Source organism: Dendrobates tinctorius, unplaced genomic scaffold (assembly GCF_039654945.1).
Source record: "Dendrobates tinctorius isolate UK_male_01 unplaced genomic scaffold, ASM3965494v1 ptg000098l, whole genome shotgun sequence".
NCBI classification, from domain to species: Eukaryota; Metazoa; Chordata; class Amphibia; order Anura; family Dendrobatidae; genus Dendrobates; species Dendrobates tinctorius.
The window spans coordinates 16,772,918-16,845,006 of NW_027361766.1; the positions used below are offsets into that span (position 1 = coordinate 16,772,918).

A 72,089-nucleotide genomic window follows, 5' to 3' on the forward strand; every position below is an offset into this window, starting at 1 on the left:
AACTACCTCTATACATTTACATGTATGTACTATATATGTGGCAGATATTAAAAGTGCTACTTTTGTACAAGAAATCAAACTAATTAGGCTAAGTTCACACGTAGCGGAACTCTTGCGGAAATTACCGCGAGAGTTCCGGAATTCCATTGCGCGGGAAAATCGCATTTAAAATTCCCGCGATTTTCCCGCGGAAAAACTAGCATTTTGCAAGCGTAATTAGCTTGCAAAATGCTATCGTTTTCCAAGCGATCTGTAGCATCGCTTGGAGAACTGATTGACAGGTTGGTCACACTCGTCAAACATAGTGTTTGACAAGTGTGACCAACTTTTTACTACTGAGGCTGCCTATGCAGCCTCAGTAGTAAAAGATAAAATGTAAAAAAATAAAAAATGGTGTTATTCTTACCTTCCGACGTCCCGCGCAGCCTTCCCGCCTCTCTCCACGCTGCCGTTCCCAGTAATCCTTTGCGAAAATGCCCGTGATGACGTACGTTTACGCGGGATCGCGATGTCTCGCGGTCATTCGCGATGACATCGTGCGAATGACCGCGAGAATTCGCGATCCCGTGAGAGCGGACGTCATCGCGGGCATTTTCGCAAAGGCTTACTGGGAACGGGAGCGTGGAGAGAGGCGGGAAGGCTGCGCGGGACGTCGGAAGGTGAGAATAACAATATTTTTTATTTTAAATTCTATTTTTTACAGGGATATGGTACCCAAAGCCCGGAGAACAGTCTCCTCTCCTCCGGACCGTGGGTACCATCCGCAATTGTTCTGCTTACTTTTCGCATGGTGTGCACAGCCACATGCGGGAAGTAAGTGGAACAATGCATTCCTATGGGTGCGGGATCGCCGCGATTCTGCAAAATTAATGAGCATGCTGCGTTTTTTACCGCAGCATTAGCACAGCATTTTCGGAATCCCATAGGAATGCATGGGATGCTTATTTTTCACGTTTTCGTGGCAAAATCGCGCGGTTAAAACCGCCGCGGAAACGCGAAAAAACCGCCACGTGTGAACTCAGCCTTATAAGACCGATTATTTAATAGTGATAATGGATTTGGAGACCATGTATCTGTTCCTGAATTATACAAAACATATTTAGAAAAAGTGGCAAGAATTGCACAAATAAAATACCTTGTGGCAATATATATTCATTGCTTGACTTGCATATGTTAAAACTTGTAAAGTGGGAACAACTGAACTAATATTTCCCGAGGGAAGTTCTGCATGTAAAAAAAATCTAAAAAATGTAATTTTAGAGAAATTATGGTAAGGAAAGCTTCCAATAATAAAATGTTTTATTTTACAAATATCTTCCTCTCTGGACTGCAGTTTATATTGTTACTGTTCTCATTTTACATATCAAACAAAAAGGATTTTGAATAATCTGCAAAACAATAGATCTGTGGTTCACATGCCCCAGTAGCCACCTTGTCCATCCCTTTACATATGTAAAGAGGCCTTGTTGGGCTCCAGGCTACTTTGGGACAAAGGCTGATTGCACCTCTTGGAGACTATACATTTGTATATTGGTCATCTCTAAAAAGGAAGACCGAACACTTAATCAGAATAACCACACAGGCAGGAGTTCCCCCTAAAATCCTGTTAAATTGTGTAAACCGCATGCAGGATAGAAATTAGGACTGCAGAAATCCATGGGTGTGTTCCCGTAAATTTGTGCGCGCAATGTTAGGATGTGACATGAGAGGCGGAGGCGAACTATCAATTATGCCAGGCATTCTGGGGAGATGCCAAGAGCCCGGGCACTAGCAAGTGAATCAGTAGTGTCTCATAAGAGGAGTGTATTATTTTGGCCTACAGAGAACAATAACCTTGTGAGCCGCCTACAGATCGGCCTTCCAAGTACAACCTCTGCTTTCAAGCATGAAGCACCAAACAGTGCTACTGTGTGCGGCAGATGGAGTCCGCTGACGGCTTACATTCCTCTCCTGTATAATACAAGTCCAGACAAAGGCCGCATTCACAATGTATGCCGGGCAAACAAAAGATTTAACTCTCTAATAGATCACAAAAGTTAATTACTTTCTAATAATAAGACAACATGGAAAACTGTAGTACTAATAAGATCCACTTATACTGCGTGATGCACAGTGTTAAACACCCGCCGATGGGCAACATGCTTGCCAGTTATTTAACAACCTGTTTACACAAGCAGACCCCTCTTCTGATGCACACAGAACGATCAATTAAAAAAAATTTGTTCATTACGCTAATAGACTGCTATTGATCTCGCCAGCACATGTCCTGTTTACACAGGACAATGTGCTGCTGAGAACAATGATCTTTTGTGCAAACCAAAATGAACAAGCATTTTGCCCCATGCTCCAGTATGCTGGACTTGATAAAGGGGAAATGCTCCTGATTTATTAAAGGGAATCAGTCACCCCTTTTTGAGAGATCATATAATGATATCATTCAATTGTGTGTCACATAAGGATTCTCTTTGTACTTTTGCTTCCCCCTGACCCCGCACCTTTCATGCATAAATACCTTTTCTATATCGGTTCAGATGTATGTAAACTGCCACGGTCCGGTCCGCTGGGCGGGGCTTATTCACCTGCTCCTTCCCTCCCTGTCTTAAGGGCATGTCACACTGAGAGATATCGCTAGCAATATCGCTATAACTTGTGACGTTATAGCGATATTGCTAGCGATATCGCTGTGTGTGATACTCCCCCCCTCCCTGTCTTGCTCTACACAAGAAGAAATGCGTAGAGTAAAGGTGCTGTCAAACTTAGCGATGTACCAGCTATCCTGACCAGTGATATGACGCGGTCAGGATCGCTGGTACATCGCTAAGTGGTCGCTAGTGAGCTGCCACACAGGCAGATCTCACCAGCGACATAGCAGGGGTCGCTACTTACCTGTCACACCAGGCGATCCTGCGTCCTCCCGCCCGGCTCCACGCGTCGTTCGTCGTCACAGCAGGAAGCTGACGACGAGAAACAGTCCAGGACGTTCTCACGCGATCAGCGATAACCAGCGGGGGAGCCGGTTGTAGGTATGTATCACACACAGCGATATCGCTAGCAATATCGCTATAACGTCACAAGTTATAGCGATATTGCTAGCGATATCTCTCAGTGTGACATGCCCTTAAGACAGGGAGGGAAGGAGCAGGTGAATAAGCCCCGCCCAGCGGACCGGACCGTGGCAGTTTACATACATCTGAACCGATATAAAAAAGGTATTTATGCATGAAAGGTGCGGGGTTAGGGGGAAGCAAAAGTACTAATAGAATCCTTATGTGACACACAATTGAATGATCTCATTATATGATATCTCAAAAAAGGGGTGACAGATTCCCTTTAAGAGGCACCTGCTGAAATGTAACCGGCGTAAGATTTGTGGCGTATGGAATGTTATGGATTTGCGCCACCCACTGTTTCAGAGCTGGGCAAAAATTATGCGAGTCTGCAAAAAGTGGCACCATTTTAGCACAGACTTGCACCAAATGTTTCAATTTTTAATATCTTTTACACTAGAATTCTGACATAAAAGCTTTGATGCATCAGAACCCTTGTGCTTCCTTTTTATACTAAACCACCTAAACCCAATATTGGAATTTTCCCTGGTTGGTTCCACCATAATTTCCAAACAGCACGCCCGCTGTCTTGGGGTTATGTTTGACCCAGATCTTTCCTTGGATCCCTTATTTCCAATCGCTGACTCGCGCACAAAGACAACTCCAGAATCCAACCTTTTCTGATTTCAAAACTGAAGTCTGAACTGAGAAAATAAATTAATGTGTATGCACAATGTAAGTGCATATTAACACATGACCATTAACCAGAGAAAGCAAAAAACACAAATAAAAAGTAAAAAATAAACTGCAAATAATGCATAAAGGTAATAATAATAATAAGGGTATTTAGTAAACATAATTTTGATCAAAATAATGTACAAGCCATCCCGCCACATCACGGCAACCCTTGTGGGACAGTCCTACTCTAGTATTTAAAACCTTTTCACTTGCCAAGTGACGTGAATGTGAACAAGGATCGAGGGACTGACCCATTAGTAAAAGCATAGGCCAGACAGGATGGATTTCCCAGCTCAGAAAGAGGGCGGTCACACCCATATATGCACTGAATGCACAATGAAATGGATAAAAAAAAACTGAAGTCTGAACTGAGAAAATAAATTAATGTGTATGCACAATGTAAGTAGGTCCAGTCGGAGCTTGCGTCCAACCCCCCCAAAACGGGATTTGGATATATGTGCCAACAGGGCCATAGACTATAATGGTGTCGGCAGAGCGAACATGCGCTATAGTGTGCATCATTTTCGGGCGTATACGCCTACTTGAGGCGGGTACTCAGACATAGTAGACTGTGTGTCCGCCTCCATTTGATAGCAATGGATCAGTTTAAATTTGATGAAACGCTAAAGTAAAAAAGACGTCTTCCATTTATCAGTTTTCAATTGCTTCCCTAAACTTTAGTGTCCAAGTCTGATCCGCAAAACGGACTGGAATAGAATTTACGAGTCTTGCGGATTTGATACATGAATCCGGATCAGTGTTTGGATCAATGAAACTCTATGGTCCATGTGCTCATTGTATAAAAAACTGACAGCACATGGACGCGTACTACGAATATATGAACATAGCCTAATTCTGCTGTACTTTATGAACAGGAATAGTTTGATACACACCTCCCATAGAGGATGACGGGCAAGCGTTGGAATCAATAAGATAACCAGTGAATATGCCAATCAGCTAGTAATGGGACCTGCATACAGTGGATTTTCTGAAGTAAAACCCGCAGTAAAATCTGAATGGGTCACAATTGGTCAAAGATTTTGTAGTGAATTTTACCCTTTACATTGAAAAGGTCAATTTACATGAGGACAATCTCATATACTTAGCTGGTAGTGTGGAATGCTAACAATTTACACTGGGTGCAGAATTATTAGGCAAATGAGTATTTTGATCACATCATCTTTTTCATATATGTTGTCCTACTCCAAGCTGTATAGGCTTGAAAGCCAACTGCCAATTATGTAAATCAGGGGATTTGCATCTCTGTAATGAGGAGGGGTATGGTCTAATGACATCAAATGCCCTATATAAGGTGTGCTTAATTATTAGGCAACTTCCTTTCCGTTGGCAAAATGCGTCAGAAGAGAGATTTGACGGACTCTGAAAAGTCAAAAATTGTGAGATGTCTTGCAGAGAGATGCAGCAGTCTTGAAATTGCCAAACTTTTGAAGCGTGATCACCGAACAATCAAGCGTTTCAAGGCAAATATTCAACAGGGTCGCAAAAAGCGTGTTGATAAAAAAAGGCGCAAAATAATCGCCCATGAATTGAGGAAAATCAAGCGTCAAGCTGCCAAGATGCCATTTGCCACCAGTTTTGCCATATTTCAAAGCTGCAACGTTACTGGAGTATCAAAAAGCTCAAGGTGTGCCATACTCAGGGACATGGCTAAGCTAAGGAAGGCTGAAAAACGACCACCTTTCAACAAGAAACATAAGATAAACGTCAAGACTGGGCCAAGAAATATCTTAAGACTGATTTTTCTAAGGTTTTATGGACTGATGAAATGAGAGCAACTCTTGATTGGCCAGATGGATGGGCCCAAGGCTGGATCAGTAAAGGGCAGAGAGCTCCACTCCGACTCAGACGCCAGCAAGGTGGAGGTGGAGTACTGGTATGGGCTGGTATCATCAAAGATGAACTTGTGGGACCTTTTCAGGTTGAGGGTGGAATGGAGCTCAACTCGCAGACCTACTGCCAGTTTCTGGAAGACACCTTCTTCAAGCAGTGATACAGGAAGAAGTCGGTATCGTTCAAGAAAAACATGATTTTCATGCAGGACAATGCTCCATCACATGCATCCAAATACTCCCCAGCATGGCTGGCCAGTAAAGGTCTAAAAGAAGAAAAAATAATGACATGGCCCCCTTGTTCACCTGATCTGAACCCCATAGAGAACCTGTGGTCCCTCATAAATTGTGAGATCTACAGGGAGTGAAAACAGTACACCTCTCCGAACATTGTCTGGGAGGCTGTGGTGGCTGCGGCACGCAATGTTGATCATAAACAGGTCAAGCAACTGACAGAATCTATGGATGGAAGGCTTTTGAGTGTCATCGTAAAGAAAGGTGGCTATATTGGTCACTGAGTTTTTTTGTTTTGTTTTTGAATGTCAGAAATGTTTATTTCTAAATTTTGTGTTGCTCTATTGGTTTACCTGGTGAAAATAAACAAGTGAGATGGGTATATATTTGGTTTTTATTAAGTTGCCTAATAATTCTTCACTGTAATAGTTACCTGCACAAACAGATATCCTCCTAAGATAGCCAAATCTAAAAAAAAACACTCCAACTTCCAAAAATATTAAGCTTTGATATTTATGAGTCTTTTGGGTTGATTGAGAACATAGTTGTTATTCAATAATAAAAAGAATCCTCTCAAATACAACTTGCCTAATAATTCTGCACACAGTGTATTTAAATGCAAATCTGAGTGGAAAATCTGTAGAAAAATGTGCAATGTGTGGATTTAGGTCTTAAGTTCGCCCATATACATTAAAATAATTTTGACAGCACTCGCCGATATCAACAAGGTCAGCCGAAAAGTTAAGCCCCCGTCACACACAGCGAGATCGCTGCTGAGTCACAAGTTTTGTGACACAACAGCGATCTCACCAGCGATCTCGCTGTGTGTAACATGTATCAGCGACCGGCCCTCCCGCCAGGTATCGCTGATCGTGCTCTAATGCCCTTGACATTTTTTTGATTGTTGGTCTCCCGCTGCCCAGCACGCATAGCTGCGTGTGGCAGGTGGGAGACTATCCGATCAGCGAGCTGGTATCCAAGGTAAACCGCGGGTAACTAAGCGTGTGCGTCACTTGGTTACCCGCTGTGTACCTTGGATACCAGCGTGCTCGCTCTTGGGGGTGGTATACAAGGTACACAGCGGGTAACTAAGCGACGCGCGTGCTTGTTACCCACGTCGTTGCTGGTCCTTATCGCTGGTGAGTCTGCCTGTTTGGCAGCTCACCACTCGTCATGTAGTGACACACCAGCAATCCTGACCAGGTCAAATCGTTGTCGGGATCGCTGGTGTGTCGCTATGTGTGACGGGGGCTTTAATGTGTATGGAGACATCAGCTAACTGACTATCGGGGAAGAAGTCAATTAGGCGTGTCCGATTTCAGAATGCTGATCGCTTTGTTCTCCCAGAGATAAGCCGCCGTCAAAGATGTCTGTAGGCATGCCTATAATACATAGGTCTATTCTCTTTTTTTTTTTTTCAACAGTTAAGCATAGCCAACATCATATACCATCAATACTAGGTGTGTTGGTCGCATTCTCTAAACATTTATACTCCTAAGTACAGGTTTAGTACACAGACATAGTGAATATTTAGGATAATTATTTCACAATATACAATTTACACTAATCAAGGAATACAGAAAAATAATTACAGGCAATTATATACAAGTAGTGTAACCTTTATCATGAATGACACAGATAAGCGAGCTATGCAAAATGAATTATTCACTTATCATATAAACATTAACTTAAAATGGTTATCGAAGATTTAATGTGGTAAAATAAAAAAAGCTACTTACGCTGCATTTCCAGTGAAAGATAGTAATGAACGTTTGTTTTATATTTACCTTGCGGTGTAAATGGTTGCCGATCACTCAAACCAGCAAAATGCTCGTTTATTCAGTGAAATTAACTTTTGTGCAGAGCAAATTAATATTCTCTGCAGCACAATGTCCTGTGCAAAGAGGATTCATGCTGCCGAGAACCATGGCAGTCTACACGCACTGAGCGATCTATTATGAATTGTGCATGGCTTACTTATTCTGCCTGTGTAGACAGGGCTGCTGATCAGTAATCTACGGTGCTGTTCATGTGTCCGTGTGTTTTTGTCGACCATGTGACGGATTAAAAAAAACAATACAAGTCTATGGGTCCATGAAAATCACCCACAACACATGAATGGCATCAATGTTCACTCTGTTTTCTGTCCTGGATTAACCACTTCCTACAAAGGGATGTTATTTTCATGTCCTCAGATGAGGGGGCTCTGGAGCTGAGCTTCCTCTACACTTGACAGACACCGGCTATGTTAATATTGTATATCAATCTCTGACAGCTGCATTTAAATTAAATAAGTTCCGGAGCAAGCGTGCATCGGCTCCTATCGGCCCTCCGCGGTCAGATCATGGGGGACCAATGGGTTACTGTGACAGTCAGGGGTCTAGTCAAGACCCCCATCACTGCCATCGCAGTCCTCTTGCAATGTTCAAGTTCATTAGGAGGCCAAGATTTTCACTATATTCAGTAGTGCTGTGGTATTGCAGTACATCATATAAGAAATCAATTGATTGCAGGTTAAAGTCCCCTAAGAGAACTAAAAAATAATGTAAGAAATAAAGAAAAACATTTTAAAAATATCTGGAAGTTCAAATCACCCTCTTTTCTCTCTCTTGAAAGTAAAGGGAAACAAAATTAACATATTGTGGCATTCATAAAAGTTCAATCTATTAAAATATGGAGTTAATTACTCAATCTGTAAACGCCGTAAAGAGAATAAAATCAAAACTCCATAAATGCATTTTTTTTGGTCACTTCCCAACGTTAATGAATTTTAATAAGAAATCAATGCATCATATGTACACAAAATGGATATCAATAAAAACATCAGCCCCCTAAGCAAAAAAAACAAGCCCTCAATCAGATCCATCAACAACCAAAAATAATGTGGGTTGCAGAAAATGACGACACAAAGCAAAAAATGTATTGTAAAAAATATTCAAACATTTTTTCATAATTTAAAAAATAAAAATTGAGGCATGTTTGGTATCAGCGTAATCGGAATGACGTGGACAATCATGTTTCCAGGTTACTCTAACTGCACATTGAATGCCGCAAAAACAAAACCCCAAAAAACAATGACAGAATTGCATTTTTTTCACCATTTCATCAAACTAGGATTTTTTTTTGCCCATGTATCAGTATGATATGTGGTATAATGAATGGTATCATTCCAAACTAAAACTGAACCAGCGAAAAAACGAGCCCTCATACGTCTATTAGGCCGGGGTCATACTGGCGAGGAATACGGACGAGTGAGAGGCGTTAAAAGCACGCATTACACACAGACAAATTATTCTCTATGGGGCAGCTCCCAACAGCCGTATATTTCTGGGGCGTATTCTACGGTCCGTGCCAATCACAGCATGCTGCGATTGTCAGCGTACTACGCCCATAATACGCCAATGCAAGTCTATGGGTGCGCAAAAAATACAGATTACACACAGACCAGACGTGTGACTTGCGAGAAATATGCAGGTCTTTTGGCTGGTGACAGGAAATGGTCCAATCCATCATCAGGAAGCCTAGACATGCAAATGACCTCAAATAGCGCTCCAGACATACAGGAAGTCAGCCTCCACGGAGTACAGCAGCGTCATGGCGCCATATTTCCTAAATGTGGAGATGCTCATTGTACTGGTACAGGAGCGGCCAGAACTCTGGGACCAACGGGATGCCAATTATGCAAACCGGGCAAGAAAGGAGGCGTCATGGAGGCACATATGTCGCCAGATGTTCCATGACTTTGGTGATCGGCCACGTGAGGAGCAGCAGAAACTGAGTAAGTACAAGGCCCAAAAATGATTAAAATTACCTCACAACCAAAAATGCATATAGATTCTGCCCCCCTTCCTGTGCTTCTACTTTTTTCCTCATGAGGCGGGTAGATTTTGATGTGACAAATAGTTTCACACTGCCATAATTTTGCCCAGGCCACAAGCTCCTCATCCTCTTAGCCAACCAATTTATTAAGAGTAGTTACTTGATACATGAACTATTCAGACCCTGTGTATCTGGCCTGGATGGGCCAATTAGATATGCCACCCTGGCTAGAAAGCACACCCCAGAAGGCCACATGCCTAGACTACTGGTAGCAAATGTGACCGATCAAATATGTGAAATTGATAATATTTCCTGTCACATTGCAGTGGAAGATGTTATGAAACGCTGGCGCAGCATCCGGGATCTGTACCGGCGGGAACGTCAGCAGCGGTCCAGGAGTGGGGATGCGGGCTACGTAAAAAGAAAATACGTATATTATGACCGCCTCTCCTTCCTCGCCCCAATTCTGGATCTGAGACCGTAAGTAGATACCTCACACCACATTGCACCCATACTTTACAGGGCCAAAAATATTGATGTATTTTTGGCTCTGTTCTATTTCATAACAGAACTCAATCCAACCTTACGGATCGAGGAACGGGATTAGAGACAGAGGCCATAATTGATCCTGTAGGGGATGAGGTGGCTGGCCCATCTTCTCCCCAACATGAAGCATGGGTGAAGAGTCATCACACGAGAACCCATTGCCTGCCCAACAAACCACCACCAGGACCGTCTGCTGCTGGCCCATAACCCAAACTGGAGGAGCAGGGCAACATGAGCAGCAGCCCAACTGCCCAGATCCGGGGCTCCCCACAGGCTGCTGTAACATCCTGGCGAGGACGAAGAAGGCGGCAGATGGCTGTTCAAGATACCAGGACCAATGTGGACACTGGGGTCCTAAATTACCTATCTAGAGTCAATGCAGATGATGGGGAGTAGGCCTACTCACGTAGCCTTGCCTTTTATCTCTGTGCCCTTTCCCGTGAGGTGAGGCTCCGTATTCGAGGATGTTTTCAGATCCTGCTTGATGCAAGCACACCCTCCAATACCCCATATGAGCTTTTTGAATATCTGGAAAGGTGGCAGCTTTCCCCCAGAAATCTTATGCGCATGAGACCACCCACACAGATGCTTGCTCAAGCAGGGTCTGAACATCCTCAAATACGTGGCCCTACACCTCACCCCCTTCCTCCCCCTACCCAACCTTCCCTACAGCAGCAACATATGTCTGCCTCTAGCCAACCCCACCAATATGGCCACTATTTCCCACCCAGTGTTGGAGGCTGGTCCCAACCTGGTTGGGGACGACATGGCTATATTGGTGGGTATGAGACACGGGCCTACCCGCCCCAACAAGAAGCCCCCCAGCAGTATTGCTCTGGCCACTACCCCCAACAATCACAGGAGGAAGGTCAGTACCAACATCATGGGCAACAGTATGCCCCCACACAGGGCGATGTTGCTCAAAATAGTCAGCAGCAACCACAGGCTGCTCTTCCGCCTTCTCCTTCCCCAACATTCCACAATTTATAAGTGGCTACAAACATGCAAATTGTTGATGCATACTGTACATCAGTGTCCATAAGCGGACTGATGGCAGGAGATGTCCAGTGTGTTACAACTGGTGCTAAAAATCACAATCCTAAGTAAAAAAGAGGTGCTCTACATCATCAAAATGATGTAAAAACTATAAAATGAACATTTATTATGTAGGTTTTCAAAGCATATTAATAAACCACCATGACAGGCAAGGCTACCTTATGCGCTTCTGAGACATATTACATGTCTGTAAGAAATACAATATTTCACCGCGCTATACTGGTAAAGTCAAAGGATCAAAATAGACTACAAACTTGATAATACATAGAAAAGGCGTGCTGTCCATATTTAAATTCGTAAATTTGTGGGCAGCTAACTTTCTTTCCAAATCAAGGCAAACAGCCTCAGGAACACCACGCTCTCTCTATGTATTATCAAGTGAGTATTGTAATGTGATCCTTTGAGTTTCCCTGTATAGTGCGCTGAAATATTGTCTTTTTTGCAGACATGTAATATGTCTCAGAAACGCGTAAGGTAGCCTTGACTGTCATGGTGGCTTATTAATATGATTTGAAAACATTCATAATAAAATGTTTGTATTATATTTTTTATATCATTTTGATGTTAGAGACCTCCTCTTTTTGACATTGGAATTCAATTGTTTAATGTTGCAATGTTGTTATTGCATTATATCTTTTGTTGGATATGTTTGTAAAATTTATTTTGCAACAATGTTCAAATCTGCAAAATGGCCAATTTGGTCCATTGCCCAAGTTTTACATAGGGCAAGAATATGTTTGCCTTTAAGAAAAAAAAACCCTTAAAAAAAAGGCAAAAGTAAAAATTTGTCTACTACACTTTACGTCTCTGTCTCAATTCTCAAAAACCGTATCAACATACGCTTACCAATGCAAGTAAACAGTCATAGATTCAGAAGGGGTAGAAATATATAATTTTGGACACACATCAAACCAAAATTTACAACATAGAGACAGCATGCTCTTGCCAAGAAGTTTCCCCCTCAGGTGCCAGAAAGTAATTAGTGAAAATATCACGCACTTTGAGGCCAGAGAGCGGTCTACGTTGAGGGTTGATAGGTGGTCTCACCCTGCGCACATTGTCCGGCCTACGCACAACACCAGCAGAGGAGGAACAATCATGTATCCTGGTGAAGTTATGAAGAACCACACAGGCTTTCACTACTTCATTAACATTTTGTTCACTCAGCTGAATGGCAGACTGAAGTACACGCCATTTGGCACAAAGAATGCCAAAGGAACACTCCACCGGTCGCCGAGCACGTGATAGGCACAAGTTAAAAATTCTGCGCCTGTGGTCAAGGTTGCGCCGGGGATATGGCCTCATGACATTGCGTGTTAACTGAAACGCCTCATCTGCCACAAGGACACAAGGGACAGATTCTTGAGTGGAGCCTGGTAGCTGTCGTGGTGGTGGTAGATCCAACTGGTTGGTGCGTAGGCGCCGAGCCATAATGGAAGTATTGAAGACTCTAGAGTCTCCCGTCCTTCCATAGGCCCCAATGTCAACAATTATAAACTTGTATTGACAACAGAAAAGTATTGTTTATAATTGAGGAATTGGGAGCCAGAGTTCGGTGGCTTACGCACCCGTATATGTTTGCCATCAAGGGCCCCAATACAATTTGGAAACTGGCATTCCTCCTCAAAGTCCCTTGATATCCTGAACCAGTCTTCCATCCTGGGCTCGGGTATGACGACTTGATGTAGTCTTGTCCAGATTTCACTACATGTTGACCTGACTATGCCAGAAATGGTAGATCTTCCAATCAGAAACTCATGGTGTAGGGCAGCATAAGACAGGCCAGTGGCCAGGAAGCTGAAGAACAACAGAAAAGGAATATTTTAGAATGCACACATTTACAAAACAAACAGGTCCATACATAACAAACTTGGTAGGATTTCAGAGCAAATAACACACACAACTTTGTTTGCACAATGAGTTAGTGATATTCAGTACATATTACACATAACATTCTGGTCTGTAAGTTGACTCATATGTGGACTAAGATGAGGGCATAAAAGTTACTCCAAGAAGCAAAAAATACATACTTTGGCCAACACATCATGAACATAGAGAATATGGTTGTGTAGTACATACCGTAATGTGAGTAGAAGTCGCTCCTCTGCAGATATAGCTTTGCGCATCCTTGTGTCCTGAAAGGTTATCCCAGGGCGCACTGTCTCCAAGAGTCGATCAAATGTTGCAAGGCTTATGCGACAGTATTGGCAGAATTTAGCTGGATGCTCCCGCAGAGAAGAATAGAGGCGGTGAAAATGACCTCTTGTGAGTCGTTGCCTCAAAAGTGGATGCACCCACATGCGTCTCCTCCTCCGCGGATCTACTATCACTTGGTATGGTTGGCCAAAGCGGCGTGACAAAAGCCAGTTGAAGAGAACTTGCTCAGTTGTGTTGAAAGTCAGACTATTTGCCATGTTGCACATACAACCCCAACACGCCTAGTGAAGGGAAGGTCACAAATGGACAGAATGGAGGCAGCCACATGTTCCTGAGCCAATAAATAGGGTGCAGGCTAATGATTTAAATAGTTGGCAGGCCTCAAAACCGTTAAATGTCCATTTTGCAAGGCTGCGAGAAAATCTCGCCATACGGAGTCCATACGGATTACATACGGATGCCGACATGCGCAAAATACGCAACCACACCTTGCTTACGGATGACATACGGAGCACTATTTAGGGGTCATACAGCCGTATTACGCCAGTAAACTACGGACCATATTTTGCGTTGGTTAGTGTGACCCCAGCCTTACGATGAAAAAATGTAAAAGTTATGGCTCTTAAAAGCAAGGAAAAATGAAAGGGCGGAAACAAAAAATGATCTGCTCCTTACAGGGTTAACGTTGTAATGGACAGGAGAAGCTTTGTAATTTTGTTTATTTTTCCAAGTGAAAATCACCGATGGAAAAACTAATGTTAAAAAACGATTCAAAGAGAAAACACTGATGAAACTCAGATCCAAAACATTGAGAATACATGGACCATTTTTTTTGTGCATGTCAAATAAACACAGATGTCTGAATAAAACTTTAGGCCTGAGGCAAGTCATCTGTGGATCTCGGACCGCAATGTACGGACTGTCCATGGCTCTCCTGACCAGAGCGTAACGGCCTCATAGAAATATATAAGGCTATCATGTTCAGGTTTGGAGTCCTGTCGCCAGTCCGTGCAATGTAGTCCAAGATTGGACAAAAACCCACGGACATCCGTATGAGCTCTTAAACTGTCAACCAATTCTAAGTGTTCGGGCAGTGTTAGCCCAATATGTATGGGTGCCTTTAGAATCGTGACCGTCAATTTGGTTGGATAAAACAATCACTTTGACTGCATTATGTCTAACTCAATAAAATCATGTCACACTTTCTATAACAAATGTTATAAAAGTCCTTAAGAAACCCTTTTCTTAGACATTTTTATACTATATCCCTATTTGTTAACAAGATATTATTTGGGGACACCAAAAGACAACATTGTTTAGGTAGAGCAGGGCACATTACAATGAGGAAGCCTTGCTTCCAGTTACTGGAGGACATTAGAATGCGCATACAGTTTAAGGCCAGTGGAGAAGTCAAAGCGTCATTTCCCATCCCATTAAACCTTTATTACAGGAAAACATCATGGCAAGGTATTCTGACAGTAAATAGATGAGAATGGCAATGCCATGTTAGATCCCAATCTGAGTCAGCGTTCTCTCCAAGTGACTCTCCGTTGTGGCTCATAGGGCCCCGTCACACATAGCGACTCACCAGCGATCCCGACAACGATATGAACTTGTCAGGATTGCTAGTGTGTCGCTACATGATCGCTGGTGAGCTGTCAAACAGGCAGCTTCACCAGCGATCAGGACAGCAACACGCGGGTAACAAGCGACGCACGTCATTTAGTTACCCACTGTGTACCTTAATTACCAGCGCGCTGATGCAGGGAGCTGATAACCAAGGTACACATCGGGTTTCGAAGTGGCGCGCAGCACTTAGAAACCCGATGTGTACCTTGGTTACCAGCTCCCTGCACCAGCGCGCTGGTAACTAAAGTACACATTGGGTTTCTAAGCGCTGTGCGGCACTTAGAAACCCGATGTTTACCTTGGTTACCAGCTCCACGTCGCTGGTCTCCCGCCTGCCACACGCAGTGATGCGTGCTGGCCAGCGGGAGACCAGCGATCAAAAAAATGTCCTGGCCATTCCAGGACGATCAGCGATAACCGGCAGGGGGCCGGTCGCTGGTAAGTGTCACACACAGCGATCTCGCTGGTGAGATCGCGGTTGCGTCACAAAACTTGTGACTCAGCAGCGATCTCGCTAGCGAGATCGCTGTGTGTGATGGGGGCTTTAGAGGAAATCCCTTTTATAGGTACAGCCTGGAAGAACAGATTAAAATATCTTCTCCCGTGCTGCTCCTATCCTCTGGAATGCTCTACCCCAAGAAATTAGGACTAACCACAGTTTGCATAGTTTTAGGAGCTCTCTCAAAACACATTTGTTCAGAGTGGCTTATCACGTTCACTAATCAAAGTCATTCTATGTGTAAGTGTGCGTGTATAGCCCATTCACCTTCTCCATCCATCCTTCACTCCCTCAAGATGGCTGGACCATCATTGTAAATATACAATTGTAAATACACCCCTGTACTCTGTATCTCCCTCCCCTCATTGTAGATTGTAAGCTCTCACGAGCAGGGTCATCTTATTTCGTCTTATTTTGCTTTAATTATTGTATTGTTAACGTTGTTATTTATGGCTTGTGTTTTGAAACTGTTAAACTGTAAAGCGCTGCGGAATATGTTGGCGCTATATAAAGATTATTATTATCTTCCTCGCTCTACAGAAAACACGCCTAAATAATGTTCATGCTGACATCATCTCAGACACTTACTCATAATACATCATCAAGTTCGGATGTTTGATTTGATTAATGCAAAACACCTAAGATGCTAAGAAAGCCATGGCCGTCAAGTCATAGTATATGTAAAGCATTGAAGCCTCATAAATAATTTTTATGTATGGCCTGAAGGACAATGAGCGTTATATACTTATGCTTTCTATATTATATTCTGAGTAAGCAAAAATCTCTTTTACACCAGAACAAGGTGGTGCATGTTTCAATATTTTCCGTATAAGAACAAGAAAATAAGAGAAATTTTGCAATTCATTTCTCGTCATCACACACCTCATAAAGTCTATATACATGGAGGAGTCACGTCTAGTATGACAGTATCTTTCACTTGCATAATCTAATCCTAACCGATGTACTGCTTAACATTGGACAATCACTGATCTGCGGGATTATTCAGATTCCTATTGACACATAGAAGAAAACGTGGGACATCCTCTAAGCTTACGCTGTACAGGTGAATTCAAGCAGCTCCAAATGAGAGGAGTACAGGAAGTGCCAGAAATGGGATTGGCAATTCAGACAAACGTTTCGCAAGCAAAATCTTTGGGAAGGGTTTCCTGATTTTGTCCAGAGAGGCTCTGGTCCCCTATTTTAGTACCCAGCACAGATCTCCTCTCTAGACGGTGTCCTCCAAGCACATCCCACATGTGGCATATACAGTCATGGCAGAAAGTGTTGGCATCCTTGATTGGTCCATATAATGAAGTATTTCTCCCAGAAAATGATTGCAATTACACATGTTATATTACATATGTTTATTTCCGTTGTGTATATGGGAAAAAGAAAAAAAAAGGCAATTTGGACAAAATTTCCCACAAACCCCAAAAATTGGATGGACAAACTTGTTGGCACCCTCAACTTAATATTTGGTTGCATATCCTTTGGAATAAATAACTACAATCACTTGCTTCCTATAGCCATGAACAAGCTTCTTACATCTCTGAACCTGAATTTTGGACCACTCTTGCGTTGCAACCTTTCATCAATATTTCTCTGTCATCCACGTCCAGGGAGATTATCTACAGTGCCATGGGTTGAAAACTTCTTATGTTGCGCACCATGTACAAAAGTACTTCAACATCTCTGGAGATGGACTTGTAACCTTGAGACTGTTAATAATTTTTAACAATTTTGGTTGTCAACTCCTCAGACAGTTATCTTCCCCTCTTTCTGTTCCCCATGCTTAGTGTGGCACACACAGACACACAATGCAAAGATTGAATCAACTTCTCCCCTTTTTATCTGGTTTAAGGCGTGATTTTCATTTTGCCCATACCTGTTACTGGCCACGGGTGCGTTTGAACAAGTGTCACATTGTTTACGCAGAGTTTTGTCAGACCCATTTTGGGGGTTGTGTGTGAAATTATGTCCAATTTGCCTTTTTTTCACCCTCTTTTTTGTGTTGTTTCAATACACACAAAGGAGATAAACATGTGTAGAACAAATTTTCTGGAACAATTTCAAGGGTGCCAACACTTTCCACCATGACTGGCATAAACAGATTTGAAAAGTTGCAAACTTTTTGAACAACACAGAGTTATGCAAAAATGTTGCATCTTTTGGTGTTTTCACACTTGTTTCTTTTGGTGCAGCTGGGGTAAAATGAGGCACAGTGGCAAGTGACACCACAACTTGTTTAATTCATGAGTATCTCCAGCATTACTGTTACTTATGCCAGAAATGAATGTTACTTATGCCCATCAATGATTCATGAGTGTCTGACTCCTACATGTTCCCTTATCAAGATAAGCGAAAAAAATCTTGATGAATCCACAAGAGAGCAAAAAGAGTTCTGTAGGCCTTTGTCAGGGAGAAGGCATCACTATACTTTAACTGTATAGGAAAACAAAGCAGACTGAGCTTTCCTATACAGAGAGCAAAAAAGAAAATTAGCATGCAGTATACTGCTTATCTTACAATGGGTCCCTAAGGGCAACATATGGCTTTCTCTGCCATTATAGTAACATAATGTACGTTGAAGCTTTCCTTCAGAGACATACAAAATTTTTCCAGCCTATACAACCTCTGAAAGGTCAAGACACACCTGCACTGAGCCTACATTGGCCATGTATGATTGTATGAGAATTTCCACATTAAAATAAACATAAGCGACCACTGCAAAGAATATGCATTGTAGTAATGAGTAAAGGCCCCGTCACACATAGCGATCTCGCTAGCGAGATTGCTGCTGAGTCACAATTTTTGTGACACAACAGCGATCTCACCAGCGAGATCGCTGTGTGTGACAGCGATCAGCGACCGGCCCCCCTGCCGGTATCGCTGATCGCTGCAGGAAAGGCCAGGACTTTTTTTTGGTCGCTGGTCTCCCGCTGGCCACCACGCATCGCTGCGTGTGACAGGCGGGAGACCAGCGATCAGCTGGTAACTAATGTACACATCGGGTATCCAAGGGACGTGCGGGTATCCCTTAGATACCCAATGTGTATGTTAGTTACCAGCGCGCTGATGCAGGGAGCTGGTAACTAACGTACACATCGGGTATCTAGGGACGCACGTCCCATGGATACCCGATGTGTACGTTAGTTACCAGCTTCCTGCATCAGCACGCTGGTTACTAATGTGGCGCCCCTGAGGCTTCAGTCGCCACAGAGGTACTGCACCTTCTCCTAAGGTGTGGTACCCCACCGTCCAGGTAGGGTGGGAACTCCCTTTCGCATTCCAACACCTGCACCCCACACACAGGATAGTTCAGCAGGGACCCATCCATGCTTTATGCTGGAAAGGTCATAGGGTGCCTTTTGTGGTCCCTGGCTTCGTAACACGAGAGGTGCTGGGGAGGCGGGTGGAGTTAGCTATAAAAGATAGGGAAGGTGTAGGATTTCAAGTCAGTCAGTAGGTCAGTCTGACAGGAGGTCAGTCTGGGGTGAGTCCCAGAGAAGGAAGTCACTTAGACAGGAGTGAGGATCCCTGGAAGAGGGATGGAGGGAGTGCTGCAGCTGCCTCAGTGACCTGAGCCAGCTGGCACGGGAAAGGAACAGAAGGAAAGAGACGTAGACTGGAGACTACAGATTCCATAAGAGAGATAGAACAGATCGGAACAAAGGAGAATAGAAGGACGGTGGGAAGCAGTTGAAGAAATATAGAGAACCCTTCCAGTCCAGAGAGCGCAAAGGCCGGGGCCCGGTCCCGGAGGTTGATTGGATCTTTATGTCCGGCAACAGACATCGGAGGAGTAGTGAGCCACTAACGCCTTACTCCCATCATAGACTTGGGACACAACAGCAACTGAATAGAGAGCCGGGACGCAGAGAGGAGTCCCAGAAGCAGGCTACAGCTGTCTGTCATACAAGTAAAGACTAGGTACACTTATAGAGAGGCATTCCAGGGTAACTAAGTACTGTAGTGCTTCGCACCTAAATGCGCATTGGAGGAGTCGTTCAGTAAGGTACATATTGGCGGACTGTGGAGGGGAGAATCCTATCCTGCCTGGAGGTTGGCTGGGGCCCTGACCTGAAGAACACGGTGCGGAGGCAGGCAGTTGTGTGAACTGCAAACAGTGAGTAAAGCTTTGGAACCGCATACTCTGGTGTCCTCCAGTTATTCCAGCACCGCTACATCTGGGTAACAACATCTATACCATTCTGCGCCTCTCCTCGTCCATTGCACCTACACTGCCCTGGGACTACAGCTCCACCTGTGGGGAGCTACACCATCTTTGCTGCACCACACCATCAGTCCCAGTGGATCTGCACGCAGCGTTGGCTCAACATCTTACTTGCCAAACACCACGGGTGGCGTCACGAACTATCCAAATAAACTATTACACCATTAACATCACCGCCATTGATATTGGGCGACCAGGGACACGGACCGGGTCACCGCTGCTGTGACACACATTCCCCCTGACACCGGCCTGGTACCGAGTACCCCACTGCCCTGGGTGTGAGGGGCGACCCACTAATGTGCACAGCGACGCCGGGCGTCACTGTGATGATCGCTGGTGAAGCTGTCTGTTTGACAGCTCACCAGCGATCACATAGAGATTCACCAGCGATCCTGACATATTGATATCGTTGTCAGGATCGCTGGTGAGTCGCTATGTGTGACTCCAGCCTAAAAGCAGCTCAAGAACCTGAACAATTATCTGGCAGGTCTGGTGGCCTTTAGACGTGGCTGCTGTGGTCCAGTGTATAACAAGTCAACATTGTTAGGCCGGGTTTTCATCACGTCTATATCAAAGTTCATGATTTAGTCAGGAGCTTGTCTGAGTCCCCAAAATAGCTGGATTCCGACATGCCCCTGGTAAAGCCACTGAATCCAGTTAGGCAAAATGAGCCTAAAATATGAAACGATGAATTTCATTTTATCTTTATCTGGCGGTGTCCATCTTTTAGCCAGATGTTACTGTGCCCAATTGAAAAGACGTCACCAGGAAGACAGTCAAACATTGCCTACTGCACTACTGTATATGGCTAAAAAGATGGGCACTGCCAGACAGAGGGTCAAACATAGTTTACTGCATTAGTCTGGCAAAAAAGACAGTGATCTCGGACCCAAAGTGGTCGCAAATGGCTGCACATCCAGTTGGAAGAATGTCCCAAGTGGCGTACCACAGGGCTCTGTCCTGGGCCCTGTGCTGTTCAACATCTTTATCAATTATTTAGGCCACATGTATACATTCAGTATTTGGTGAGTTTTTTACCTCAGTATTTGTAAGACAAAACCAGGAGTGGGTGAAAAATGCAGAAGTGGTGACGCATTTCTATTATGCTTTTCCTCTATCCGTTTCACTCCTGGTTTTGGCTTACAAATACCGGGGTAAAAAAACTCACCAAATACTCAATGTGTGCACATGGCCTTAGATGAAGGAATTGAGGGTACACCAATTCAATTTGCTGATGATACAAAGCTAGGAGGGATAGCTAATACTAGAGAAGAGAGGATTCAAAAAGATATAAATAAACTGGAGCTGTGGTCAGCAACTAACAGAATGGTTTTTAACAGGGAAAAATGCAAAGTAACATCTGGGCAATAAAAATGAAAAAAGCATATACAGAATGGGAGGAATAGGGCTAAACAACAGCACATGTAAAAAAGACTTGAGTATACTAATAAATCATAAACTAAACATGAGTCAACAGTGTGATGCCGCCGAAAAAAAAGCAAATGCAATTCTAGGATGTATTAATAGAGTCTAGATCACGTGAAGTCATTTTTCCCCCTCTATTTCTCCTTGGTCAGACCTCATCTGGAATATTGTGTCCAGTTTTGGGCGCCACATTTTAAAAAAGACATCAACAAACTGGAGCAAGTTCAGAAAAGAGCGACCAGAATGGTGACCGGTCTGCAAACCCTGTCTTATGAGGAAAGGTTGCAGGATTTGGGAATGTTTAGTTTGCAAAAAAGAAGACTGAGAGGAGACTTAATAGCTGTCTACAAATATCTCAAGGGCTGTCACATTGTAGAAGGATCAACTTTATTCTCATTTGCACAAGGAAAGACTAGAAGCAATGGGCTGAAACTGAATGGGAGGAGATACAGATTAGGGTAGTTTCACACTAGCGTTTCCTGGAGCTGCGGAGGGATGCGCCCGGCCGGAGTGAAGCTCCGCCCACAGCCACACCTCCTCCGGTCAGCTCCGCATATTGGCGCATGACGCTGCATGCGACCTGCATACCCTACCTTTAGCATTGGATACGCAGGCCGTGCGTAGGTATGCGTTTGCCGGCGCATGCGTCCTTTTGAGGGTGTGCCGACCTGCGCCAAACGCACCGTGTTGCATTTTGGTGCGATCGGCGCACCGTCAAAAAGGACGCATGCGCCGGCAAACGCATACCTGCGCACGGCTTGCGTACCCAATGCTAAAGATAGGGTACGCAGGTCGCATGCAGTGCATTATGCCCATAGGAGGAGCTGACCGGAGGAGGTGCGGCCATGTGCATCCCTCTGCAGCTCCAGGAAACGCTAGTGTGAAACTAGCCTTAGATATTAGAAAAAACTTTTTGACAGTAAGGCTGAGTTCACACGTGGCGTTTTTTTCGCGTTTCCGCGGCGGTTTTAACCGCGCGATTTTGCCGCGAAAACGCGAAAAATAAGCATCCCATGCATTCCTATTGGATTCCACAATGCTGTGCTAATGCTGCGGTTTTTACCGCGGCGGAATCGCTTCGCGGTAAAAACTGCAGCATGCTCATTAATTTTGCGGAATCGCGGCGATCCCGCACCCATAGGAATGCATTGTTCCGCTTACTTCCTGCATGTGGCTGTGCACACCATGCGGAAAGTAAGCAGAACATTTGCGGATGGTACCCACGGTCTGGAGGAGAGGAGACTGTCCTCCGGGCTCTGGGTACCATATCCCTGTAAAAAATAGAATTTAAAATAAAAAATATTGTTATTCTCACCTTCCGACATCCTGCGCAGCCTTCCCGCTTCTCTCCACGCTCTCGTTCCCAGTAATCCTTTGCTAAAATGCCCGTGATGGCGTCCGTTCTCGCGGGATCGCGAAGTCTTGCGGTCATTTGCGAGACGTCATCGCGGGCATTTTCGCAAAGGATTACTGGGAACGGCTGCGCGGGACGTCGGAGGTTAAGAATAACATCATTTTTTATTATTTTTTACATCCTATCTTTTACTACTGATGCCGCGTAGGCGGCCTCAGTAGTAAAAAGTTGGTCACACTCGTCAAACACTATGTTTGACGAGTGTGACCAACCTGTCAATCAGTTCTCCAAGCGATGCTACAGATCGCTTGGAAAACGATAGCATTTTGCAAGCTAAATACGCTTGCAAAATGCTGGTTTTTCCACGGGAAAATCGCGGGAATTTAAAATGCGATTTTCCCGCTTAATGGAATTCCGGAATTCTCGCGGTAATTTCCGCGAGAGTTCCGGTACGTGTGAACTTAGCCTAAGAGTGATCAATGAGTGGAACAGGCTGCCACGTGAGGTCGGAAATTCTTCAATGGAAGTCTTCAAACTGAGGCTGGACATACATCTCTCTGGGATGATTTAGTGAATCCTGCTTTGAGCAGGGGGTTGCACCAGATGGCCCAGGAGGTCCCTTCCAACTCTACCATTCTATGACAGACACCGCTAGAGGGTCGTATACTGGCACTACACTACTGAGTCCGGCTACAAAGATGGGCATCACCGGATAGAGACACACACAGCCCTCCACACTATTATATCTCACTAAAAAGATGGGCACCACAACGAAGATCAAACATGCTCTGCTTGCATAACTGAAGTGGATGGCTCCGTCAGCGGCACAGCGGAATATTGGCCTCACATTAATGCCATAGGGTTTCTCCCACTGATTATATGGATTTCTTCCCAAACATACTGACTGGTCTGGGTGGTGACGTCAAGTAAGAAAATGACACTGCTTCCATATCAGTAATGATCTGTGGACAGCACTTTGGACTATGCTGGCGCCATATAACCATTGGGAATTTAGTTGGCAGAGGTTCACAGAGAAGGGAGAAATGGATGGGCAGGAAGTCCACATCACACCAGCAGAGTTTGCAGCTGATCAGTGGTGGAAACATGCGCTTCCTAGAGAAGCCAGTGTCCAGCAATGTCCTGGGAGATGCCCTCAGCTCCACCAGTCTGTAATCACACCCTGACAGCAGTGTATGGAGGCGATCAGTCGCCATCACCTGCAGGCTCGTTTCCACACAGTGGAGGGGCGCTGTGCCGCCTGCTGAGCGCCGTGCCCTGACTCATGCTGTGAGGAACAAGCGGCTGGCAGCACAGGCCGCCTCACTGCTAGGTGTGTCCTGTAGCCCTGAGCCAAGTGACGTCAGACATACCTGAGCCAGGCGGCCGGCAGGAAGGGGAGCGCACTCATTAGCACAGGAACAGCAGGGAGGAGGCAGGCGGGGGTCGGATCCGGGGGGCTCCTCACTGCTTCCCCAGTGCCAGCACATCGCTCACAGCCGGAGCTCTGCGCTGTGGAGGAGGCAGGTGGAGGTAAGACGCTGCATTTCCTGCTCGTGCTCTGCTGGGATCGCGCCCTGTTACCGATCAGCTGCCATATTGTGGTTTCGGTGCAACTTCTGCTGATCGTTACATTGTTTACTGCTCGGACGCTCTATTGATTACGGACAGGTGTGCCCCGATCACGTGCTGGACGGTTTCCCAGCAGCGGATCTGCCTGCGCAGCACTTGTTTATTATGTCTACCCATATAGTATAATATCCGTATAGTGTTGTGCTCTTAGTATACTATCCATGTAGTGCTGTGCTCTTAGTATACTATCCATGCAGTGTTGTGCTCTTAGTATACTATCCATGTAGTGTTGTGCTCTTAGAATACTATCCATGTAGTGCTGTGCTCATAGTATAATATCCATGTAGTGCTGTGCTCATAGTATAATATCCGTGTAGTGCTGTGCTCATAGTATACTATCCATGCAGTGTTGTGCTCTTAGTATACTATCCGTGTAGTGTTGTGCTCTTAGTATACTATCCGTGTAGTGCTGTGCTCTTAGTATACTATCCGTGTAGTGCTGTGCTCATAGTATACTATCCGTGTAGTGCTGTGCTCATAGTATACTATCCGTGTAGTGCTGTGCTCATAGTATACTATCCGTGTAGTGCTGTGCTCATAGTATACTATCCGTGTAGTGCTGTGCTCATAGTATACTATCCGTGTAGTGCTGTGCTCATAGTATAATATCCGCGTAGTGCTGTGCTCATAGTATAATATCCGCGTAGTGCTGTGCTCATAGTATAATATCCGCGTAGTGCTGTGCTCATAGTATAATATCCGCGTAGTGCTGTGCTCATAGTATAATATCCGCGTAGTGCTGTGCTCATAGCATAATATCCGCGTAGTGCTGTGCTCATAGCATAATATCCGCGTAGTGCTGTGCTCATAGCATAATATCCGCGTAGTGCTGTGCTCATAGCATAATATCCGCGTAGTGCTGTGCTCATAGCATAATATCCGCGTAGTGCTGTGCTCATAGCATAATATCCGCGTAGTGCTGTGCTCATAGCATAATATCCGCGTAGTGTTGTGCTCATAGCATAATATCCGCGTAGTGTTGTGCTCATAGCATAATATCCGCGTAGTGTTGTGCTCATAGCATAATATCCGCGTAGTGTTGTGCTCATAGCATAATATCCGCGTAGTGTTGTGCTCATAGCATAATATCCGCGTAGTGTTGTGCTCATAGCATAATATCCACGTAGTGTTGTGCTTATAGTATAATATCCATAAAGAGGGGAGGAATAAATCCAGAAAAAACAACCAATGGTCTATAGCGTAAAATTGCTTTATTAGTGGAGAGGCAAGGGACAGTAAAACATGTAGGACGCCAGTAACCCACCAAAAAATACAGGGGTGTCCCCTGACGAATGAGTTCCGAAACGCACATTGGGGCGGGCACAGGGACCCTCTGTGTGCCTGCACTTGCCGTTACCAGGTGATATGCTTGTGCCTGTATCATGCATTATGCGTCTTGAATTTTGTCTGACGTGTTATCTACTGTGAATCTGTGGCTACATACCCCTGTTGGTCTCAATTGTTTTTGTAATGGGCTGTTTACCATCTACATTTACCTATGTTATATATAACTAAGCCATACATATTATTAGGCATTCATAGTCCACTGTGCCCCTGTATTTTTTGGTGGGTTACTGGCGTCCTACTTGTTTTACTGTCCCTTGCTTCTCCAGTAATAAAGCAATTTTACGCTATAGACCATTGGTTGTTTTTTCTGGATTTATTCCTCCTCTTTACTTATTGTTTTGACAACCGGTCTTCGTACAGTCCTCCGTATTTATTTTTATGGGATGTTGGTTACCCTGTGATATAGCTTGGTATATATTTCTCCATCCCATATGATGTATATACCTCTGTTCACCACTATTCTCTCTTGTTATTATACTATCCATGTAGTGGTGTCCTTATAGTATACTGTCCACGTAGTGTTGTGCTCATGGTATAATACCCATGGTATGTTCTGCAGTTTAGGACTTTCTATTTCTCTTTGGATTGGGTTTACTTCCAGTAAGGCAGTGAGGCCGCGTTCACACGTTCCGTATTTGGTGAGTTTTTTACCTCAGTATGTGTAAGCCAAAACCCAGTCAAATGAGTTCATTGAATATGAACACCGCTCAACTTTACCACGTCACTGTGAGACGCTGAGCTAGCATGCGCAGCTCAGTGTCTCTGCTGGATGACAGGCTGTATGGTCACATCATGCCACAATGCAGCCTGTCAGATAGATGTAGTAGACGTTTCATAGGCCTACTGGAATATTATCTTGGCGGACAGGTGAGGAATATGGTTGTTTATTATTTTAAAGGTAAGTTCAATATACGTGTTTTTTCAGCATTTTTTTCTGCAGCAGAACCTGATCTCATGGCAGGAAAGAAGCTGCAAAAAAAGTAGGTTTTTCTTGCATTTTTGTTCATTTTTGCTGTGGTTTTGGCATGCTAGATTTGTCTTTGTGCATGCTGATAAAGTTTAGTGCAAAAAAAAAGTCCTATTCTACAGAATCAGGTTTTGGCACCTAAAATGCAGCAAAACCTGATACATGCATTTTTGCTGGTGATTTTCAGCGTTTTTTTCACCACCCATTCATCTCAATGGGTGAAAAAAACATGAAAAAGTAACATGCTCTATTGTACAGAAAATACTGATGACAAAAAAACCAAGGTGTGTGCACGAGATTTCTGAAAGACGCAGCAGGGGGGCATTGGCTTCAGTGGATTGAGCATAAAGCGAGTGCTTTTGATTAATTTGGAGCCCATAAAGGAGTGTGTGTCATTTATAGACTCCTCTCTATTACTAACCTCAGGGATTGATGTCACCTGAAAATATAAAAGTGACATCAACCCCCCCCCCCTGACTATTACCCCATTTGCCACCACACCAGGACAATTGTGAAGAGTGAAGCTAAGTGTCAGATTTGGTGCATCTTATGGATGCACCATTTCTGTGATGCCTGAGAGCTGATGTTTTTAGTCTGGGAGGGGGCCAATATGCATGGTCCCTTCCTAGGCTATTAATATCTGCCTGCAGCTGTCTGCCTAGTATATGCTGTTTATTAATTATAGGGGGACCCTATGTCATTTTTTGGAGGGTCTCCTGGTTTACTAACCAGTATATTAATAGCCTGGGAAGCTCGGTGGGTATTACCCCCTTCCCAGGGTATAAACACCACCTGTCCACTCGGCCTCGTTTTTTTGGAAAATAATTTATTTAGTAATTAAATACATGTACAGTAATCTAAACAAGCACTAATTATGTGTCACTGACATCTATATACTAGTATCTATTCTGTGTGTGTGTATGAATACACACACACATTTGGCCATTTATATGGATACACTTAAATAGAATGGGAATGGTTGGTGATATCAACTTCCTGCTTGTGACACATTAGTATATGGAAGGAGAAAACTTTTCAAGATGGGTGGTGACCATGGCAGCCATTTTGAAGTTGATCATTTTGGATCCAACTTTATTTTTTCCATTTTTTCCAATGGGAAGTGGGGCATGTGACACATCAGACTTTTTGAGAATTTCAAAAGAAAAACAATGGTGTGCCTGGTTTTAATGTAACTTTATTCTTTCATGAGTCAAAGTTTATGACCACTTATAAAATGTGTTCAAAGTGCTGCCCATTGTGTTGGATTGTCAATACAACCCTCTTCTCCCACTCTTGACACACTGATAGCAACACCGCAGAAGAAATGCTAGCACAGGCTTCCAGTATCAGCTGTTTCAGATGCTGCACATCTTGTATCTTCACAGCATAGATAATTGCCTTCAGATGACCCCAAAGATAAAAGTCTAAGGGGGTCAGATCGGGAGACCTTGGTGGCCATTCAACAATCCACTTTCCAAGAAACTGTTCATGTAGGAATGCTCGGACCTGACACCCATAATTGATGGTATGGTGTGGAATATGGGGTACAAATATAATGAGGCCATTCTTATCAATGGAATAAATAGCCCACCCTGTATATGTATATATTATGTATTCTATTTTGTCTGGTCACGCTGTGATTTTACTGCATGCGGCAGATGAAATATCGGGTTTTCAAGGACATGGGTGCTGTACTTTTTTTTTTTTTTTTTTGTTTTGTTTTTTTTTTTTGTTTTTCTCCGCCCGATTTGAGTGGAAAAAAATAGCAGACTCATGGATTAAATATGGTCAGTGTGCAATCCAATTTTTCACTCTTCCGTTTTTCTTGCAAATGATCACGATCCCTTAAACAAACATTCTGCTGGTGTGGATTATTGGGAAATTAGTTATAACTAGATGGATATAGTGTGTTTACATAAACAGACAAGTCCATGCCGAATATTGGACATATATTAATCCTCTAAAATAAGTTCAACCCCTCATATAACACACATTGAACAAATAGAGAGCAAAAAGAGTACTGGGATCCAAATATATTAAATGAAAAAGTATTTATTAATAAATATTACACATAATTGTATATGTACGTAGGTAACCACATAAATAGACAACAAATACCAATCAACAGACAGCAGAAGCAGCAAAAAGATCTAATTACCCCACTTCTTTAGGCGTACATAATTCAAAATATATGAATGGTCACAAGTTAGGTCAATGGCTGACAGACACGGACAGTTATATGTCAATAATGAATGAATACACAGTAAAATAGTAATGACACTCTCTTTAGCCAAAGAAAAACCCCATATTAACCTATGGATAAATGGTAGCTCTAACACACTCCTACTATATTCTAACTAGTAGAGAATTAGCCATAATTATGATGGTATATTACCAGTCAGTGTATGCAGAGATGGGGGTTAAAATGCCCTCGACGCACGTTTCACGGCCTACAAATGCGGCTTCATCAGGACCTCCTGACTCTTTTTGGTCTCTATTGGTTCTAAGTCCATACAGAAGCCTGTAAGGTCATACTTTATGCACAGAACTGGATCTATGTATGTGTATGCAGCGTGCAAAAACACAGTCCCTACACAAAGGACCAGGTAGCAAATAGACTACAGAGGCTTAAAATGTCCCAACTTTTTCAGTGACCTATGCTGGGTGATAGTCTAAAAATGCACCAAATTTATCATCTTATCTTACTTTTGGGGTGTGTTCACACTGAATCTTTTTTTTTTTTTTCAAAAGGTTTTGGAGCAGAATCTCTCCAATCAAAATGTGGGTTTTTAGAGAGTTTCTGCTCCAAAATCTGAGTCTGAACACACTCTTAGATCCAAAGCGCTGCAAATTCCGGATCAGTGTATGTTCGCTGCGTCCAAAGTGCTGCTGTCTATTGAACGTAGGTGAATCCACATGTGATCACTGAACCATGCGGATTTACCGCGTCCAATACATTTCTATTGATGTAATTTCTGTTGCGGATACGCGCGTCTCTGCACGAGAAATTGCCACGCTGCATGTCCGTCTCTGAGGGTGATCCGCAGGCGCACATGCACGCATAGTGGACATGGGATTTCTAGGAATTCCATCCACTATGCTGTCACATTTGGCCGCAGCGGGTTTGATGTGGCATAAATATTCAGCGTCAAACCCGCAGCATTTCCTGATCGTGGGCACACACCCTTAGGTTATGTGCAAACGGAGGCTTTTCGTTACATTTTTGTAGCAGAAACGCAATTTCTTATTTGAGCGTTGAGATTTGGAAAGTTTGTGCTCAAAAAATATATCGAAAAACACCCTGTGCGCATAGCCTTAGCTCCATCTTTTATTCCCAAATAACTGTGCCAAGTTTATAGTAAATGTCAAGTATTTTGCTAACTTGCGTAGTCTGGATTTACATATCAAACGCTGAAGTATGGCCTGCAATGTCCAGAACCAAACTCCACAACCTTTAGGGCAGGTGTGACGAGCTTCTGTTCAGTCCGAAAGCGATCCAACAAAGGGCGCAGTCAGATGGCTGTGTAACTCGCGCATCACATTGCATCCCTGGACTGGCCGTCTGCTCTGCTGACCGGAAGCATGACAGCATTTATTTCTATGGAACTGTCACGCTCAGGAGAGGAGACTGCCAGTCTGAGGAATGTGATGTAATCCTCGTGCGAGTAATACAGCATTCTGTCTGCGGCTTTAGGCTGGGTTCATATTGCGTTAAGGGGGTGCGTTCAGCGCATCCATTACATAGCGGCATTAACGCTACTGTAACAGATGTGTTAACGCACCCATAGACTGCAAAAGACGAGCGCATGTCATAATCGGCATGCGTTAGCGATATGCCGTCATTCTTTGAAGGACCCCCGGACGCGGTCTGCAGCGTCCGAGGGTCCGTCACTGCTAGCGCAGATGAAGCATCTGCGCTAGTGGGATCGCATAACACGATACTAAAAAGACAGTTGCGATAGCGCAGTCTGCTTAACGCATACGTTGAACGGACTGCACTAACGCAATATTAACCTGACCTTAGACAGTGTATCTGGGGGGAAAAAAAATTGCTGCTTGTCCAAGTTTGATCCGAATATCAGATCGTACAAGTAAATGATTGTGTTGGAAACATTGGATTGCCCTCGGATGACATCTAAGTGCAGCCCAATTTCCAAGGACCTACAGAATGGAAAAGATAGAGATTTTTTTTTCGCCATCTTCTCAGCCCAAAAAAATCAGATCACACTGTGATCAAAGTCTGATCAGCATATGATTTGCCTAATTGGCTCGATTCTCTTGGATAAGAGAATCTATGGTCCTCTGTGCCTGCCCTCATAAGCTTGTATAAAGGTGTTGATTTCAGGTCAGGAGACTTGACTTGACATCAGTCCTTACTCAGACCATGAGTCTGGCTTTAGCCTACCAAAAAAGTGTCTAAAAATCCTAATGTAGCACATGGCTTGTATGTCAGAATTCTCATGTTTTTTAGTTAAACCCCCCTCCATCCACCCAGGTTTATGTAGAGTTTACTTTACTCACCATTAATTCCACAGCGCTGTACAGACATCATAATCACTGTCCCCAATGAAGTTCACAACCTAAAGTCCCTATCAGTATGTCTTTGGAGTGTGGGAGGAAACTGGAGAACCTGGAGGAAACCTATACAAACTCGTTGTAGATGTTGTGATTGGTGGGATTTGGACCCAGGACCCCAGCGCTGCAAGGCTGCAGTGCTAATCACTCTTTGCACATATGAGCAATGCATTGTTTTAAATAAAGGGTCGATTCATCAAACCATTTGCGTCAGAACTCCTACAATGTTCTAACTTAAGGCCCTTCTTCAGCAAAGTGTTTACACTCAAAATTTTGCAACTTTTGGAGTTTTCACCAACATAGGCAGAGCTGGGGACGAGATTGGATGTGACTATTTCCACCTATCAAATTAATCAAAAGTGGTAGCATTTCTTACGCCAGAGATGTTGCTCTGCTGGCGTAACATTTCTGACGAGGCGCAAGGTGGCGATCACTACTGTAAGCTAGCGCTATCATTCAAGGTTGGGGAAACTTGCTTGGCAGCCAAATCAGATCCAGCACGGGTTTTCCATAAAACAATAACAGTCCATGCGGTTTATTCAGGCATCATAAACCCACAGCAGCAACATAAAGTTCATATCCATAGCATTGCGTTCATTACAGAGCTTCCCTCTGTTATCCCTGTGGTCACACCGGTTACGCAATGTCCAGTACTCAGGCTCTTCAGCCTCCCAGTTATCTCACCCCGTCAGGGTTACCTCATGGTTGCTTCAGACTCCAGACGTTCATTCCCTCCCCTGGGAACTCTCAGACACTAGCAGCCATTACACACAGCCACTTCATGTGCTGTCAGGCAGGAAGCCCCATCTTCCAGCGGGACCTTCCACAACGGACCAACCGGGTCTAAGCATTCACTCATGTGACCTACCCTGGCTACCTTATATGGTCCGTAGTCACGCCCACTGGGTCACATGGCTATGACCTCATCACAGGTCCTTCACACTCACATAGTCTTTTACTACCAGCGTTTTCAGACACACCCCTGGGTGGATTTGTAGGTAGCTGGTCCCACCAGTCTCTCCAGCTACCTGAAAACTTCCCTAAGACATTGACATGGAACCTCAGCAGTATCACTGCTGATCAACACATACACAAGTCTTCATCTCAAGGCCACCCACCTTGAGATACATTACGATCATTCAGCATCCTACTCCTATCAGGACACTGGAAATGCTTTTACGCCTGTCCTGGACCACTCACACAGCGCCCCCCTAGCGGACACAGTGGTCACTACACCACACTACTGAGATGTAATGAATTCAGCGTATCTTACTCCTGAATACACCTCATTGTATGATGTATGAAAAGTCAGGCTTGATAATTGGGCTCTTAGTATTTTATGCTGCAGAACTTGGGTGAATTGGGACATGGCTGGACGCAGCCAATATTTTGTTATAACTTAAATCATAAAAGTAACCTAAGAAATTAACTCCAGTCAATACCGGAGGACGTTTCTGATGTCGACACTTGGATGCACCAAACTCATTAAAGGGAATCTGTCACCTGTTTTTGGCAGGCGATGAAAACGAGGTCGGTCCGGTCTGATGGGCGGTGTTCCTTATGTGTGCCGCCTCCCCATCCCTGGCCGCCGTCCGCAGTTTTTTGAGGAATAGGATTAGGTGTCCGCCATTTGTTGCGCGTGCGCTAAGCATTCTTGGCTAGCGCAAGCGCAGTATGCTTTGCCCAACTGCGGGCAAAGCCAAAAAGTCTGACTGCGCATGTGCCGGTTAACTAAGCCCCGGAAGTATTTTGCTTAGCGCACGCGCAACAAATGGCGGACACCTACTCCTATTCCTCAAAAAACTGCAGCCAAGGATGGGGGGGCGACACACACATCGGGAACACCGCCCATCGGACCGGACCGACCTAGTTTTCATCGCCCGCCAAAACCAGGTGACAGATTCCCTTTAAGAGAAGCACGCGTCTTTAATTAATTTGTCCCTTCTTACTCCAGCACATCCCGGTTCAAGACTGGAAAGCCAAGTGTCCGTTTTGATGAATTGACCAAAGAAACTTGCCTTGGCAGAGGATGTTGAAATTAGTTTTGGGTTACATTGGATAAATCAAAAACTGCATGAAATGGCAATTAAAATACTTTTATTATTCTGTGTTAATCTTCATTTGGTTGTGTAAATAATGGCGGGCCATAAAATATAGCCATGGATGAATTATGGTGTGCAGCAGGGCTGTAGAGTTGGAGTCTGAGCCCATCGGTGTCATGGAAATTGTGGAGTCGGAGGTTTGGCTTACCGACTCCACATCCCTCGTGTGCAGTGCGCCATTCACAGGATCCATGAGTGGAGACAGTGACTGCAATGCTGGTTTTTGACGACACACTGATCCAAAACGCTGAACGACAATTGTACTGGTTTTATACGGATGTGTGAAAGGGGCCTAGTCCTGGAAAAAACTTTTGGTATGTGCACACAGCTTCTTTTAACCACTTAAGAGTTAAAAAGACAGGGAATGGCTAAGCTAAGTGAACAATCCATTCTTCTGGCGGCTTCTGTTTGGAAGACGCTCTCGTCAGGAAAACCCTACTGGAATTCTCCTGAGGCATTTTCCTATAGCAAAAACTCCAGTAAGTACGCCGGCATCTATAAGACGCCATGTGCAAGTACCTTTAGTGCGAGCTACTGCCACCAGCAATTGCCTGGAAAAGGTAAGCTGTAGCCTTAGGCCAAACCCAGACGTCCGTGTATAGACTGTGATGTATGGACTGGCCATGGGTCTCCCAACCCGAACTCAGCAGCCTCATAAGTATCAATGAAACTGTTGAGAGACTTGCAGCCTGTCTGTACATCAAGGGCCATTGTTTCACAGAAGTCTAAATTTGGACTTTAGAAATTTAGAATGTGAATAAGGGCCTCCCTAACTGCACCAATAGGCCACAATGGAGCCTGCTGTGATGGGATAAATGAATCTGCATTTGTATTGCCAACTTTGATTTACAGTTTAGACCAAACCTTTTTGTAAAAATTGCATCTGAAACCACAACATGGCCACAGTGTGGGAACACAGCCTCGACACAAAGTACATGCAGACATAACAACATATTACTACCGAGTTTTACAAGTTTATCTGTATTTTGGTACGTCCTGCAAAAAATGAATATGGGCACAAACATCCAGCTATCGTTGAGGTAGCATGTCCTTTTTAAAACAAAATGTGGAATATTTCGCTTCTCAGTAGAATATTATTTCCTAGAAGGCTCGTCCTTAGCGATTCCCCACAGCTCTTGTTTCTACCTTTCCTGGTTTCCACTTCCTGGTTCCTTTTCGTCACGTTGGAAATTCCCTCTCGACCAATAAATGACTGCATTGGTGACCTGGCTCAGCAATAGGACTGGCCGAGAAGGCATCCTGTGTGAACATGGACCAAGAAGTAGAGACCAGCAGCCAAGGAGTATCTGGCAGAATTGGAGCATTTAGTTTAATGTCTGACCAGTTCTAGCCATTTTAGAAATAAATTGTATCTCCTTTAAACTCCCTTTAAGCTTGTGTACAAAGCTTCCTATTATCTGCATTAAAGACTACATTTCTATAGTCTTTTAGTCAAGATCTGTATATTTTTTTCTGATAATGTGAGGGTCCGGGTTATTGAAGTGCACTAAATAGTTAATTGCAGGTTTCCATCAATCTACCACTTGAAAACATCAAAGGACATTGGGGATGTACTTCTTTACCTTTCATCTGTTTTCTATAAAACTTTGCATTCTGGAACCTGCATTTCTTATGTTTCCAAAGGTCACATGCTCCTGTTAATAGCTAATGCCTCTTTCACACCAGTTTTTTACCATCAGTCGCAATCCGTCGTTTTTAGAAAAAAAAAAACGAATCCAGCGACTGACACAGGATCCGTTTTTTTTTTTTTTCTCATAGACTTGTATTACTGACGGATTGCGACAGATGGCCTCACGTTTCGCCCGTCGTTCACTGGATCCGTCGTAAATTTTGTGTCCGTCGGGCGGAGACGACGGACAAAGTAACGTTTTTTGTCTCCGTCGGACAGTGACAGATCCAGCGCCGTCCGTCGTTGGCTATAATGGAAGCATATGGGCGCCGGATCCGTCGCTGTCCGTTAAATGACGGAATCCAGTGACTGATTCCGTTTTTTTAAACTGAGCATGCTCCAATTATTACCAGGTAGGGCAGTCGGATCCAGAGAAAAAAACGGATCCGTCGCATCAGTTTTTCACAATCTGCAACGGATCCATTTTTTTCCAAAACTGCTGGATTGCAACTGATGCCAAAAAACTGATGTGTGAAAGAGGCCTAATGTGCGACCCAGTACAGACCAAAAGTTTGGACACACCTTCTCATTCAAAGAGTTTTCTTTATTTTCATGACTATGAAAATTGTAGGTTCACTCTGAAGGCATCAAAACTATGACTTAACACATGTGGAATTATATAATAAACAAAAAAGTGTGAAATAACTGAAAATATGTCTTATATTCTAGGCTATTCAAAGTAGCCACCTTTTGCTTTGATTACTGCTTTGCACACTCTTGGCACTCTCTTGATGAGCTTCAAGAGGTAGTCACCGGAAATGGTCTTCCAACAGTCTTGAAGGAGTTCCCAGAGATGCTTAACACTTGTTGGCCCTTTTGCCTTCACTCTGTGGTCCAGCTCACCCCAAACCATCTCGATTGGGTTCAGGTCTGGTGACTCTGGAGGCCAGGTCATCTGGCGTAGCACCCCATCACTCTCCTTCTTGGTCAAATAGCCCTTAAGGGGGCTTTACACATAGCGATATCGTTAGCAATATCGCTAAAGCGTCACTGATTTTGTGACGCAGCAGCGATATCACTACATGTGATACTTACCTCCGACCGGCTCACCCGCTGGCTATCGCTGATCGCGCGAGATCGGCCTGGTCCATTTCTCGTCGTCGGCTTCCTGCTGGCGCCGACGAGCGAGCCATGGACGCAGGCGGAAGACGGACACCCTCGCCGTGTCTGAAAGGTAAGAGCGAGCGCTGCTGCATCGCTAGTGAGATCTGCCTGTTTGGCAGCTCACTAGCGACCATTTAGCGATGCACCAGCGATCCTGACCAAGGTCATATCATGGTCGGGATCGCTGGTGTATCGCTAAATGTAAAGGGGCCTTTACACCACCTGGAGGTGGGTTTGGGGTCATTGTCCTGTTGAAAAATAAATGATGGTCCAACTAAACGCAAAACTGGATGGAATAGTATGCCGCTGCAAGATGCTGTGGTAGCCCTGCTGGTTCAGTATGCCTTCAATTTTGAATAAATCCCCAACAGTGTCACCAGCAAAGCACCCCCACACCATCACACATCCTCTATGCTTCACGGTGGGAACCAGGCATGTAGAGTCCATCCGTTCACGTTTTCTGCGTCGCACAAAGACACGGTGGTTGGAACCAAAGATCTCAAATTTGGACTCATCAGACCAAAGCACAGATTTCCATTGGTCTAATGTCCATTCCTTGTGTTCTTTAGCCCAAACAAGTCTCTTCTGCTTGTTGCCTGTCCTTAGCAGTGGTTTCCCAGCAGCTATTTTACCATGAAGGCCTGCTGCACAAAGTCTCCCCTTATCAGTTGTAGAAATGTGTCTGCTGCTAGAACTCTGTGTGGCACTGACCTGGTCTCTAATCTGAGCTGCTGTTAACCCGCGATTTCTGAGGCTTGTGACTCGGATGATCTTATCCTCCGCAGCAGAGGTGACTCTTGGTCTTCCTTTCCTGGGGCGGTCCTCATGTGAGCCAGTTTCCTTGTAGCGCTTGATGGTTTTTGCCACTGCACTTGGGGACACTTTTAAAGTTTTCCCAATTTTTCGGACTGACCTTCATTTCTTAAAGTAATGATGGCCACTCGTTTTTCTTAGCTGCTTTTTTCTTGCTATAATACAAATTCTAACAGTCTATTCAGTAAGACTATCAGCTGTGTATCCACCAGTCTTCTGCACCACACAACTGATGGTCCCAACCCCATAAGGCAAGAAATCCCACTTATTAAACCTAACAGGGCACACCTGTGAAGTGTATACCATTTCCGGTGACTACCTCTTGAAGCTCATCAAGAGAATGCCAAGAGTGTGCAAAGCAGAAATCAAAGCAGAAGGTGGCCACTTTGAAGAACTTAGAATATAAGATGTGTTAATTAATGTGTTAACCTAGAATTAACATGTGTTAATTGCCTATAGAGTGAATCTACAATTTTCAAGAAAACTCTTTTTGAATGAGGTGTGTCCAAACTTTTGGTCTGTACTGTGTGTGTGTGTGTGTATGTATGTATGTATGTGTATATATATATATATATATATATATATAATTTTTTTTTTCTTTTATGCAAACTCCTATAAAGCTCCCCAAACACAGGCCATATGATTGGCTGACATCTATCTCCTGAATCTACCATACTGGGAACACTCTTCTACACCAAGCACTCCTGTGTTTTCTATGAGAGAGCCTCCACTGCTCTCAAGACATTGGCTTATCTCCAGATAGAACTAAAGGATCAACTTCTGAAATTCAGTAAGGAGGATCCTTCAGACACCCATACTTATCAGATGGTCATCCAATATCGGCGGATTATGCTGACATTAATGTGCATGGGGGCCTTAACATTTGTCGTAAACCATATTTGTTTACCAGTGGTTTACACTCTATTTATAGCTTATCTAGAAAAGTCAAATCTTGCCTATTGTCAGCTTTTTGCCACTTAAAATTTTGCCAAGTTGCATGTTAAAGAAATTTTATGAGTTTGAAATGTAGTGTTCAGTATCAGAAACAGTCTCGACAACTAGCGATTGTTGATAAAGTGGACATCTTCTGATCTTGGGCAACTCCTTTCAATTGAAATTTAAAAAAAAACCTCTGAACTGATCTGCCATAAAATCCTGTAGTAGGAGCAAGTCCCACTTTAAATGACTATTGGAACACCATGGGTCCTTTGACACCCGTCTTGCTGATTTATGCCAGTGCTCTCCCTGTACAAGTCAAAGTGGTGGCCACCTTTCTTTTGATGTAGATGGAAGCTCCAGAAACAAATGAGAGCAGCTTGCTCAGCATTCTGTGACTTTCATAGACTTCCCTTTAACCTGCCTAAGCAGCCATGTTTTTTGGGAAAAGGGGCAGGTGAGGTGGCAGAATACTTCTTCAGGTAATTGGTGGAGAAAGGTTGACCTTGATGGACCTAGGTCCAAGGTGTTAAGCCCCCGTCACACACAGCGATCTCTCTATCGAGATCGCTGCTGAGTCACAAGTTTTGTGACGTAACAGCGATCTCACCAGCGAGATCGCTGTGTGTGTGACACTTACCAGCGACCGGCCCCCCTGCTGGGTATCGCTGATCGTCCTGGAATGGCCAGGACACTTTTTTCATCGCTGGTCTCCCGCTGGCCAGTACGCATCGCTGCGTGTGACAGGCGGGAGACCAGCGAGCTGGCGCTGGTAACTAAGTACACATCGGGTTTCTAAGTGGCGCGCAGCGCTTAGAAACCCCATGTGTACCTTAGTTACCAGCGCGCTGGTGCAGGGAGCTGGTATCCAAGGTACACATTGGGTTTCTAAGTGCCACGCGCCGCTTAGAAACCCGATGTGTATCTTGGTTACCAGCTCCCTGCACCAGCGCGCTGGTAACTATGGTACACAGTGGGTAACTAAGCGACGTGCGTCGCTTGTTACCTGCGTGTCCCTGGTACTGATCGCTGGTGAAGCTGCCTGTTTGGCAGCTCACCAGCGATCATGTAGCGACACACCAGCGATCCTGACAAGGTCATATCGTTGTGGGCATCACTGGTGTGTCGCTATGTGTGTCGGGGCCTTTAGGCTCCTTTAGATACTCCGTAAAGTGATACAGCAGAACTTGTGTCTGGTACCTGATACCTTCTTAGACAGGTTTGATGTGTGAGAGGGCAAAGTCATCTAATAGGTGTCCTGGAATTCATGACCCAGGTAAATATTTGTTCAGTGACAAAGATGAAAGGCTGCAGTAAATTATTGGCTGAAACAGAATTAATCAGGAAGAGACATTCATTATCTCTTAATAATCTATTCTTAGTTGACCTTGATTGCTCTTGGCATTCTTATGATGGAATTCCGTCTCCACAGACAGTAAATATTAGGTTTACTTGACACCAACATCTCAATATTGTTTTTTTTTATTGCAGAAGATGGCTCTGCACCCTCGTCGTGTTCGTCTAAAGCCATGGCTGGTGTCTCAGGTGGACAGCGGATTGTATCCTGGTCTAACTTGGTTGGACAGAGATGCTAAGAGGTTTCGAATCCCATGGAAGCACGCAACACGTCACAGTCCTCAGCATGAAGAGGAGAACACAATCTTCAAGGTTAGTGATAACATTCCAGATAAAAATGAATCCCCTAAACATGGCTGAAATTGACATGATTCCACTGAACGGCCTACAAGAGGGTTTTAATTGGTTGTACATTCATAAAACAAACACGAAAACCATTTTTATTGGGTGGCAGCACCTGCAATGTAGCACTGGACAATATTTTTCATTTACAGTAGTATTTCAGTAGTATCAACCCTCTTAAGCTGTCTATATGGGCTTGTATGTCATAGGAAGCTGAATAAAATATTACCAAACCCAATGTTTTATTCCAGAAATATCCAAGCTTTTCTTATATGTAAATGAGCTGTTCCAGGCTATGGACTGGACACTGCTCTGCATGAGAATCTGTTGCCAGAGATTATTAAAAAAGGTGGTGTTACCAATGCGATATGCAATGGCCACTCTCTGTTCTCATGATCTCACAGCAGAGCTGTGTGTGATTATACCTGACACATCTGCAGGTTCCCCTTCATGCTTCAGCTTCCAGTTCACAATCAACCAACACAGCAGAGCTGTGAGAGCTACAGGTACTAGCAAGCTATCAGATAAAGTTTAGTTTTACTGGTGTGTGTTAGTTACATGTCTTGCACTGGTAATGCCCCCTTTGTGTTTAAAATAAGCTTTGTTGACAGATTATCATGTTGATCATTGTTCGGCCCATAATCCTGAGCAGCTCATTTACATATGAGAAAACATGGATATGTCTGGAATAAGCATTGCAGATATCATTTTGTTCAGCTTCCAGTGACGCACATTTCATATAGACGGCTTAGGAGGGCTCAACATCTTGATGACAAATTCCATTTAAGGCCTCTATATATTCATAAAACAAATGTTGGAGGATCCTGCCTATAGTATATCGACTGGTCTAGAAAACTGTTTCATGTGTATGGCAGTGCCGGGTGAATGGTGGTCAGGATAGATTTCGATTGTGCATTGCAACATTGTGCTCCCTGGGATAAGCCACCGGCTGATGTCAGTCGGCAGCTTTCTCATAGAGCACACAGGAGCGCTCCTGGGTATGGGAGAGCCGAATGAGATGGCAACTGGTGCTTTGGCTGCACATTTGGCTTTATCATCAGAATGACTTTCTAACCAAAAAGTGTTCATTGTTGATTTGGAAAACTGTCCTGTGTAATGGATGAACGCATTGAGTTTGCTCTAAATGGTAAAAAGATGGTAATCAGATCTTTACTTAGAACATGTTTACAAGGGGATAAACTCCATTTAAGTGAAAGGAGGAGCTGATCGGCTCATTCTTCTGGACCAGGTGTTTACCCAGACTCTATTCATTACCTGTCCTCCTAATCTGTATTTACCCTAGAAAAGCACATGGTGGGGTAAAGAAAGTGTGAGTCTATCAAACCTTCTCCTAGGCAAACAATTCTGCACCATTAATCTATAATTTGGTAATAGAAAAAAAATATCAAAGAAGCGAGCAATTGTTTCAAAGGTGTACAGTGCTGATAATCAAACAATGTAAATTGAAGAACACAGAACACTTTTTTTCTTTTTTTTTTTTTTACACACTAGATTACATACACAAAAGATATTGAAGGGAATCCAACTAAGGGCCCCGTCACACATAGCGACGCATCAGCGATCCCGACAATGATATGACCTTGTCAGGATCGCTGATGTGTCGCTACATGATCGCTGGTGAACTGTCAAACAGACAGCTTCACCAGCGATCAGCACCAGCGACACGCAACGCAATAAGCGACGCACGTCTCTTAGTTACCCACTGTGTACCCTAGTTACCAGCACGCTGGTGCAGAGAGCTGGTAACCAAGGTACACATTGGGGTTCTAAGGGGCATGTGTCACTTAGAAACCCGATGTGTACCTTGGTTACCAGCTCCCTGCATCAGCACGTTGGTAACTAAGTACACATCGGGTTTCTAAGCGCTGCGCGCCCCTTAGAAGCCCTGCGTTTACCCTAGTTACCAGCTCCTGCTCGCTGGTCTCCCGCCTGTCACACGCAGCGATGCGTGCTGGCCAGCGGGAGACCAACGATCAAAAAAATGTCCTGGCCATTCCAGGACGATCAGTGATACCCGGCAGGGGGGCCGGTCGCTGGTAAAGCTGGAGTCACACATAGCAATCTCGCTAGCGAGATCGCTGCTGAGTCACAACTTTTGTGACGTAACCGCGATCTCACCAGCGAGATCACTGTGTGTGACAGCGATCAGCGTGCGGCCCCCCTGCCGGTATCGCTGTAAGAAACCTCTGGGCATTTTTTTTGGTCGCTGGGCTCTCGCTGGCCAGCACGCATCGCTGCGTGTGACAGGCGGGAGACCAGGGATCAGCTGTAAAAAATAGAATTAAAATAAAAAATATTGTTATTCTCAACTTCCGACGTCCCGCGCAGCATTCCCGCCTCTCTCCACGCTCCGGTCCCAGTAATCCTTTGCACGAATGAACGCGAGACTTCGCGATCCCGCGAGACCGTGACTCTCGTGGTCATTCTCGCAAAGGATTACTGGGACCAGAGCGTGGAGAGAGGAAGGCTACGCGGGACGTCGGAAGTTGAGAATAACAATATTTTTTATTTTAATTCTATTTTTTACAGGGATGGCAAGCGATGCCGCGCGCTCGGCATCGCTGTGCTGATCGCTAGTGAAGCTGTCTGTTTGACAGCTCACCAGCCATCACATAGCGACTTACCAGCGATCCTGACACCTTGATATCGGTGTCAGTATCGCTGGTAAGTTGCTATGTGTGACTCCAGCTTAAGTGTCACACACAGCTATCTCGCTGGTGAGATCGCTGTTGCTTCACAAAATTTGTGACTCAGCAGTGATCTCGATAGCGAGATCGCTATGTGTGACGGGGGCTTAAGGATTTGTTCACATATGCATATATAAAGTAGCTGTGATTCTCTGCCAGAAAAGTTGGAAAAGGTCTTGCAAGTGTCATGTTTGTTTTTTTTTCTCACCTAGCACTAGAGTGTGTTTTTTCCTCACCTAGCACCCATATGACATGCATATGCAATTCGGATTTAACATCCGCTTTTACATACAGTAATTCTGTCATTTCAAGCTAGTTTTCAAACTAATCTTGTATAGTTATATAATCTTATATATTCAAACTAATCTTATATACAGATAGATGAATAGATACAGGAAGATGAGACACCAGACCCAACTGTGCAGACGAGCTGAAGGCTGCTATCAAAGCAACCTGGGCTTCCATAACACCTCAGCAGTGCCACAGGCTGAATGCCTCAATGTCACGCCGCATTGATGCAGTAATTGATGCCAAAGGAGTCTCGACCAAGTACTGAGTGCATTTACTGAACATTCATTTCACTAGGCTAACATTTCGGATATTAAAATTGTTTTTCAAGCTGGTGTCATAAAGTATTCTAATTTACTGAGATAATGACTTTGGGGTTTTCATTGGCTGTAAGCCATAATCATCAACATAAACAAACACCTGAAATTAGATCACTGTGTTTGTAGTGACTCTACAGCACTCACACCTGTTCAAAGCAGTTAAAACTGGTTTGAATCATTGACTGGTAACCAGGGCTGTGGAGTCGGTAAGCCAAACCTGCGACTCCGACTCCTCAATTTCCCTTACTCCGACTCCGACTCCGACTCCCACACATATTGCTTATATTTAAGTGAAAAATTTATTGTAGTACAATGTGAACATCAGACATTTAATCATTTTTATGATCCAATAATCAAGATATTTAGATAGAACAGAATATATATTGGTGTACTACCCGGTTTTCATTCTTTTTGGTACAGATACGATATGGATAGACAGATATGGATAAATGGATAGATAGAGCAGATTTCTAATCTGCTTTTGCTATTGAAAACATTATCTATGAGCTCAAAAACCTTTCAGGTGATGCAGTTTTTTAAAAAGATGATCAACTTTTGCAGCTGAAAAACGTATCCTCAAAAAACACAGGAAAAACGCTGTGTGTGAGTGTAGCCTTAGATCAGGAATATAACAGCCATTTATAGGACATTTCATAACTTTCCCAAACTCCTATGAAAAAATATTCAGCACATCCTGCATTGAATTACTGTACCCAATTTTTTATATATTTTAGGAGTCGGTCCATTTTATACCGACTCCGACTCCACCAAAATGAGCACCGACTCCGACTCCACGACTCCGACTCCACAGCCCTGCTGGTAACCAATTTATAATTTTACTTAAAAAAAAAAAATGCTTTGTCCCAATTTATTTGCACAGCACTGTATATAATGAGCTTCACTTTTTGTATTGAAAAGCTGAAATTAACTTTATTCTATTTTTGTGAGAAGGACTTGTACATAGAAACCAGGGCTGTGGAGTCGGTAAGCCAAACCTGCGACTCCGACTCCTCAATTTCCCTTACACCGACTCCGACTCCGACTCCCACACATATTGCTTATATTTAAGTGAAAATATTATTGTAGTACAATGTGAACCTCAGACATTTAATCATTTTTATGATCCAATAATCAAGATATTTAGATAGAACAGAATATATATTGGTGTACTACCCGGTTTTCATTCTTTTTGGTACAGATACGATATGGATTGACAGATATGGATAAATGGATAGATAGAGCAGATTTCTAATCTGTTTTTGCTATTGAAAACATCTATGAGCTCAAAAACCTTTCAGGTGATGCAGTTTTTTAAAAAGATGATCAACTTTTGCAGCTGAAAAACGTATCCTCAAAAAACACAGGAAAAACGCTGTGTGTGAATGTAGCCTTAGATCAGGAATAGAACAGCCATTTATAGGACATTTCATAACTTTCCCAAACTCCTTTGAAAAAATATTCAGCACATCCTGCATTGAACTACTGTGCCCAATTTATTATGTATTTTAGGAGTCGGAGTCGGTCCATTTTATACCGACTCCAACTCCGACTCCGACTCCACCAAAATGAGCTCCGACTCCGACTCCACAGCCCTGATAGAAACTAGTGATAAGCGAATGTTCTCGGATAACATCGTATCCGAGCACACTCTGGTGTTATCCGAGCATATGTGTGTGCTCGTATATCATGTTCGAGTCTGCCTCAACACATCGCGATTACCGAAAACAGTAAATTTACAGCGTGAACCGTCAGAATACAGTATATAGAGAGAATATATAAGGGAACACTAAAATACCATATCCTAGATATCTCTGAATGAAATATTCCAGTTGCAAATTTTTATTCATTGCATAGTGGAATGTGTTCAGAACAATAAAACATAACAATTTATCAATGTAAATCAATATGAATATCCCATGGAGGTCTGGATTTGGAATGATACTCGAAATCAAAGTGGAAAATTAAATTACAGGCTGATCCAACTTCAGTGGAAATGCCTCATGACAAGCAAAAGATGCTCAGTATTGTGTGTGTGTGTGTGTGTGTGTGTGTGTGTGTGTGTGTGTGTGTGTGTGGCCTCCACGTACCTGTATGACCTCCCTACTGTACAACACCTGGGCATACTCCTGATGCAGCGGCGGATGGTCTCCTGAGGGATCTCCTCCCAGACCTGGACTAAAGCATCCGCCAACTCCTGGACAGTCTGTGGTGCAACGTGACATTGGTGGATGGAGCAAGACATGATGTCCCAGATGTGCTCAATCGGATTCCGGTCTGGGGAATGGGCAGGTCATTCCATAGCTTCAATGCCTTCATCTTGCAGGAAATGCTGACACACTCCAGCCACATGAGGTCTGGCATTGTCCTGCATTAGGAGGAACCCAGGGCCAACTGCACCAGCATATGGTCTCACAAGGGGTCTGAGGATCTCATCTCTGTACCTAATGGCAGTCAGGCTACCTCTGGCGGCCCTCCAAAGAAATGTCACCCCACACTAATACTGACCCACTGTCAAACCGGTCATGCTGAAGGATGTTGCAGGCAGCAGATCGCCACGGCGTCTCTAGACTCTGTCACGTGTGCTCAGTGTGAACCTGCTTTAATCTGTGAAGAGCACAGGGTGCCAGTGGGGGGTTTGCCAATCCTGCTGTTCTGTGGCAAATGCCAAGCGTCCTGCACGGTGTTGAGCTGTGAGCACAACCCCCATCTGTGGACGTCGGGCCCTCAGACCATCCTCATGGAGTCGGTTTCTATCCATTTGTGCTGACACATGCACATTTGTGGCCTGCTGTAGGTCATTTTGCAGGGCTCTGGCAGTGCTCCTCCGGTTCCTCCTTGCACAAAGGCGAAGGTAGCGGCCCTGCTGCTGGGTTGTTGCCCTCCTACGGCCCCCTCCATGTCTCTTGGTGTACTGGCCTGTCTCCTGGTAGTGGCTCCAGCCTCTGTACACTACGCTGACAGACACAGCAAACCTTCTTGCCACAGCTCGCATTGATGTGCCATCCTGGATGAGCTGCACTACCTGAGCCACTTGTGTGGGTTGTAGAGTCTGTCTCATGCTACCACGAGTGTGAAAGCACAACCAACATTCAAAAGTGACCAAAACATCAGCCAGAAAGCATTGGTACTGACATGTGGTCTGTGGTCCCCACCTGCAGAACCATTCATTTATTGAGGGTGTCTTGATAATTGCCAATAATTTCCATCTGTTGTCTATTCCATTTGCACAACAGCATGAGAAATTGATTGTCAATCAGTGTTGCTTCCTAAGTGGACAGTTTGATTTCACAGAAGTTTGATTTACTTGGAGTTATATTCTGTAGTTTAAGTGTTGCCTTTATTTTTTTGAGCAGTGTATATGTATGATATATACATAATATCTATAATATATTGTATTCTGACGGTTCACGCTGTGAATTTACTGTTCTCGGTTGATGAAATGTCAGGTTTCCTATGAGTTGAGTGCACTGCAATTTTTTTTTTTTTCTTGCACCACTCACTTTAATTGGTGAATCTGGGCTGTTTCATGTGGCCATACGCGGCATGCTGCCTGCAAATTATTAAGATAATTATTGACATTTGTCTCTGTCAGACCTGGTGATCACAGAACCGGCATAGAGCTTGGTCTAATGTACCAAAATGGTTACTTATTTCTTTTCATAGGCATGGGCTGTGGAAACAGGCAAATATCATGAAGGAGCGGATGATCCTGATCCAGCCAAATGGAAGGCCCAACTCCGCTGCGCCCTTAACAAGAGTCGAGAGTTCAAACTCATTTATGACGGCACTAAAGAAGTTCCTATGAATCCTATCAAAATCTATGAGGTTTGTGACATACCTCAGTCTCAAGGAGCCATCATTAATCCAGGTAAGAAAATAACTACCAACAACCTTGATATTAGGGAACTCCCTGGATGAAATGGAAGGGGAACATGTTCGTTTTTCAGTCCATTCATTGTCTATGGGACAGCCAAGTGCAAAGTTCAGCTTTTTGCAGCAGTTCCATGACTGGAGCTTGAGAACCTCCACTCAGGACGTAGCTGCAGAACCCTGTAATTGGGGTTCCGGAGCCAGGCTCTTGGTATCGCTGGGGTCCAAGTGGTCAGATGACCAGCAATTAGTACATTATATATTCTACATAGGGGTTCACCTGGGGATTTTTGGGGGAATAACTCTTTAAATTCATACAGTGTTCTCCAACACTTTAAATATTGTATGGTATTTATTTGTGTAGAAAATTGGAACCTGCTGCCAGATAGTTATGGCAACTGAAAAGCAAGTGAATATACAATCCGCCAGAACACTAATCCCTTTAGTAGACTGTACCAGAGCAAATTAGCTTAGAGATGTTTACTGTGTGCAAGCCATGCCGTCATGCCAGGTAAAATCAACATCAGTATTTGAGTCTTTCAGAAAGAGCCCTAAACTGTAAATTCTGTAAAACTATGAATTAAATATCACCCTTCATGATCCACATTAGAGTAAGGGCGTCATAATTACACATTGCAGCCATTTGCCTACACGTGGTGCAAGATAGTAAAGCAGGCTATACACTTGAAAGCCCTTTGGCACCTTTTCATGAGTGTGACCACTGACGATCTGAGGCTAAAATCGGAGTTGATCTGGAATTTGTTTGGTTGTTGAAAAGTTACTCATGTCAAACTCTTATCACGTTAAAAGGATTTACTGGGACTTGAACATTGATGGTCTATTCTTTATGATAGGTCATCAGTGTCTCATCGGTGGGAGATGTGACACCCGGGACCCCGTGGATCAGCTGTTCCCAGTGTCTGCAGGCATTGTTGAGTTACAGAGCTGCACAGCTCCATGTACTGTATAGTGGTCGTAGCTAGGTACTACAAATCCACCCCCTATTCAAATCAGTAGGGGCCGGATGTGCAGAAGCCAGCCATGATCACTAGTCCATAGACAGAGCACTGCAGCTCCTTAATCGACTGTGGTCCTGGGTGTCGTACTCCCATCGATCAGATGTTGTTGACCAATTTCAAGGATAGACCATCAGTGTTAAAAGTACCAGACAAGCCCTTTAATAGAAGTTCAGATCAAGGCAGACATCGATTAGCCTTCTATCATTTTAACTTATTGCTATGTGGTCCAAAAAAGGCAACCTTTACAAATAAGAGAATAGGAAAACAGCCATCAGAAAAAATTCATGTATGAGCTATTTTGGGTAAGATAAGAAAGTTGCCAAATATTGGGTGTAACAAGTTAGAGCCACTAGATACGTAAGGCCCTTTTAATCTATCCTGATTGGTTTGCAACCATCAATCCATTTAAACATATCTACTGTATCTGAGCGTAGCCTTTATGCGGTCATTAACATTATTGCTTGTTGGCAGCACCTCACCTTGTAGGACAATGACGAATGCACTCGCACTAATGCCGATTCAGTCCCACACAATGCCGAAGATGATGTCCATGTAAATTTTACTATATTATCGATCAGTCTAATGTCTGTTCCATTCGACGACAGGTTCAACTGGATCCTCACCATGGAATGATGAGGAATATGACGAAGAAGATATAAGCCAGTCTCAAATTCACGTCCCAATCCAAGAGCCATTCAATGGATTAACAATCAATGGTAAATATCCATTGTTGTTTTTTGTTACTTTTATTTCTTTTTCTTGGACATTTTAGGTTTATGTATTTTGTCGGTAGGACAAACTAGGCGAATGAAAAACTCGTATTTACTTCCCATTGCTTATATATCATCTGTATATTCTGTAGTGCTGTACAGAAACTGTCCTGTTCTCAGTTGGGCTCACGGTCTAATTTTCCCGATCTGAGACCCTAAACACTAGGGCAAAATTTTACATTTTAGCAAGCAGATCACATTTTCAGTATGTTTTAAACATGGAAGGAAATTCCAGCAATCGTAAGGATAGTTTAAAATGGCACCAAAAAGCTTTACCTACAAAAAAGCAAAGCCTTATGCACAATGAAAAGTGACCTTTTTGGACCATCGTTTGTAAACTTAATCGGACTGCAAATGGATTAAACTACCATTCGAGCTTCCCACGCCATCCATTAGCGATCAGTAATGTATGTACAGTGTGCACATTAACATACTAACCGCGTGTTGTATTCTGCCGGTTCTGGCATCACTCCAACCTCTCTCTTCCACCATATGACTGCAGTGGTGACCAGCCGGATCACATAGAATTTCATTGTGGACCGGAGGTCACTGTCAATGTAAGTCTGAGACTCTGAACGATACTTACTTTCTTAATGTCAGAGCAAGAGTTGGCTGCACGAGCCGGCAAGAAAGACCCGATGCAGGGGGAGGACCAGAGACTCCTGCTGGAGGCTTATCTCACACAGAACCAAAAGATTAACAGCCCAAAATTGGAAATGCCAGATCATTATTTCTGGTGACTTCATCTCATGCCGAATTGTCGGTAGGCCTTCATACACATTAGACGGTTGGCCGAATCTTTCGATATTGGAGGGTTCAGTTGATGTTAGTCAAAGGAGTATGGCTTCTTAACACTGATGGTAAAATGATCTGCAACTTTTTTTTTTTTTATATCATGTACATTTGAGATTGTGTATTGTTTGGAGATGCAACTGTCCTGAGAAAAGAAGGTTAAAAAGTTCCAGGTTACCTTAAAGGGAACCAAAGATCAAAAGAAAATGTGCAAATACCCTGTTGTAAGAAAAAGTACATATAAATAACATGGGGTACTTCATTAACATTGTTTTGATCAAAAACGTGTAAAAGCCATCCCACAGCGAAAAACTGTACCCCAATCGAGACGGTACCTAACTCTTGGAGTTCACCTGACTATGTGTCAGCAGACGTTAAAATAGATAAGGGCAGAGGAGGATGGGGTCCTGACTGGTGAGACACCTGTCTGTAGAAAGCTATATAGACAAAATGACCTGCCCAAAGAAAGGGGAGCTACACCCCCGTTTGTGCAAAGTGCAAAAAAGCTAAACAAGAACAAAAAATTTTTTAAGCCAGAGCATATGCTAGTATAAGCACAATGCTTAGCTTCTGTTGGAAACCTTTACCCCCTCAAACCATGAATGATTGTGTAGCCAGTCAATTAGTTTTATGACCCCCAAAGCGCTGCTCCAGTGGCAAGAACTCATGGCAAGAAGTCAGTTTCTACATCCCACACAAGATATCTCTGTTCCTCCTGATCAAGGTCCTGCAGGCACAATTACAGCTTTTTGTACATTCTTGTTGCATACTAGAATTTCTCCCACTCGGTTGTCTACTAAAGCAAAGTGATATTGAACGGCGCTATATAAGCCAAGAAAATAAGTGGTGAGAGTCCATTCCATGGTTACCAGACGAGCAATGGGAAGATGTTATTGAAGCCCACACATTGGGATCTCCAGCAGCCAACAATAAAATAATACAATTATATAATTTCTATCAACTTGTCCCCATCCAGGATTCACAAAATTGGTAATCACTAAACAACAAATGCAAGGGCTCATACAAGACTTTCTTGCATCTAATATTCAATGTTACGGTTCATACTTAAGGGGGTTTTACACATAGCGATATCGCTATAACGTCACCGATTTTGTGATGTTATAGCGATATCGCTATGTGTGATACTTGCCTCCGACCGGCTCCCCCGCTGTCCATCGCTGATCGCGCGAGAATGTCCGGCTCCATTTCTCGTTGTCCGCTTCCTGCTGTGACGACGAGCGACGCTGGACGCGGGCGGGAGGACGTCTTCATCACTGTGTGTGAAAGGTGAGTATCGTGCGCTGCATCGCTGTGAGATCTTTCTGTGTGAAAGCTCACTAGCGATCATTTAGCGATGCACCAGCGATCCTGACCGGGTCGGATCGCTGGTGCATCGCTAAATGTAAAAGGGCCTTTAGAGTAACAGTCGTTTTTATGTTTATAAATTGATAATGTGTGAAAATCAGATGTTTTATAATATATCTTATCAGAGAAACCTACTTCTTTCTCCGCCAGGACTGATTCTTTACTTTCAAAATTCTCAATTCTGGGGTAAAATCTGTGTTCGGTGAAGACAGATTTTCCCATTCTTGAGATAGATGAAAGTTTGTGCTTAAGAAGTTCTATGGAGAACAGCATCATATATACATATAGCTTCTCCCTTTTCCTCCCTCTCCATAAAATTTTAAACACCAACTGTCATCTCCAATCTCAGTAATTTGAAAATCTGTCTTCAATGACTACAGATTTTACCCATGAATTGAGCGTGGAATCTCAATCCAGAAAGTGAAAGAAGCCAATTTCTGTGATATGATAAATTACAAAGTTGCTTATTTTCATGTAAAATACTCTTTTAGGAAATAACAAATGACCTTAATTCTTAAGATAAAGCCCCCGTCACACATAGCGATCTCGCTAGCGAGATCGCTGCTGAGTCACAAGTTTTGTGACGCAACAGCGATCTCACCAGCGAGATCGCTGTGTGTGACACTGACCAGCGACCGGCCCCCCTGCCGGGTATTGCTGATTGCTGTGGAAACCTCTGGACACTTTTGGGGTCGCTGGTCTCCCGCTGGCCAGCACGCATCGCTGCGTGTGACAGGCGGGAGACCAGCGATCAGCGCGCTGGTAACTAAGGTAAACGCAGGGTTTCTAAGGGGCGCGCAGCGCTTAGAAACCCGATGTGTACCTTAGTTACCAGCGTGCTGATGCAGGGAGCTGGTAACCAAGGTACACATAGGGTTTCTAAGTGACACATGCCCCTTAGAAACCCGATGTGTACCATAGTTACCAGCTCCCTTCATCAGCGTGCTGGTAACTAAAGTACACAGCGATGCCGCGCGCTCGGCATCGCTGGTGCTAATCACTGGTGAAACTGTCTGTGTGACAGCTCACCAGCGATCATGTAGCGAATCACCAGCGATCCTGACACGTTGATATCGTTGTCTGGATCACTGGTGAGTCGCTATGTGTGACGGGGCCCTAATTCTTGGGGAAGTTTTACCTAATTTACTCCCAATTATACTGGAGCGTTTACACTGAAAATTGGTCTATTTGGAATTCTAGACGAGGAACTTACAATATGATGGGGTCTTATTCTACGAGGACCTCCTTCTAGCCACTATAGCCTTGAGATGGATAGGAGATTGACCTCTGTTTCTTTCGCAGTGGGGAAAAAATTGTAGAGATGTTATATTAAAATATGCCATATCACATAACATACAGTATACAAGAATAGTGAGTGTCCCCAAAAATTCCAACAGGGATGGTGGAAGTGATGCAAGTCAGTCCAATGCTGGATTATCCACTGAATTAATCACTGTGTAATCCAGTGGAAATTCCGTGTCCTCATTAGTGCACATTCCTGGAAAATAATATGGTTATGCTTTGCTTCCTTTTGGTATAGTTTTGACATTGCATGATACGAGTGGTTGTTTTATTGTCCAGCGTCTGTATTTCGGGAGTATCCATCGTTTGCACCATGTGTGACCCAATATATAGAGAAACTATATATTAGCAATTTCCCAGGGTTTTTTCTTTCAGTAGTATGAAATGTAAGGTTTTGTTAGACACTAATCCTTTGTAACCGGAGGTGTTGTAAAGGTTTAGTAATGTTGTCCAGCCTGTCTGTCAAGGTTTGGGCATTATGTTACAAATATGTGACCTGTATTTGCCTTTACTGAACACTGGAACATTTGCTACCGAATCTGCAGTGCGCCGGGAATCTTATATTTGTGTCCTGTACTTGCTACTTTTATCTGCTTCAGTGTGTAATCATGAACTACAGTGAGGCTATGAACACATGTAGCATTTTTTTCTTGCAATTTTTTTGTTATTATTTAAATGACAAGCTGCATTTTGCAGTACCAGCAAAAGCTATGAGCCTTTATTTGCCATCGAATCTGAGAATTGGAGCATTTTTTAAATAAATTTCTTTAGCGCTTTTGCAGTGTTTTTCTCCAATGGAAAGCAATGAAAGTGGGGAAAAAAAGCCACAAAAAATACAGAGGTATTTTTGGCAAAATAAAACGAACTTCATTATATATGTACTATAGACAAAGCACACGTGATTCGTAGCGAAAAATGCTGAAAACTCGGAGTTTTGAACTTTTGCTGCTCAGTGAGAAGGTTTTGGATGCAGGATAAAAACGCAGCAAAAAACTGCTCAAAACGCAAGGTTGTGTTTTTGGGTGCGGCATACATTTGTGATTTGTCTACAGGACATGTTTCGTGAATTAAGTTTTATTCACCAAATTATAGCAAAACTTGTTTGCTGCATTTTTGCAGCCGTTTTGCTTTTTATGGGTGAATAAAACTGCAAAAATGCAGAAAGAATTGTCATGCTGCAGTTCTCCAATTCAGTAAGGGAAAAAAAACATGCGTGCGCATGAGATTTCTGAAATCTTATAGCTTTTGCTGGGACTGTAAAACTTTGCAGAAAAAAAAATCCGCATTTAAAAAAACTGAATGTGCACATAGCCTTATGGTTCTGCAGAAGACAGCCAATGTCCTGTATAGGAGTCTTGTTGTACCCGGATGAATGCTGTAGCCTCCATATCATCACTTATATGGATCCTAAAGGTGCGCATTGATTAGTAGCTGAAACGATGACCGCCATACAAATATCTTTATGATTATAATATGTATATCAATGGTAAACTTAATTTTCCAGATTCTCCCATGGCCCCTGCCAGTATTGAGAGTTGCACCTCAGAGCCAAATTGGCCAAAATCTGAGCCACAAGATATGGAAGTCCCACAAACCCCTGTGGCGATGGAGTTTTTCAACACTCCTGAGTTGTGGATTAGTTCTCTGCCCAGTAAGTAAGCCTCGCCATGTTGTCTTCCTATACTTCTTTAGAGCTTGCGCTGAGGGATTATTGTGCTATCTGCTGCGGCTCCAATCTAGATTTTCTTGTTACAGTGACCGATTTAGAAATCCAGTTCTTGTACAGAGGGAAAGAGATGGGCCAGACGATGACGGTCAGTAACCCCCAAGGTTGTCGATTATTCTATGGAGATCTGGGCCCAATGCCTAATCAGGAGGAGCTCTTTGGACCCATAAGTCTTGAGCAGGTTCGCTTCCCTGGTCCAGAGCAACTAGTAAATGAGCGCCAGAAATTGTACACCAGCCGCCTCCTGGATGTCATGGACAGAGGCCTTATCTTAGAAGTGAGTGGACATGCCATCTATGCTGTAAGACTATGCCAGTGCAAGGTATACTGGACAGGACCCTGCTCTCCTTCTCCAAATGTTCCGAATTTGATTGAGAGACAAAAGAGAGTGAAACTTTTCTGTTTGGAGACATTTTTAAGCGGTAAGTAACTATATTTTCTTTATTTTTACTAATTGTTAATTTTTAGATTAGGACATTAACAACATCCCCATAAGGGCTGTCAATTAAAGACTGTATTATCCCTAAAATAGGGAACATTTTGTTAAAGGGGTGGTCCAATCTTGTTCTTAGAAATGAATGCTGTTCCCCCAGTAAAATAACACTTGTACTCACATCCGGTGCCAGCACTGTTCCAGCAGTGTCAGCACTCACTCTTCTGGGTATGTGTGACATTATGTCATGCAATCCCTGCAGCCAGTCAATGCTGGCTTCACTCTCCCTGCCTTCAGACTAGTCTGACCTAAAGAGGAAGTGAGCCACCGGCAGCAGCTGTGACTTCCTCTTGATGTCTGATGCGTGTGAAGGCAGGGAGAGTGAAACCAGAGTTCATTGGCAGCAGGAATCACATGACATAATGTCACGAGATCCCTGGGAGCCAAGTGCTAACACAGCTGGAACGGCACCGGAGGTGAATATAAGTGTTTTTATTTTACTGGGAGCAGACATGCTGATCAAGACAGGGTTGTCTGAGTTGTGGACAACCCCTTTTAAAGACACATACATTATTTTTTATTATTATTTCCTCAAAACAGAGCTCATTACACATCAGAGAGGCGCAGGTGCTAAGCAGCCCTCATATGAAATCGACTTGTGCTTTGGAGAGGAGTGGCCTGATGGCAAACCAAAGGAGCGCAAACTTATCATTGTTCACGTGAGTTACATTCTGCTAATCAAAGTTCCCCACTATTATGACTTTACCACATATGGGCCATTTATACAGTTCAATAATTGGGAAACAGCATTCCTAGGAATCGCCCAACGTACACGCAAACCGCAAGTTTAAAAATCATTATTCTCGGCAGTACATCATTATGTGTAAACACGATATATGCTGCCAATAACATGATGTTCTATGCGCACAGAATTCTAGACTGCTAATCAGGCAATTAAACAACTGATGGGTTTACACATCTACATGGGCCCTTAGATTGGTACTTCAGTATATAAAAGCTGGTAAGACATGTTAGAGAATGGATAGATACTACATTGACAGCTTTTTATGTAACAAGGGTGTGCATTACATTTATCTTTTGAATAGTATATTGATTGATTGACAACATATGCTTAATGTCTTTGTATGTATACATTAGCGGGATGTGCCGGCTGCTTGTTCAGGCTTTTGTACACAAAGGAACATATGCTCTGAGTGGCTCCGCATATGGCTCTGTCACATATTTCATCTTCAAGGCGTTGCCTCCTTTGAATAAACCTCTACCCGTAGGCTCAGTTGCATTTTCTTAAAAAAACAAACTGCTGACATACATGGCTTGATATTCTGAGCTAAGTGATTGGTTGCAGTTCTGTTGACATGAAGTCACCACAACCGCTTTTAAAGGAATTTTTCAGCCCATGACATCTTTTTACAAACTGCTGAGAGTGAAATAAAAACAGAAGCCCTAATACTCGCTTTACCAAACCTCAGTCACTCGTGCTGATGCTTTACTGGTCCCATGCCCATCTTTATCCAGCTCCAGCAATGACTTGGTTGTCGACATGACTGCTTCAGCCAATCACTTACAATAGTATTGACACCATTGAGGTCACCTCTGCAGCACTGACATTTCGAGACGACACCACAGAGACTGGCGTAGTAATCGGTGAAGAGGATGGGCAAGGTCTATTTTGGGAGTAGATGTCCCCCTGATGCTTCTTTATGTACAATCCTGACCTTTCACATTATTGTACCAGCCAGTGTTGTGGTGTGTAGAACCTCAGCAGCCCATCATTGACCAGTCGGCTTATGATGCACAGTATTACAAAAATCTGTGAAGAGATGTATCATATATGACTAATATGTAAGGAGGCACAAAACAAAAAACATAACTAATAATCATAAATGATGAAGAGTAATCAGATGGTTAATGAAATAAAAGATCTCAGATGCACAGATAAAGCCTTGTAGCACGATAAGTATTCAGTGTGGAAAGTGCAAATCTAGCAAAGGGGTCCTACAAAATCCACCTTTATTGCATGTCTATTAAAATTCAATATTAGAAACCGCAGACGCATTTCTGACATACGTCCCTTATTTATTGCATGAATAAGTAACGATGTATGTCAGAAACTCGTCTGTTGGATTTTTCTCACTTTTTATATTAATCATAAATGTTACAGCCAAAAGTTCCAAGTATTATTTGATATTTCAGTGCAATATTTTCTGTGTGCTCATTCTTTGGCAGAGTTGTAAATTCGCACATGTTCATATATTTCTTCTTTTTTTTATGGTAGATTATTCCAATTGTGGCTCGGATGATTCTTGAGATGTTTTCTGGAGATGTCACTCGCTCCTTTGAAAGTGGAAGTGTCCGCTTGCAAATTTCTGTTCCTGATATCAAAGACAACATTGTAACCCATCTGAAACAGCTTTACCGCCTTTTACAGAACCACCAGGGTCCTGACGGCTGGCCAGTCATGCAGCATGCGAACATGCAGCCACCAAATCTGCAACATGCCCCGAATCTGCAGCCACCAAACCTTCATATGGCTCAGGCACTGCAAGCTCAGTGACCGCATACGTATATAATTTGTAGGACCTTGATGACTATTGTAAAGCGTGTGATCCAGCGTTTTTCTTTGTGGATGGACTATCAGGGCATAGCGTACTCTGACCTAATTAGTGGTCTTAGAGATATAAACCAGCAGCCATACTTACTATGGAGAAGATAAGGGTGCCTGAAAAGTAATGCAGCCAACATTATATCTTTTGTTTGCCTGTGCACAAGTCACTTACTGTACTTAACCAATGCTTATATTAGCAAATATTCCAAATATCTACCTTTTTTATGCATTGTTGTTTTTTTTTTTTTTTTGTAAATGTTCTAAATTTCTGTTATTAGCAATCAGAATATACATTAGCACAAGTGCCTCGAGAAAGCTGGAATTTCTATGGCATAAGCAGCAATAATCATTCTACAGATTTTAGAAGACAGTACTTATTTATTATTTTTAAGGTGTCAAGCCATTATATCATTTTTCTATTGCTATCTACCGAGATAAATGCTTTGTCATCACATTCACTCTTCTTACAAGCTTGGCTGCAGAATAGGAATTTGTACAAAAATTACGTTATAAAATACTTATTTTCTACTTGCCTTTTTAAATATTGTTTTATTTTGTAAAAAGTAAATTTTCTTACTGCTATGTCAAATTGTGTGATTTGTAAATTTCTGCACACTGCTTCACATTTGCACATGTAAGTGTTAATAGAAAGTTCTGTTGGGTGACAACAGTATAGCCTTTACGGTTCACACATGGCTTTATCCACATTCCCGAGACTCTAGTTCTGCTGCTTAACCAAGACAATTTATGATTGCCATTAGTCGGCAAGTTTTTGGTGGTTCAAAGGCTGAAGATATATCCGTGTCTGGTGTGTAAGTATATGCGCACATAATGGGGCCGCTTCATCAAAGCTTTCATGCCAGAATTATGGCGTTAAAAGCTTTGAAAAGTACCAAATTTAGGCGCATCTGGGCAGAGCTTGGGTGAGCAGAGGGCGTGACTCCACAGCCCGTCTAACTCCGTTCTGTATGCCAGAATTCGCAGCACAGTCGGAGCGGTGCACGCCAATTCTCAAATGCTCTGGATTCATGAAGAGGTGTGCACCTCTTCATGAATCAGGAGCATCTGACTCCACTACGCCCCCCATCAAGACCGGGGTGAACGATGCTGGTCTTAATGATTTGAGCTCAATGTTTGTTTTTTTTAGGCTCATTCTAGAAAAAAAAGCTAAAAGTAAAAAAATAAATTAATTAACCCCTTCACCCCCAAGGGTGGTTTGCACGTTCATGACCGGGCCAATTTTTACAATTCTGACCACTGTACCTTTATGAGGTCATAACTCTGGAACGCTTCCATGGATCCCGGTGATTCTGATATTTTCTCGTGACATATTGTACTTCATGTTAGTGGTAAAATTTCATTCAAATAACTTGCGTTTATTTGTGAGAAAAACGGAAATTTGGCGAAAATTTTGAAAATTTCGCAATTTTCCAATTTTGAATTTTTATGCCCTTAAATCACAGATACGGCACACAAAAAAACTTGATAACTAACATTTCCCACATGTTTACTTTACATCAGCACAATTTTGGAACCAAAATTTTTTTTTGTTAGGAAGTTATAAGGGTTAAAAGTTGACCAGCGATTTCTCATTTTTACAACACCATTTTATTTTTAGGACCACATCACATTTGAAGCCACTTTGAGGGATCTATATGATAGAAAATACCCAAAAGTGACACCATTCTAAAAACTGCACCCCTTAAGGTGCTCAAAACCCACATTCAAGAAGTTTATTAACCCTTTAGGTGCATCACAGGAATTTTTTTGAATATTTAAAAAAAAAAAATGAACATCTAACTAAAAAAATACTTCAGGTTCAATTTTTTTTATTTTACCAAGGGTAACAGGAGAAATTGGACTGCAAAAGTTATTGTGCAATTTGTCCTGAGTACGCTGATACCTGATATGTGGGGGGAAACGACTGTTTCGGCTCATGGCAGAGCTCAGAATGGAAGGAGCGCCGTTTGACTTTTCAGTGCAAAATTGGCTGGAATTCAGATCGGACGCCATGTCACGTTTGGAGAGTCCCTGATGTACCTAAACAGTGGAAACCCCCTACAAGTGACCCCATTTTGGAAACTAGACCCCCCCCCCCAAGGAACTTATCTAGATATGTGGTGAGAACTTTGAACCCACAAGGGCTTTACAGAAGTTTATAACGTACAGCGGTACAATTAAAAAATCATATTTTTTCCACAAAAATGATCTTTTCACCCCAATTTTTATTTTCCCAAGGGTAACAGGACCCTAAAAGTTATTGTGCAATTTGTCCTGAGTACGCTGATACCCCACATGTGGGGGTAAACCACTATTTGGGCGCATGGCAGAGCTCGGAAGAGAAGCAGCGCCATTTGACGTTTTTGGCTGGAATTGAGATCGGACACCATCTCGCGATTGGAAAACCCCTGATGTACCTAAACAGTGGAAACCCCCCACAAATGACACCATTTTGTAAACTAGACCCCCCAAGGAACTTATCTAGATGTGTGGTGAGCAATTTGAACCCCCCAGTGCTTCACAGAAGTTTATAACGCCCGGGCGTGAAAATAAAAAAATTCGTATTTTTTCCACAAACATGATCAATTAGTCGCCAATTTTTTTATTTTCCCAAGGGTAACTGGAGAAATTGAACCCCAAAAGTTGTTGTCCAATTTGTCCTGAGTACGCTGACACCCCATATGTGGGAGAAAACTACTGTATGGACACACGTCAGGGCTCGGAAGGGAAGTAGTGACGTTTTTGGAATGCAGACTTTGATGGAATGGTCTGCGGGTGTCATGTTGCCTTTGGAGAGCCCCTAATGTACCTAAACAGTGGAAACCCCCACAAATGACCCCATTTTGGAAACGAGACCCCCTAAGGAACTTATCTAGATGTGTGGTGAGCACTTTGAACCCCCAAGGGCTTCACAGAAGTTTATAATGCCCGGGCATGAAAATAAAAAAATCGTATTTTTTCCACAAACATGATCAATTAGTACCCAATTTTTTCATTTTCCCAAGGGTAACAGGAGAAATTGGACCCCAAAAGTTGTTGTCCAATTTGTCATGAGTACGCTGACACCCCATATGTGGGACCCCAAAAATTGTTTTGCAATTTGTCCTGAGTAGGCTGATACCCTACATGTGGGGGTAAAACACTGTTTGGGCGCATGGCAGAGCTTGGAAGGGAAGGAGCACCATTTGACTTTTTCAACTCAGAATTGGCTGGAATTGAGATCAGACGCCATGTTGCATTTGGAGAGCCCCTGATGTGCCCAAACAGTGGAAACCCCCAATTCTAACTCCAACCCGAACCCCAACACACCCCTAACCCTAGCCCTAACCCTAATGGAAATAAATACATTTTTTTTTATTTTATTATTTTTCCCTAACTAAGGGGGTGATAACGGGGGGTTTGATTTACTATTTATGGCGGTTTTTATATTAATTAATCTTTTGTTAATGACCAAATACGTATGTTCTGTCCTCACTAAATGAAGCAGACTTCATGTAGCTATACAGGCAGCTATATCGGGGTCCATAAGGAGACTGTAGGTTGAATCTGCTTTAGTGAAAGTGATGGTATATTGGTGCGGTGAAACTACAATACAAATACACTCCGTCAATACAGGGTACATTGGAATACATATATACATTATAAATCAACATCTGCACTACTAGCTGAGCAGGGGAAACTAACTAGGCAGGCTAATATGGGACAGAAATTAGATACAGGAAGCATGAGTACATACTAGCGATGCTGTCACAATGGGAGAAGAGAAATGAGATGCTTCCAGGTTGCAGACTGAGGGAAAATAGAGAACTGCAGGGAAAATGGGGGCTAGACTAACCATAATCCTTTGCAAAGCTTACCAGAATGCATTGCGACGGAGGGAAAAAAAGATTCAGGAAGTGAAAGTAAAATAACACAACACTGCGGTTATTACACTCGTCACTAGAGGAAGCCAGAAACAATGAAAACAATATAATCTATGGAAAAAACTGAACATTCTGCATATTCACTAGTAATCACTGTAAATATTATCAGACAATCGAAGATTATGAATTAAATGTCAGAGACAGAACACTCCCTGTCTGGCATCAAACAGATGTCACTATTCTTTTTCTCTGAAGACAATAGGACCAGCTCAGTTACTGCTCTGGAGAATGTCTTAAGTTCATTCCCTTTGGCCATCCTCAGTTCAACTTTGCGGACGTTACCATCCTTACTCGGGAATGTTGCGGTCACTAGTCCAAGTGGCCACTGATTCCGATGGGCTTGACAGTCTTTCACAAGGACGAGGTCACCAATGCCGAGATTAGGCCTGATTGCCACTTCGTCCATGTCTGCAGGGTAGACAAATATTGTTTGCATCACCTGTCCCAGAATGTATTGGCAAGACTTTGTACCTGTCTCCATTGGTGCTTGTAGAGGTCATCGGTATCGAATCCTCCTGGAGGGACGCTGGATAGTCCTGTTTTCTGGGTGAGGAGAGTAGCTGGAGTCATTGTATGAAGTTTAGACACCTGAGGGCGGATTCCAGCATCTGAGTCCTCTCACTATTTCAAAGATGTCTGGGAAAACGTTCCTCAGTGTACAATAGTTTTGGTCCTGAGAGCCATGTTGTGCTTCCTAGTCAACTTGCGTCAACTGCTCTAGTTGCGTGATCTGCAGGATTTTGGTCCGTGGGAATGTAATGCCACTGTTTTGGATGAACTGATCTCCTACTTTGTAGCACTCTGTTGTTGACATAAACATAATCGTCTAGTTTCATTGTGGATGTATCCCAGGACTACTTTGCTGTCTGAGTAGAACTTGGTTTGTGTCAGGTCGTTGTCCATCTCGGATGCAATGAACTCTGCTAACTCGACGGCTAAGACTGCAGCACAAAGCTCTAACCTTGATATAGTGTGCTCTGGCTGTGGAGCAAGCTTGGCCTTCCCCATAAAGAATCTGATGTGGCTCTGACATTTGGAGTCTACAGTTTTGAGATAGGCAACAGCAGCAATTGCTTTGACGGAAGTATCTGCAAATATGTATAGTCTTTGGCTTTGTATTTCTGTAGACTGCATAGGGGTGTATGGTTTTGGCACATTCAGTTTGGAGAGGGCTGCTAAAGAGTTCTTCCATACTTCCCACTGGATTCTCTTATCAGGTAGCAGAGGTGCATCCCAGTCAGATGTCTCCTTAGTTGACTTAGTATGGCTTTGCCTTGTATAGTAACAGGAGCTGCGAAACCCAAGGGATCATACAGGCTGTTGATGGTAGACAGGACACCTCTACGTGTGAAAGGCTTTTCTTCCTGGCTGACCTGAAAGGTAAAGGTGTCTGACTGTAGATTCCAGAGAAGCCCGAGGCTGTGTTGCATTGGTGTGGGGTCTGACCCCAGGTCCAAGTCTCTGAGACCATTAGACAAGTCTTGTGAAGGGAATGCTTTCATGAGTTCTTGGCTGTTTGAGGCTATTTTGTGAAACCTGAGGTTAGAGCAAGAAAGCATCTCTTGGGCTCTCTTGAGAAGCCTGATGGCAGTCTCATTTGAAGGCATGGCTTTCAGTCATCAACATAAGTCTTTTTCCATGAACTGTCTGACATCTGATCCATATTCTGTTTCTCCTTCTTGAGCTGACCTTTTGAGTCCATAAATGGCAACTGCAGTAGAAGGACTATTGCCAAGATGTGCACTCTCATACGATACTCTGTGACCTCTTTAGTAGGATCATTGTCTCTGTACCAGAAGAATATTAGGAAATTCCTGTCTCTCTCTGTCACAAGGAAACAATGGAACATTTGCTGGATGTCAGCGATGAAAGCAATGGAATCTTTACGGAAGTGCAGAAGTACTCCCAGCAGTTTGTTATTGGGGTCTGGTCCTGTCAGTAGAACATTATTCAGGGAGATATCATCAAACTTAGAACTGGAGTCAAACACCACTCTAATCTGGCCCAGATTCTTAGGGTGGTATACTCCAAACATGGGTAGGAACCAGCATTCTTCAGAGTCTTTGAGAGTGGAAGCTAGTTCTGCATGGCAGTTCTCAAAAATCTTTTGACATGAAGGAGAAAAAGTGATTTTTTCATTTCATCTCTGGCTTCTTCTGCAGATTATGTTTAAGAGAGAAGAAACGTTTTAATGCCTGATTTCTGTTTGTTTGGTAGACGTGGTCTGCGGGCTCTGAAGGGAAGAGGTGCGACTTAGCTGTTGGTCTCATCTTTTACAAGTCCCTTGTCCATTACCTCTAAGAACAACTTGTCCTTTACCGACATTGCTACTTGGTTGTCTTGCTTAGTTCTCTGGAATACTGTGCACCCCAACTGATCTTCATAGCTTCCTGACACAATACTGTTGTCATGAGTAAAGTCTATTAAATGATTGAGTAGTTGGATGCTGTGTGGTATTTCCTTGACATGGAACTCATTGTTGCAAGGTTGAAACAGATGGGCGTCCTTTCTCCAATGTATTTGTTAGCATGCTTGTCACATAAGATGGGGCGTGCATATCTCTCAAGCATATGTTTCCTATTATGACCCATCCTAGGTCTAGCCTTTGGGCATAGGGAGCATTGTGGAGTCCATTGATGTGACTTTTCACTTTATGAACCGGTAAGATATCTCTTCCTAACAGCAGTATTATATGTGCCTGATGGTCGAGTTCCGGTATAAGGTGTGCTATGCGTTTCAAGTGAGCATGATGGATTGCCACATCTGGTGTAGGGATTTCAGATCTGTTGTCTGGGATCTGATTACACTCGATTGTAGGTAGTGGTAGGCAGAAATGTCCGTCTAAGGACTCAATTTGGTAGTCATTTGGAACCACTCCTTTATTGAGTGTGTCTTGATAATTGCCAATAATTTCCATCTGTTGTCTATTCCATTAGCACAACAGCATGTGAAATTGATTGTCAATCAGTGTTGCTTCCTAAGTGGACAGTTGGATTTCACAGAAGTTTGATTTACTTGGAGTTATATTCTGTTGTTTATGTTCCCTTTTTTTTTGAGCAGTGTATATATAAACAGTATACTGTATGTCCCTTACCTCTGCCCCATGCCGATATATATGTCCTTATCCTGGGTCCCGTCCTGGTAGATATATCCTCAGCAGCCTCATCAATTGGATTAGTCTCCACTGCCAGACCGCTCTGACCAATATGCATCTCTCCTGATGAACCCGCAGTAGGGGTAACGCGTTGAGAGTGTGCAGACTATATCTGAGGAATGATGTTATCATGGACCTTATTGATATCATTATGAAGGAGTATATATTCACAGATAAGTACTGTTTTGTTTTTTTTATCCCCATGAATGGGCTTAGTCAGTATCTGGTGATTTAAACTAGGGGTACGATATATATCTGATATCTGGAGTGGCTGTAGCACCCCTACTAATTTACACTGAGATTTGAAAATCTGGTACATTCAGTGGTGTCTTTGCGGTCATGATTTCTGACAATTTGTTATCAGATAAGATGTTCCTGTTTACCTACCATTGATTCATCATTGTGTCTAATAGGCCGTTTTTTATCTGGGTACTTGATGTGACAATTTTTATGTATACTTCATATACATAGCATAGTGGTTTTGGGAAAGGGCATAATTTGCTACAAATCTATATGTAACTGGTTCTACTGTGTGTGAGTGTTATGCATCTATTCAAACTGTCTGGACTTTCTACCTTTCCTCACATGCATATATGATTGTATAAATCTACTTTACTGCATTCATGAAGATATTCTAAGCAAATGGATACAGGCCATCTGGCCCTCAGTTTCTAATCTGTCGTATTATAGGATGATATAGGAGATTAGGGATAGCCATCGCACGAGCGGAGGCGCCATTCTCGTATTTCTTAGGGTGCCAACCGCCGCACCTAGGTAGGTGTTCAGATAGTCATTTTGTATAGGGTCAGGTCACTCTTTTCTTCACATCGGCTCAGTGAAATTGTTATCAGATGGTAGCACGTATTATCAATTTTTATACATCTTAATGTCCATTTCCCCTTTTTTTTTTTTTTTTTCCCGTTTTTGAGGTTTTTGGGCTATAATAATATTGTGCAGTTTTTAACTGCTATGATTCAGGTTTTTCTGACCACATGATTGGATTGGCAGATTCAGCTGGTTAGATTTGGTTTGACTGCTATACCTTATCTCTTTCCAGCAAAACAATAGCCCGTTTTTTACTAGGCTTTATAATAGGGAACATCTGTGCAATTTTATATTGTTATTTTTGTACTTAATAAAAGTTATATTTTAATAGGGTTTTTTTCAGTTAGTCGGCTGGTAGATATGTCCCCAAACCTGGTATATGTCCCCTCTTCTGCTGCTGTTAATGCATAGAAAAAAATAAACAAGTATACTCACCTTCCCTCCACGCGGTATCCTCTTTGAAAAGCGGCAGCTGACTTCAGCATGCAAGTGATGGGAGCGCATGACGTCATTGCTATGCACCCCCAGTCATGTGCACGCTGATGTCAGCTGCTGGCCTCTGATTGGCTGGCAGCGTGTATTGCTACGCAATACCCGAGGACGCACATCCAGTTGAAGTTTGTGTTGGCGTCAGCTGGCTCCTCAACCGCACAGCCCCTGTCGTGACCTCTGCGACCGCAGACGTTATGCCCCTATTTGGGATGAGCTAAGCCCTTTCATCCAACACCAGTGTTTGTCCTTACAAATGCTCTCCTGGATGAATGGGCAAAGACACACTCCTGTAGAAAGCTTTCCCAGAAGGTGCTGTAGGACTGCAGCAATTACGGTATGTATACTATCAATTTATCCTTTAACCCACAGAGCTCGCTGCTCAGACTGGATACAACTCGTTTCAACTAACAGAAGGAAGAGTAAAGAAGAAAGCAGACCTCACCTCATTCTGGCATGTAAAAGCGCTGAACAAATCTCTACCAGTACACTCCTCTAGCCAAAAATAATGAAGCGCTCAACCCGACATCATATTAGGCTTTTATAATGTTCACATATGAAGTTTTTAGAAGATTTTCTGTTTTAGGTTGGGAATTGCTGTTCTTGCATTTTGCTACTTTACTGATTAATAAATACAGGACCCAGGCACAAATTGCACACATTTTACTGCTTGCTCGGTTGGCCAGATGCCCAGCACGCGCTGTGATTGACATTACCGACTTCTGCATTTTCTCTTCGCCTTAACTGACTGGGACTAAATGTTGACAGTGCAATATAGTTAAATAAGTGAAGATATTTTACAGATCTGTTACACAGCGCCATACTGGTTTACATGTATAAGATCAATGTTCCAGATTCTATGTATACCATCTAAACAGCAAAAAAGGAAGTTCTGCCAAAGTGTTCATCATGTGTGCAAAGGTCGGCTTGTGAAATGTCAGAATATGTCATCTAGAATGTTTTCTTACAGCACGTGAGAACTTAGAGGGCTAGGCATGGTACCTGGCTAAGAATATTGTAGGCGTAGACCTTGGCTAATTATGTTTTTTTTTTATAGATTCCACAAGGTTTAGCTTTAGGCCTCTTTCACACATCAATTTTTTGCCATCAGTCACAAGCCATTGTTTGTGAAAAAAAACGGATCCAGCAATTTATGCTGATGGATCCGTTTTTTTTCTCACAGACTTGTATTAGCGACGGATGGCTGCACGTTTCATCGTCGGAAATTCTTTGTCCATCGGAAGGAGACATTGGATTGGACTTAGGCCTCTTTCACACATCAGTTTTTTGCCATCCGTCAGAATCTGTCGTTTTTTTGAAAAAAACAGATCCAGCAACTTATGCCACTGGATCCGTTTTTTTCACATAGACTTGTATTAGCAATGGATGGCCGCACGTTTCATCGGCCAGAGACAACGGACAAAATAACGTTTTTTGTCTCCGTCGAAAAGTCGGACAGCGACGGATCCAGAGCCATCCATCATTGGCTATAATGGAAGCCTATGGGCGAAGGATCCGTCGCTGTCCATTATAACTGAGCATGCCCAGAATAATTTCTATTCCTTTAATTTAAACCCTACAGCTGCGTTTTCCATTCTGGCACATATAAAAATATTCTCTTTCTCTCTGTCTCTATTAAATGAATTACTATAACTGAATATCAGCCTTTGTGGGGTACATATTTTTAGTACTTCCCTATGTGAAGCCTATCAATAGCTTTCAGGACAGCAATTACTATTATATTTTAGCCTTGGTGGCCGCGGACCACTCTTATAGCGTTTTGCAATGGTGTGGACTATCTGATATAAAAACAACCTGTTGTCCCCCACAGGAAGAAAAAATAATCCTCCTCTAAGATGGCGCCGCATGCGCAGTAGCAGCTACCGGACCACAGCTACACACACTGATAGCTAATACTGCGCAGGAGCGGCGGGTGCCATTTTCAAATTTTTTTTCCTAGCTGAATAAGATGAAGAAAATGTATTACTGGCACATGAAACATGCAATAATGCTGCAGCGCAGGTACCACGGCTGTCACCTGCCTGCAGATGGTTTTTTTTTTAAGTATACACAGATATTCATTATGCAACTATGGGGCAGGTCACTGAGGTATCAGTGACCTGTCAGCAGTTTGCATTATGAATATCTAATCAGAGTTTAAGGAGGAAGACCGGGCTGCGGGTACCTGCATTGAGCCGGGTCCGGAACTGTCGAGGCTGTGTTCCATATTGCCCAGGTGATGGAATAGGGGACCGGCCAGGTCCCATGACCTGGGAAGAGGGGTCGTGTTTAAGCTGGAAGCAGAGCTGAGAGCGCCCAAAGCGGGACAGAGTTTCCCGCATACCTCCCAACTTTTGAAGGGAAAGAGGGACAAAGGCAAATTTAGGCCACGTCCCCGACCACACCCATTTCACAACTAGTCATGCCCATGCCCCAACCACACCCGGGGAAAGAAAGAACAGAGAGAAAAAGAAAGGAGAGAGAAAGAAATAAACAGAGAAAGTGGGGAAAGAGAGAAAGAGGAAAAAGTAGAACAGAGAGAGAAAGAAAGAGAGAGAAAAAGAGAGAACAAAGATAGAAAGAACAGAGCTAGAGAAAGAAAGAACAGATAGAAAGAACAGAGAGAGAAAGAAAGAATGTACATAAAGAACAGAGAGAAAGAAAGAGGGGAAAGAAAAAGAACAGAGAGAAAGAAAGAAAGATGGGAAAGAAAGAACAGAGAGAGAGAAAGAGGGGAAGGAAAGAGCAGAGAGAAAGAAAGGGGAAAGAAAGATTAGAGAAAGAAAGAACAGAGAGAGAAAGAAAGAGGGGAAAGAAAGAACAGAGAAAGAAAGAGGGGAAAGAAAGAACAGAGAGAGAAAGATTCTATAAAAATACTATAGAAGCCTGGCTCCCATTGTAATGCCCACCTGAGCCTCCCGATGCAGGACATATCATGATCCGCTCACATGGCCGGCATCCCCAATTCCAAGGCGATCCTGCTGTCCGTGCTGTCGGAGGAGGACACTGTGATGGAGCTGAAGCATTCCCTGAAGTGCCTCCATGGTTCCGTCATAATCTCCCGAAATTACCTAATTTCCGGTCAGCTTCCAGCATGTCACTTCCGGTGGAACGTCACGTGCAAATTTTAAAGTGCTCCTCGGGGCTATGCCGTGTGCTCCTGTGTCCGCAGGAAAAGTAAGCTCCCGGCTGGGACAGGTTCTCTCTCAAAATCGGGACTGTCCCGCTGGATCCGGGACGGTTGGGAGGTATGAATGCTCCCCACCATACACCTTGTACACGCATGGCTCCGCACACCTCATACACACACAGTTCCGCTTTGTATTCCTCGTACACACAGGGCTCCGATCCGTACACCTCGCAGCACACACACAGTTCCACATGCGGCCACGCTCTGTACACTTTGTACACACATGGCTTCACTCCGTAAACCTTGTACACATGCGGCTTTGCTCCATACACCTCATACATGCATGGCTCAGCTCCATACACCTCATACACACGTGGCTCCGCTCCGTACACCTCAAACACACACATGGCTCCGCTCCATACACCTCATACACACGTGACTCTGCTCTGTATACCTCGTACACAAACATGGCTCCGCTCCATACACCTTATACACACGTGGCTCCTTTCCGTATACCTCGTACACACACATGGCTCCACTCCATACACACATGACTCTGCTCCGTGCACTCCATACACACACGGCTCCGCTCTGCATACCCCATACACACACGGGTCTGCTACATCCACCCTGTAAACCCCTCCTGACCTCACACATAAACTTCCCCTCACCAGCATCATGACAACCAGCACAGCAGAGTCCTGCACACACCAAGCCTCTGACCATGTGACTCCTGACTCCTCCCCTTCTGTGACCTCATCGCAGGTCCTGTGCGCACCAAAGCAACAGCCTAGCAAGCCATCACAGGCTCTGGGGGCGCTTCGGGGGGGTCTCTGGGAGGGTGAGGATGGGGTCGGTGCATGGGCGGGCGTGGCGGCTCCGTGCAGTGCAGGAAAAAAAGAGTCCCACTCGGGACAGTGGGACAGGCAGTCAAAAACGGGACTGTCCCACCATATCCAGGACGCTTGGGAGCTATGTTCCCACCATCAGGGAGAGTGCAACAGGGTCAGCAGTGCGCTCTGCATCCAGCACGGCGGAGCCAAGACGTGCCGCGACCAGGCTTACCCGCATGCTCCAGTGGGATAGGCACTGAGGAGAGCGCCGTGTGCCAGGATAAACGTCAGGCAGCGCTTGTACAGAGAAGTGTGGGCTGGCTACAGGACACCGAGATGCGGTTCCCTCTGCCGACCAGCGCTCATCACCCCACGCTTGTTACAGGGACTCCTACAGCTTCCCTCACTTTGTTTGCTCATGTTTATGGACTAGTGGCTCAGCGGGTAAAACCGGAGACTGCCCACTGCCGCCAGAAATTGACCGTTGACAGAGGACCCCATCTGAGGACACTACGCCATCCGTTGATGGTACTACAACCCCCATCGGACTGTATATCACGGAGGACCAGCAGGAGTCACAATAAGTGCTGTTTAAAGTTCAGACTGTTGCATCAATTCTTACAATTCCTTTAATACTTGTTTACTGTTTATTAACTCCCTGCAAGGAGATTACTATCATCTTTAGGCTGGAGTCACACATAATGTATAAAAAATTGGTCCGTTTTACATGGACAAGAATTGCAGAAATGTTTCCTGAATAGTGATCTGTATGTCATCCGTGTGCAATGCGAGGGTGCGATTTTCTTGCATCTAAGCATCCGTGTGACATCCGTATGGCGAGATATTCTCGCAGCCGTGCAAAATGGACATTTAACTGATCCATGGACTCAAATATTTGTAAAAACATATATACAGTATATATATATAGTATATATATATGTCATTGAGACACATATATAAATACTAGATGGTGGCCCGATTCTAACGCATCGGGTATTCTAGAATATGTATGTAGTTTAATTATGAAAATTTAAGAATAATGTAATGAATACACAGGATTTTCCAGGTAAAATATATACATTATCATTAAATGTTATTGCTCATAGAACTTAATACAAATGAACGAAATTATTAAACAGATTATCAAAATATATAAACCATTACATGAATATCTGAGGGTTAAATTCCGCGCCAATATCGCTAATTGATCGCCGGGCGCGACCAAACAGAAAATCGTGGTTCAAATCCCGCGGCAATTCACGGGCAGACTACACCTGTCGCTGATTGGTCGCGCCTGGCCGGCCGCGATCAATCAGGCTAGCGCCGGTCATCTCCTGGCTGCGTCGCCGCTGACCTCCGTGCAGCAGGAGATGACCTGCGGCAACCGTCGGGAGATCAGCGGCTAGCGCCGCAGATCTCCCGATGGTAGGGGTGGCGTGCGTTGTTCAAATTCCGCGCCAATTTGCGGCCAGACTGCGCCTGTCGCTGATTGGTCGCAGCCGGGCGCGACCAATCAGCAACGCGGGATTCGCGGCCGGACTGCGCCAGTCGCTGATTGGTCGCGGCCGGCCGGGCGCGACCAATCAGCGACGCGGGATTTCCGTTATAAACAGACAGACAGAATTAGACGATTATATAGTAGATACTGTATAAATATATCTTTATATTTAATACAGAGCTAGATAGCAGAATAGCTGATAATTCCCGACAGGATATGAGACATGGTTTACATACAGTAACCCATTGCATATCTGTTAGATTTATATATGTCCCTCATTAATAATGTTATTAGTGTGTGTGTGTAAAATATTGGAGCTGTAGGTGTTAAATTAAAGAATTAAATCATGGAAAAAACTTGCATGGGCTCCCGTGCAATTTTTTCTGTCAGAGAGGGAAAGCCAGCAACTGAGGGTAGATATTAATAGCCTAGAGAGGGACCATGGTTATTGCACCCCCCCGGCTAAAAACATCTTCCCCCAGCCACCCCAGAAAAGGCGCATCTGTAAGATGCACCAATTCTGGCAATTAGCCTCTCTCTTCTCATTGCCCTGTAGTGGGTGGCATATGGGATAATAAGGGGTTAATGTCACCTTGCTATTGTAAGGTGACATTAAGCCTGGTTAATAATGGAGAGGTGTCAATAAGACACCTTTACACTATTAATCCAATAGTATGAAAGGGTTTAAAAAACACACACATTAAGAATAAAGTCTTTTAATGAAATAATTAAACACACATTTTTGCCATCTTTATTAAACTCCCAATCCAATCGAAGCCTGTAAAAAAAAACAAAAATAAAATGCAACAATATCCCATACCTATCTGCCGTACAGTCAAGTCCCACGCTGCATTTCATCTCAAGGGGTTAAATAGTTTACAACCGGGAGCGGTGCTAATGCTACTGCCCCAGCTGTAAACCACTGTGAAATTAATGAAAAGCTGCCTCCCCGCCTGACCAGACATGAACTCAGTAGCGTGGGAAAGTTTCTGAACATTTTCCCATGCTGCTGAGTTCACTGCGGGTCAGGGAGGAGTCTGCGCAGCCTCAGTGACTACCGTGACTAGGGGCTCAGTGCGTAAAACCAGAGACCGCCCACTGCCGCCAAGTTGGACTGTCGACAGAGGACCCCATCTGAGGACACTATGCCAGCCGTTGCTGGCACTACAACTCCCATTGGACTGTATATCACGGAGGACCCGCAGGAGTCACAATAAGTGTTGTCTAAAACTTAGACTGTCACATCAATTCTTACTATTCCTTTAATCCTTGTTTACTGTTTATTAACTCCCTGCAAGGAGATTACTATCATCTTTACTATTAAATTAAATCATATTGTTGCACCGCATTGCTCTGCAATCCCTGTGTACTGCATCTCAGCACCTGCTCACAAGAGCACCACATTCAGACCACCACACATGCTGCCCCAAACAGACCGCCCCGGAGCACGATCATATCATTAACTCAAAACTGAAATTAAAGAATAAACAACACCCACAAGATGGATTTCATCAACCAAGGTATCATTTTATTCAGTATAACGGCGCCCACCTGACACTGGAGGTAACT

At 43.6% G+C, this 72,089-nt stretch overlaps 1 protein-coding gene across 2 annotated transcripts; it reads left to right on the top strand.

The window, feature by feature from the left end:
* Positions 1-23,683: 23,683 nt before the first annotated feature.
* Positions 23,684-57,257, top strand: IRF6 (interferon regulatory factor 6). Of its 2 annotated transcripts, none has more exons than XM_073587128.1 (8): positions 23,684-24,118; positions 39,243-39,419; positions 46,429-46,633; positions 48,260-48,370; positions 53,388-53,534; positions 53,639-54,031; positions 54,643-54,761; positions 56,339-57,257. In XM_073587128.1, the coding sequence occupies exons 2-8, from the start codon at positions 39,246-39,248 to the stop codon at positions 56,615-56,617; spliced, it is 1,428 nt and encodes a 475-aa protein (XP_073443229.1). In that variant the 5' UTR covers positions 23,684-24,118; positions 39,243-39,245; the 3' UTR covers positions 56,618-57,257. The 2 variants fall into 2 exon arrangements, with proteins under 2 accessions (XP_073443229.1, XP_073443230.1); XM_073587129.1 differs by lacking the exon at positions 23,684-24,118 and adding an exon at positions 24,234-24,256.
* The last annotated feature ends 14,832 nt before the right edge of the window (positions 57,258-72,089 follow it).

What these genes read in the sequence shown, in the direction of transcription:
- IRF6 (XM_073587128.1), top strand. Translation starts at nt 39,246, where the DNA reads ATGGCTCTGCACCCTCGTCGTGTTCGTCTAAAGCCATGGCTGGTGTCT. An exon ending in AGGAGCCATCATTAATCCAG is followed by an intron (nt 46,634 to 48,259) that starts GTAAGAAAATAA and finishes ATTCGACGACAG; the next exon opens with GTTCAACTGGATCCTCACCA. An exon ending in GTGGATTAGTTCTCTGCCCA is followed by an intron (nt 53,535 to 53,638) that starts GTAAGTAAGCCT and finishes TTCTTGTTACAG; the next exon opens with TGACCGATTTAGAAATCCAG.